This window comes from Temnothorax nylanderi, unplaced genomic scaffold (assembly GCF_030848795.1).
Source record: "Temnothorax nylanderi isolate EJ_2023f unplaced genomic scaffold, tnyl_v1.0 TNYL_tig0712_pilon, whole genome shotgun sequence".
NCBI lineage: Eukaryota > Metazoa > Arthropoda > Insecta > Hymenoptera > Formicidae > Temnothorax > Temnothorax nylanderi.
Window position 1 is genome coordinate 2724 of NW_027249774.1, and position 72089 is coordinate 74812.

General features: G+C 34.2%; 1 protein-coding gene and 1 long non-coding RNA gene across 3 annotated transcripts; both read left to right on the forward strand.

Annotated features, from left to right (window-relative positions):
- The first annotated feature begins 25065 nt into the window (after positions 1 to 25065).
- LOC139784947 (uncharacterized) lies at positions 25066 to 55084 on the forward strand. Of its 2 annotated transcripts, none has more exons than XR_011721729.1 (3): positions 25066 to 25434; positions 34378 to 34616; positions 54679 to 55084. It is a non-coding gene; the product is annotated as an uncharacterized lncRNA (long non-coding RNA). The 2 variants fall into 2 exon arrangements; XR_011721728.1 differs by having other exon boundaries at positions 25071 to 25420; positions 54679 to 55082.
- An 11453-nt stretch (positions 55085 to 66537) lies between these two features.
- LOC139784946 (uncharacterized) lies at positions 66538 to 68997 on the forward strand. The gene has a single exon (XM_071724113.1). The coding sequence runs from the start codon at positions 66538 to 66540 to the stop codon at positions 68995 to 68997; it is 2460 nt and encodes an 819-aa protein (XP_071580214.1).
- The last annotated feature ends 3092 nt before the right edge of the window (positions 68998 to 72089 follow it).

The window sequence follows — 72089 nt, forward strand, 5'->3', positions numbered from 1 at the left end:
ACTCTAAACATAGATGTGCATATTTTATTTTATTTATAACTTTTCTCTTTACATTTTTTGTTATCTATATTTTTTCTCCCTCGGAATATATCTACTTTTAATTACTACTAATCTACTTTCTTTGGACGCACGCTTATTCGAGGATGAACCAACGTTTACTCAGCTTCACAAGTAGACACATACATATTTTATTCTCTTCAGAATTTTATTTTTATCCAGAGATTTACGTTTCATCCTTTTCTTTCATTTTTAGACCGTTATTCATCCACTCCAAAGAATATTATTTTTCTTTATGTTTCTCTCATTCGGAATATAATGATCCTTTTTTTTTACGAGCTCGTCCACTTGTCCATTCTTTCGATAGACGATCATCGAGTGTAGGCCTAACTTTAAGTAGGTAGGCGTGCAACATTTCGTGCCTACGTACCTATAGGTAACTTCTCGCCGTGCAAATCTCGCAATCTCGCACACACATGCAGGCGCAACGCATATATACGCAGCGGCGCGGCCGCGCCGGCGGGATGCAGGAACCCCGTCCTATCTATACGGTCGCTCGCGCGATATTCGCCGTAGACTATAGGCGGATGGCGCATAAGGTGGCCGTATCCCGGCTTGCAGGCGCGACTATAGTGTTTAAACGACCGGCTCGCGAAGTTAGTTGATTCGCGACCGCCAACCGAACCGAGAGTCGGCTCGAATCTCTTTGTCTCGCGCGTTCTGCTTCGTCCTCTTCAACGCGAACACGTCCTTCCCGTCGAAGGTGTCGAAGACCGATTTGCTCGCCGCGAAAAAAAACTTATCTGAAGTGAAAGCGCGAGATAAACGAGACACTTGGCGTTTAATTACGTGTGTGTGGTGAGAATGCAGGTTTTCATCCTGCGTTTTAATTTATTTTCTATCGCGTATACGAGGGGTAAATTTGTGACTGTGCCAATTTTGGAGTCTTGCTAGGGCAGCACAAAGAACGTACTTTGTGCACGAGATTCGGGCGGGCGCGTTTGGATCTTTGTTTCATACTCTAGCGCGCTAAATCATCCAACGTATCACGAGCACTTAGCTGCGTTTAACGTTAAACGACGCTCGTCTGAGTTTGGCTGCATAATTGATATTTTGACTGCCACAGTGATTCATCGCATGTAATTTCCTTAGATACCAGGACATACAGATATTTTCTCTCGCTTGATTCGCATTACTTGTGCGCAGTGTTTGCTATTTAGATAAAATTATCTAAATTATTATTCAGATAAAGAAGTGGAATCACTTTATCTTAACTAGATGAAAAAAATACAAGTATATTTATCTTTATCTTAGATAAAAAATCATGTTATTTTATCTAAAAATTATCTAAGATAGTAGAATTTTTATTCTTCCTGCTATTTCTTTACCGCCGTTTTTAAATTAAATTGGATTCCAGAACGTTATATATGTAAAATTGTATAGACCTATTTTTTGATTGAATTGATTGAAAGAAGTAGATTATATTATTCATACTGGAAGAACTCAAATTATTACACTCAAAAATAGATAACTTCTAGTAGTAGCAAAGAGAAAGATTTCTTTCGCAATATTGAAAATGAAATAAGAGTAATAAGCAAATAATTATTAGTGATAACATTGAAGAACTTTGGAATCTAAATCGAAATAATTCCAATCTCTTATAAATTTTTAAATGTTAAAAATATTTTCTTAAATATAATACATCCCTGCTATTGTCGGTGCCAGTAAAGTGCCCCTTTTTAGTTTAGCACAACAAATAGTATATCCTATCAAAACCGCTTATCAGATAAAATATTTAAAAACTTTTATTTTGGAGAAATAAAACTTAAAATAAAATTGTGAGTACTGTTTTAAAATCCTTTTTATAATATACGTAATTCTTTTTATAAATTTTTATGATTATTCTCATAGCCACAAAATTATCTAAAAAATTATCTAGATAAATCGCGATAACCATCTCATCTTTTATCTAGATTCATTAAAAACAAAATAATCTTCATCTCACCTGAGATAAATTTACGGATTTTTAACTTATCTTTATCTCAGATTATTTTGAAATCATCTATGACAAACACTGCTTGTGCGTGAATAACGAGTGCGAATTTAATGAGTAATTTAACATGAGTCACACGGTCTATTAATAATTACTGATCTAAACTTTTAAGTATAGGTACTTGATAATTTTCTAGAGATAGGCAGTAAAATAAGTAATTTTCAAAAGTTCTATTCTCTGGATATTCTTTATAATCCAAGAGAATGATACATGAGTAACTGTTGAAGCTTTGTAATAATTATTATAAGAATAAAAAAAATGAAACATGAATGAATTCCCAAAGAGATGCTGCAGGCGGGAAATTCGTGTGTAATTTAAAGTCTTTCATTAAGCACGTTAATGAAAGTAAAATCGTTTGGATGAAAGGCAAGTGTCTCTCGGGCAGTCGCGTTTAGCGTTAAATGCGCCGCGATACGCGCCTTTGTTGTCTGCCCCTTGAGCGCGTCTATAAATAATTCCGCCGATCGTCGAAACGGCAAAGCGCGGAGGCGTCGCGCGTCGTCGACATCGTCCTCGTCGTTGATCTCCTCGCAGGTAGCGAATGCTCCTTCCGTATTGACTTTTTATTCGTCACGTGACCTCGCCTCGTTGATCCGAGTTCAGATTGCCCTCCCAAGGGATCCGGCAATCCCTTGAGATGTCAAACTTGTAATCGATTGAGATCGACTGACGAATTCGAATTTGCGCCAACTCGTGCCAATCGCTCTTGCGCGACGATTACGTTTTCAAGCGGCTGAGAATTCCGGTTCTCGGTAAGGATCGCGATAGTAATCGGGTGTACTCGGAAGAATAGATTGTGGATGAGCCGACCTCGCGATCTCGCGTTGTGAATCGACGAGTGAAACGTTCGACGAGGATACGAGTTTACGTCAGCGACCGGAGGAAACAAGTGCTCCGAGTGTCGTTTCCCTCGATTGTTCGACATAAAGGAAAATATAAAATATATAAATTAAAGTGAAAACGGAATAATGAACATTTCTTGAAAGATAACAAAGTAATCAAAAGAATCGATTTTAAATGTCTTTAAAAAAGAATCAAGAAGATTTTTGTCTAACTCAATATACATGAGATAAAAAGTGAAATTTATAATAAATTAAAATTGACGTCAACGTAAAAATTAACATTAAAAACAATAAACTAAAACTTTATAAAATATTTATTTATGAATTGAAACTACACACACACACACACACACACACACACACACACACACACACACACACACACACACACACACACACACACACACACACACACACACACACACACCACACACACACACACACACACACACACACACACACACACACACACACACACACACACACACACACACACACACACACACACACACACACACACACACACACACACACACACACACAATGATAAAAATTAAAATAAATACTATCTATATATTAGATTAAAATGTTTATAATATATATAGGATAGGAATTTTGAAATAGATTAAAATAGAAAGAATTGAATCTAAAAAATAAAAGATCTATTTTGAATTCTTGAAGCGGTTGATTAGAATTATGCTTTTCTTATCCTTTTCGACATACTGATCGTAATCGAGGCACTTCGGAAAGTTACGACTCGCGGATGACCCAGAGTCTGGTGCGATCGAGCATGAAATCAATTCGCGGCGAAGCCGAGGAGCCGATTAACCGATATATCCGAGTCTGAAGGAATATATATACTCGTCGTAGAATTAAATCGAGTGGAAGGTATATCAAGTAGGTGTTTCATCACATTCCTTCACTATCGATATGTACTTTGCAGCACACATCATTCAATTTCGCTACGCGATAGTTAAAACATACATTCACGATAGAGATAATTTACGACGCTATGTGTAAGCTAATAGAATCCTGAGAACAAGATGCATTTCTCTTCATAAACATGTCCACAGATTTTTGCGATTACAAATCACGATACTGCGACATATCTGTTTTAATTGCTATTTTAATTTATTTTAGTACTATAATTTGCTAATAATATTTTCAGAGTAAACACGCAAAAATTATTTTATATAGCTTAAAATGTACAGAAAACAATTTATTTTTAATTTAAAAAATTTAATATTTTAGTCATTTACAAGTGCAAACATTTATGAAGTTTATTTCTTTTTTTAAATTGATATTTAGCGGCGCAATTTTGTTAAGTTGATAGTTCGAAATATCTCGTAAGAAAAGTAGGTTCGCGAAATAGATTTGTTCTCTGAACGTTTCTACGCTCCAACTAATTCTATCAGGACCTATCGTGCCCCTTCTGTTTACTCTACATTCCTTTGTTACGGGATTAATCGGAGTCAATGACGTGCGAGTCGTCGAAGTCAACGAGTCGCTTCATCAAGGACGATGTGCGACCGAGGATGACCCCGTCGCGACCAGCAACTTTATTGAAAGTAACATTAATCTTCGATCTTAATTGTACAAAGCACGATTCATCGTCGATTCGTCGGCTAAAAAATCGCGTCAAATCTCATCGATGTAATTTTATTGTATGCTGTATATTTATTAACGATTGTTAAATAATTGAAGGATGAAACTCGGATGAAATTTCAACCAATACCTTGAATTAAATAATTTTGAGTTAAATAAACATTTTGTTATTTTTAACTACCGTGTATGTCGAAATTTATTATTTTAACACAAAACAGTATTATTTTAACTTCATTAATTTAGTTAAATTAACGACATAAAAAATTTTATTAAGTTTTTTCAATTATGAATATTTTCTTCAAGAATTAAAACTATTTCAGTCGTAATTCTTTTTTATAAGTCAATTAACAACATCTTAATTATTGATATCATTTATTGATTAACGTTTAATATATTTGTTAATAATGTGACCAACTTTCGACTTCTCGATCGGATGACAGTATACACCCATCAACTATTAATTCAGAAATCAGAAGTCAACTATATCATAAAGCGCGAAATTAGAATAAAAATAAAAACCAAGAAAATTCGTGTTATTTTTAAGACAATCCCAATTAAATCATATTACATTACGAGTACTTTGAACAAATCGAATTTTTATCATATCAAAATAATCACATTAATACAAAAAGATTATACATACTTATCTATTCTCTAACACACGTAACTTTTACTCGTTATGCTTACAATAAAAAATAGAGTTTGATTAAACTGTTCAGTATAATATGTATTTATCACGGTCTATCTCTTTTAGGAAGTAAAAGCGGATGATCACTCATGATAGGAGATATCCTGTATATGTATATATGCATATATATATATATATCATTCTTTTTAGAATTCTAACGCGTTCCACAAGACAGAGTAATTCTTGCTTCGGTGACGATGGACACGGCGCGATTAAATATAATGAGCCGCGTAACGCAAACCGGAAAAGATAAATAGACGACAGACGCTCCTCAGCATCAAGTTCTTCTCGTCGCAAGGAGGAAATGTAAATTGCCGTTTTCAAACTCCACACTGGAAGAAAAGAAAATCGACTAAGTAACAAGAAAGAAAGAGTCGCTTATATCCTTGGAACTTTTAGTATTTATCATGCAATATATACGCCGATAAACTACGCCTCTCCTTGATAATCCTTGGAAGTACGAAACAGGATATGCAATTACTATCGAGATGCAAAATGTTATTATGATAATCGTATGCAATAGCAATGGGATGAGCAATGTTGTTGCATACAAATGTTGCGTTACAAGTAAATAAATTGTATGTGAGTGTGTGTGTAATATAATAACCCATACAGCACAAAATGTTTTTTAAATATTTTTAAAATATTTTTTAGGAAGATTAAAATAATTTAAAATAATTTACAAAAATATTTTTAGAATGTTTCTATGTCCGTCAGATCAAGTCAGAAAAATATTTTCAAAAATATTTTTAAAAGATTGCAAATAAATATATTCAATAATATTTGTAAAGTCTTTTAGAAATATTGTTTTAAAAAATAAAATATGTTCATAATAATTTTAAAAATGCTTTAAAAATGACATAAATATGAGTCATTTAAAGGTATGTATATGCCGTTATGCTGTTGTGAATTAAGAATTTTAGAAAAAAAAAATACATTTATTATATATATGTCGTGTGTGCATACAGCCGCGCGGTCACCCATCCGAGTCAGTACCGCACCTAACGTCGCTTGACATCGATGATCGAACGGACTAGTGGTGATCCTTTGATTCTGACGCTTCCTTGTTGCTTATACTTCTATATAACATTTCTTTATAGTGTTCAAAAATCGTGTAATGATAATAACCGGTAAATATTAAAAATAATAACGCAATTACAATTAATGTACAATAATTATTAATATGAAATTCGTATATTTAACATAATATAATATTAATATAATAACGTTAACAACATGCATGATAACGCCTAAAGACGCTACCTGACAAAATAAAGAATTTATTTAATGAATTGAATCAAAGTTGAAAAATAATTAGGAATTAAATTTAAAGAAACATAAATCTAAAAAAAATATATTCTTTATGTATGTGTGTGCATATATGTTCACGGAGTAAGTTATAGTATTATATTTTCAATTATTCTTATAATATTTCTGCAATGTTGTTCTAATATTTCAACGAAATGTTGCAATTGTCTTTACAACATTACATTGCAACTTGTAACGTTCCTGCAATGTCTTGCAAGCTTCTATGCTGTATGGGTCTGTTTTAATTAAGAAAAACTCAAAAAATGAAAATAAAATTGTCGTGTACCAAATTTGGTCTTAAAATGACGTCTAATTCATGTCCTTTTCATGACGTCATACTTTCATATCCACAATAGGACGCCAAATACACGTCATATAAAGGACATATGACGTCGTGGACGAAATATGACCTTAAATTGACGTCAATAAGACCATGTGTGCTACCTGGGATATTTACATGGGAAGTATATATATATATATATATATATATATATATATACACACAATTTCTGTAACTTTTAAAGTAAATATCTCAGAAACGGGTCGGACAATCGATCGCAAATTTAACACAGGTTTTTGGGATATATAAGTGCACAATCTCTGTAAATTTCAGCTTTATCTCTTTATTTTGACATAAGCGACATACATATTTAATTAAGAATATTTCATATTTCAAAAATATTTTTGAAAATATTTGAAAAAAGATTATAAAACCAATAAGAAATAAAAATATTTTTTAAATATTTTGAAACAAGATTATGATACAATAAATATGTAGATTCTAATTAATATTTTAAAAATACATTTCAAATATTTAAGAAAATTTTATCTGGGTGATAAAAAAGAACGTTTTTAAAAATATTTTTAAAAGATTCTCAAAATATTCTTAAAAATGTTACCACAAAAGGTTTTAAACCATTTTAAAATATTCCTAAAACCATTTTAAAATGTTTCTCGCAATATTTTTATAGAAATATTTAGAAATATTTTTTGAAAACATTTTGTGCTGTATGGGAATATATGATGATATTGTAAAATGAGAAGCTGAATAAAAATATAATATATAATACTAGCTGGTTACCCGGGCTTCGCCCGGAAGTCGTTTTTCTTAAAACGACTTCATTTGTCTTTCAATATCCTTATTGTGGACAAACATAAGGAGTGTGTCGGGTGGTTGATTTAAAGACGATAGTTTAACTTTTCCGCATGAATAACACATTCTGTTATTACATCCTACATTCTACATGTATCCTTCTAACTACATTATTACATCCTTCTTTTTCTTAAGAAACGGAAAGACAGAAAGTCAATTATTGAAATAAAAAGGAAATAAAACAAAGAGACAGGTCACGTAAATGAAATAAAAAGGAAATTATATATGAATATCCTTCTTTTTCTTAAGAAATGGAAAGACAGGTCACGTACATTTTTTTTCAATGTATATATTGCGTAATATACGTGTTGCAATAAAATTTATAATAGCAATATTTCTAATTCTATTCTCTTTATTTCTTTCTTATAATGTGCGAATATCCTTCTTTTTCATGAGAAATGAAACAAAATTTGCGAAAATTAGGGCAATTACGTACATTTTCATTTTTTTAAACCAAAATCGAAAACTCTCTCTCTCTCTCTCTTTTCTCTTTCTTATAATGTGTGAATATCCTTCTTTTTCTTAAGAAATGGAAAGACAGGTAACGTACATTTTTTTTTTCAATGTATTATTGCGCAATATATGTGTTGTTTTAAACAAAAATCGAAAACTCTCTCTCTCTCTCTTTTCTCTTTCTTATAATGTGTGAATATCCTTCTTTTTCATAAGAAACGATAATCAATAGTATAATATCATATAATGAAATAAAAAGGAAATTTTGATTTAATATTTAAGATACATACCTTTCTTCTTTGTCTCTTTTCTCTCTCTCTCTCTCTCTCTCTCTCTCTCTCTCTCTCTCTCTCTCTCTCTCTCTCTCTCTCTCTCTCTCTCTCTCTCTCTCTCTCTCTCTCTCTCTCTCTCTCCCCTTCTCTCTCTCTTTCTCTCTCTCTCTCTTTCTTATGATGTGCGAATATCCTTCTTTTTCTTAAGAAACGGAAAGACAGAAAGTCAATTATTGAAATAAAAAGGAAATAAAACAAAGAGACAGGTCACGTAAATGAAATAAAAAGAAAATTAATATTTAAGATACATACCTTTTTTCTTTGTATCTCTCTCTCTCTCTCTTTCTTTCTTTCTTTCTTATAATGTGCGAATATCCTCTTAATGACTTTCTCTCTTTCTTATAATGTGCGAATATTTTCTTAATTGCTCGTGACAGTCACGAATTGAAGTGACTGATTTATCAATTTTGACATATCATATGTGAAAGCAGCAACTTCATAACATAATTCACTTAAAATTGCTCGACCTATGAACGATATCATTTGTTAATTTTTTAAATTTATATTTATTTTTTTAATTTATATTTATTTCACATATGATATGGAATTCTTTGAGATTCGGTCAATTATTCCCAAAAACTTGTAAAATCGGTAACAAAAAATTATACACTTTATAGTTTTCATATATTTTTGGTAAAAATTCGGTCCAATTAATTCCCGAAAAATTGGAAAAAATTCTAATACCGGGGAAAATTCTACCCCTATTTCATATACTTTTGGTAAAAATTCGATCCAATTAATTCCCGAAAAATTGGAAAAATTTCTAATACCGGCTTCCAAAAAGATCGGTAACGAAAAATTATACACTTTATGGCAATCCCCGGGAAATTCTACCCCTACTTCATGTACAATTCTTTGAGATACGGTCAATTATTTCCGGAAAAATTGGAAAAATTAGAAAAACCGGTTTCCAGAAAATTGGTAACAAAAAACTATACACATCATGGCACTTCCCGGAAAATTCTACCCCTATTTCATATACTTTTGGTAAAAATTCGATTCAAAGGTTTGGGCTGGGCATTGATGAATCAGTCAGTCAATCAGGACATTTGTCTTCTATATAAAAAAAACCGGTTTCCAGAAAATCGGTAACGAAAAACTATACACGTCATGGCACTCCCCGGGAAATTCTACCCCTGTTTCATATACTTTTGGTAAAAATTCGATCCACTAACGAATGAGTAGTTCGCGGACAGACGGACGGACGGACGGACAAACAGTCGGGTTTTATATAATAGTATGATATAAATTTACAAAATAAATAAATATGATAAATATGAAATAAACGTAGGACATTATTTTTAAATCGATTTTTATATTTTTCTATATTTAAAAATTTATTCTAATATAAAAGTATCACTATAACTTTGATTTGTTTAAAAAACAATTTTTTATGGCAATGTGTAAATTTTTGAACAAACATTACACGACAGTCTTCCACAGTTCAATTTATAGAATATGTAGTGAAGTTCGAGAATGAATATTTCGAGAACACCTTGTATACGAATGCTAAATTTAGGTGAAAGAATTTTCGCGGCATCCACAGTGTCGCGACTTCGCTTTTGTTCGATTTTCGAGCCGAAACCAACGTCGTTGAGACTCGGAGGCTTTCACGTTATACGCCCGCGAATCTATGAATCGCACGTGTGTGTATATACGCATGTGATGGGATGAGACAGTATAAGAAGGATGCTCATCACCAAGTACACCACGATCCTATTGCGGTCCACCAATCAGCACATTATCAGGTGAGATCTCACAATCAGTTTCCGATCTTATTTATCCTCTAGCATACAAGTATAATACATATGTATATACATATACATATATATGTATATGTAAATAACATATATTTATTATTTGTTATTGATAGGTATTTGATACACCCTGTAATAAGAGTAGGTACGATAAAGTGTAGTTGAGAGATATCGAATGTCGACAAGTTGGTCTAAGTAAATGCATTTTTAATATTCTCCTTCCCAAATCGTATCTACACGTATAAAGTAATTAAAGTGCACTCTGCTAACAGTTATGATTATAGGCCAGAAAATTAAAAGACGATATTAATTTAATTTCAAGCTCATAAGCATAAAATTATAAACAATTTATTTTGCAATAACAAAGACGATTTTCCAATTGTCCAGTTCAAGTTTCAGAACAAGATTGCATCGAAATATGATTATAAACAATCTATAAACTATAAACAAATATGGTAAAAATATATAAATAGAGTTTATTTTTATGTGAACAAAAATCATTTCTTAAAAAAAAAAATTATATAATCTCAAATCGTAAATATAACAATTTGACAACTGACGAATCTAAAAGTTATGTTTTCAACTTTCTATCCTATACCGGTGCTTGCAGTATGCAATAAAATCTATAATTGTACGATATGGGTTATTTCTCATGCTTATATCACTTTATTTCGACGATATAACGAATTTCCTAATCTTCAGATATGTCACTTTTAGCGCTTTTACAGTCATAATTTCATAATTTATTATAATAATCTAAATTTTTCCTTCTTATCCTCTAATATCTGTAACTTCAAAAAACTTGAGATGAGCGATCCTCAATTTTGAACTGAAGATTACTTTCTTCTGAGCCTTTTAACATACTTCATCGAAATCGGCGAGGTCGTCATTGATGTAAACAATTACCATGTACTTTTACAAGTTACAATTGTGTGCATATTTCTTTTAATTTTGATTTCTTAAGTAAAATAATAATTTCTATAATTGTCGACTCATCTTCTCAAGAGGATGCTTATTTATTGTCATTTACCCTCAATTTCTTTCCAGAATTTCCATGAATTTTCCCCTTCGCGAAAACGACACCATTATCGTCGACCGATAATTACGCCTCATAATTAATAAGAACTTTTAATGATACCAAGTTTCTAATTGGGAAGTGGATTTAATTTCGATCATTAATTCCGGATATAATCAAGTTCCCAGCAGCGGGTTTCTTCGACTTCGAGGTGGGGATATACTTGGTATTCGGGAATCGTTCGGTGCATATTTAAACGAGCGCATCGAATGGAAGTTGGCGTGCCCATTTTGAGAGATTATTAAATTTACTGAGGGAAGATCTCGATTTTCGAGGTAGGAAGAAACGTCGTTTCCGTCACCTCCTGAGAACCACGAGATTTTCCGAATCCACGTAGCTAAGAATAAATTATTCGTATTGTTCTTCTCCTCGCGATTTTCACGGATCTGTTAACCTGCGTGAAAATATGAGCGAAGGAAAATTTTTAATTCCGTCGAAGGTTTTTATTCGTGATGACAAAATTAACAGGAAAAACTTGTAGAATTTTGTTTGTCAAGAAATATCAGCATGAGATGTACGAAAAAAAATCAGAGAAATTCTTTTGTAATTTCAATTATGTATGTCAATCTTTTTGCATTTTGAAATATTTAGGTAGGTATAATATCTATGATTCTATTAAATTATCAATTTTTCTGCATTTTAAGATACTTATGGTAAAATAATATCTTTGATAACAGAAAATTTACCGATTTATCTTAATCTATTATTATAAGATATAACAAATTAACAAAGCTGTAGATATATTAGATATACATAATAAACAACCCCAAATAAATTAAGATAAAATCAATAAGACAATAAATTTTACAATATCAATTCTATTTCTATTTTATTTTCAAGATCAAAAAATTTTAAATAAAAATTCGTGTACTTTAAATTATACAAATATTTATGTGATTAATAAAAAAAATATTTATTTTAGTTTTTCACATTAAAACTTTAGTCTTTATCTTTAAGGCTAGCTGCACACGTTACAATGTCATCATTCAAATTCGCGTTGCATTCGATCGAATAATAAGTCATTTTGCAGGCGGGGAAGGACTCTAAATCTTTCCTCTGATCATATATACCATCATTCCTTCGTGGGGGGCGGGTGGCATAGGCCGGACAAGACCGCTAATGAAAGCGAAAAGGAATTTATCGAGGATATAAATTGTCCTCCCTCATGGCTTCCGGTCCACGGGATCGATCGCGAAGACTTCCGAGGCTCGATATCTCGTCGTCGTTCGCTGTTCTGTCAGGGAGGAGAAAGGAAAAAAATAAATCGCACCCTTTATTAGTTTCCTTCGTTTTCGGCCTGTGCGGTACTACCTCCTGCGACTCTGCAAATGCACAGGAGGTAGGACGTCGATACCCCGTTTTAATTAAGCACTACAAGCCATCCCGAAAACGGACTTCTGAGGAAAATGATGGGTGACGGTGTACCTAGTAGTATACATTGAATGTGTCGTAAATATCATTATTTATAAAGAAATAACATTCATAAGAAATTTTATGTAAGGTTTTAAAAATAAATCATTAAATATAATGAAAAAAGATTCAGTAAAATAATAAACAAGAAATTAAATAATAAGTACAAAGAATTAAGTTAAAACGAATTTAACTTCTTTTTATCCATTATATTGTTCGATTTCAAGCGTCGTGACCTCTCTGCGTATATCTGTGCGCCATATATGGTACTTACGATTTAACGCCGATCCGATCCCGAACGGCTATCTAGAGAGGTTCTCTTGGCAAGATATTCTCGATAGATTGCCATTATCTTCCGAGAGGTGGCAATCGAAACTTAACTAATGAATAAAATGAAATAAATAAAAGATGCATTCGGGTACAGAGATATAGATTAGGATTATGAAGGGGGAGGATAAATACCCAGGTAGCAGAGTGACGTCAAATGACGTATTAATTCCGTCTTAATGACGTCTCTAACGTCATTAAGACGTCTTTAGACGTCATCTTGCTACCTGGGTAAAGACCTATTTATAATTTAGTGCTAATATTAGGTTTAGGCTAGATTATATTTTTTGCGGGTGCAAGAAGAGTAGTACAATATGTGTATATCAAAATTATTAAAATCGATTAGATCGCTCATCTGCAATTTTACCGTGGTTTCCACTTGACTTATTTGATTTTAAAAGTATTTTTTATCTCACCTTTATTACACAATAAATAACATAATTATATAATTTGAATGTCAATACATTAATTTATTCACTTAAATTTGCGACGGAAGCCAATAGAGATTGATAATCCATTCTCTTTCTTCCACCCTTTATGGTTAAGATAAAACAAGAATAAATGTAATTGAATATCCGCGCTAATGGACATTCGCGTTACATTTTAAAATTTGCTTCTTGCATATTAGCCGGTAACATAAGCGGAATACATTCACCGGTGCCATAACGACGTCTCGTTAGAGTACCCTCGATTCGAATCCCCACTGCAATCCCATAACCGTAATTAAGAGAGCTCGTAACGTTGTAGTTCCGTTGGCTTTGCTTGGGAAAAAAATTAGTCGAAAATGTGTGCGCATGCAAATTAAGAATTGATTGCTCAGATCATTTGTCACATAATTATTTATTTCATATTTCTTAAATAAATATATAGATAACCGTATTCTTGCGATAATTAATATTGCCATGTATATAAATAAAATATTTATTATTGAATTGAATTAATTATTATATTAAGTGTAAAAACTCTTACATTTTTCCTGAAGAACGTGATCATCAATTGTATATTAATAATAATATTACGAAGTAAAATTCAATACAATCTTAAATGAAATATTAAAATATCTCTTCAGCAGAGGAAATTAGTAGCGAGGAATATCATAATTGAATTAACTGAAATTATAAGTGACTTTATAAGTTACATTATAATATCGATCTTATTACATAGAGACGCAATATTTTATTGAATATGGAATCACTATTGAAGTTTTAAATAAATAAAAAATATATAAATATTTCCTTTTCTTACTCCTATTTTTTATTTCATGAAACAAAAACATTTTTTTGTGAAATGTTACTTTTTTTGTTTGATTATTATTCAAAATGTCACCATTTAATTGTGAAAAAACTATATAGAAATAAGATTATTAGTTATGTGGTATATTTTAAATCCTATCAATGTACATATAAATATGTATAAATTTTCCTTTTTTAGATAAATAACTTTTATTTTTTTTTTTTTTCTAAAATCAGTATATAGACATATTACCTAAATGGAAACAATATCGTATCTTTTTTTCCTGAAGGAGCTTGTTCGAAATTATTTCACAAGAAAGTATTCACTACTACAACTTTTTCGGGGCTTACGCCTCATTAAAATTACCAGCAAATTATAGACAAAAAGTTTTGGCAAAGAGGGGTGAGATCTGGTTTTACGAATTTAAGGCTAACAGTTTCCGTATGAATTGGTTCTTAATGTCATCGTAGTCTTGGATTTTCCGCCGGTTCTGGAAAACTTTTACATAGCAGCTTATATTGCTCGAGGCTGCCCACACGTCGATGGTTACTTTTTAATTAAAAGTTTTGCTTTTGAAGTGCCCTCGTGTCCGACACGGTCCCGCGAGCCCGCCGACTTGCCCGAAATACATTTAAATGCTTGGCGCATTGTGTCGCTGAAAGGTGAAACCGAATAATGATCACCCAATAGGAACTCCCTACGGGTGCAATTTAAAATCAACATTTTCTATTCCTGCGATAAAAATATTTTTACTAATAAATAAGATAACTTTAAATTCCTTCTCAACATTTCCATATTCATGTTCCAATTTTTCATTTATAGAATATTACATCGCGTATTATTTCCAAGAGAGTTAATTTTAACATATATTTTTCTTTAAATATGCTATCTTTCTATAAATTAATAAACTCTGACTTTTTTTAGAAGAGGTACATATCTATATATCTTAATTATTTAAAAAAAAAATTTTTTATAATGAGTTAAGTTTTAATGCTATTATGAAATTAATCTACAGTAAACGTTTCGACCTAGATTAGGCTATTTTCAGTGTAAAAATAAAATAAAATGTCGATAAATCATTTGCATTACTGGGATATCATTATAAAATCTATTTTATACATATATTGCCATGTATATAAAACAGAGTATAGTTGTATTGGTAGAAATTATTTTATGTCGAGATGCATGAAATTTGATTATGACATCTATCCTCAGGGTGTAACATCGTAATAAGTGATTAACTGAGGAAAACTCAGCACAATCCATTTACAGAAAACAATATCCAATGTTTGTTCTGAGATTGTTTCAATAAAAATATTTTAGATAAAAATAAATGGATTTATCTTTCATATCCCGCATAAAGGATTAGTAATAGATAACATAGAAATTATGTAACATGATACGCCATGGTTAAAAAGATTAAAAGTATCTCAGAAGATTGAACAAAGCCTTCAATCAAAGCGGGATTTTGAGATGATAAGACGCAGCCAGGAGGCGAAGATGATAACGAACGAAATAAAAAGGACCGTCGCGACAAAGCGCGCATAATAAACGCCTAATTAATTCATTAAACGCATTTCCACGCGCGATCTCTCTCCGCGGTGGTACGCGTTTCCCGACGTCCCTCGCTCCTCGCAGAAGAATTTTCCCTGGAAAATACGTCCCGGGGGTACCCAGCGGTAGCGAGAGCTTGCTATTAAGCCCATGGGATAAGACCTAGCACTTCACTTCATGCGCTCGCTCTAATTAAATTATTCTGAAACGCGGAACCCGTTGCGCGCGCACGCGCGCGATTCCAAAGCGTTTATAAGTTTCTGTACACAGATACATAATACATATTACACACGCATATGTGGCGTAATGGCGAGATGCATAACACATGTGTAGGATAGGAAAATTTCTTGATAGGAAAATCAAACTTGATAGAAAAATTAAATTTCTTGATATTTGTCAAATCGTTTTTATCATTATCGTAAATATTAACATTTCATTAAAAACTTACAAAAGTAAAAAAAAACGTATGGCAAATACACAAAAAATATTTAAAAGTGCAATGGTCCAGAGGGTTAATAACTTTATAACTTTTCTATATATGGATATTATAATAGAAATATTTTATCGCAAAAATGTTATTAATCATAATTAGTTTGAGGATAAAAATTTTAGCGATATTTTTAAATGTAACAAAAATAAACTTTTTCTAGCACGTCATATAGCTTAGAATAGAAAAGTTATAGTATAGAAAAATATATTAGAATAATCCTTTTAAGCTTATATAAAATTTATTTTCAAATTTCTCAAAAATTGTGACGTAATAGAATGCTTCTGGGGACAAACACATAATTAACATTAAATAAATAAAAAGAATTGCTTTTTTATATTTTATTTTTATTACTGTATTACTATAATGATAATAAAATACGAAGCAATGCTTCTGATAAATTTAATCAAGACGGTTGCATATGACATCATTATAATTATATATACACTTGCAAGATAAAACTTTGATAAAGAAGTAATATATCACCAAATTATTTTATGAGAAAAATAAATAATAATGAATAAATAATAAAAAATAAATAAATAATGAGATTGTGATGAGACTTTAAAAAGAGATTTTATACCGAATTTCCATCGGATCATTATATTTTTTAATGTACTTTAAATTGGCTGAAAAATTATATGTATAAAAAAAAATCACGAAAAAAATGTGAAGGAAAAAGAAGAAAAATTGATTACGGTTATTTTATGAATGACTTTATCTATGAATAAAATCAATGTTTATCACTATTTTTATTTTTTTATTTTTTATCTCCCGAGTTATTTTCCGGGTCAGCAAGCCGATTCGCGAAAGCGGCAATGTCACGTCCACGCGCGCGGATATAGATAAGCGCAGATATTAATTTATTGCACGTTCCGGAACTCGCCTCGCTATATGAATCGAGACGAATCGGCAGTAAAATCGCTCGCCTTTCCCGCACGGCGGTAATAGGCATATCTCGTGATAAATATCGGCTCGTTCGCTCACCATCTTATATATTTGTCGAGAGAGAAAGAGAGAGGCAAGAAGGGGAAGGAGAGAGAGGGAGAAAGAGAGAGAGAGAGAGAGAGAGAGTGTGTGTGTGTGTGTGTGTGTGTGTGTGTGTGTGTGTGTGTGTGTGTGTGTGTGTGTGTGTGTGTGTGTGTGTGTGTGTGTGTGTGTGTGTGTGTGTGTGTGTGTGTGTGTGTGTGTGTGTGTGTGTGTGTGTGTGTGTGTGTGTGTGTGTGTGTGAATATAAACGGTGAATTGTCTGGCCCAGAAAGGAAGAGAAAAGAAGACAGGAGAGGAGCTAGGAAGACTTCGCGTAGCGGTATCGTCGTATATCGCCTCGCATCTGCGCGACGATTTGTCGTCTGCCACGCGTCTTAACGTTTTCTGCCATTTTTTTCCTTCGCCCCGGCGCGATTCGTCATATCCCGAACTTCGTCTCTGTCAAAGAGCGAGGGGAGAAAATCATCCCGAGCCCGCGAGCGGAGGAAAATCGCGTCACGTACGCGGCGACGCTCGCTCGACCTTCTACCGCCTTTGGTCTTGGCTGATTGCTTTTTGAATCGGAAAATCTCGTGTCGCATTGAAAACGGCAAATGACATGCGACTCCTCCTTCGATGCGACTCGGCAGAGACTAGCGAGGGAGCTGATCTCAGCAAAAATATTTCCATATCCATATATTTTCTCAAATTTCATTTATATAAAAGGAAGAAGAACTCACTTTTAAATACTAACTTTTTCATATAATAAAAAAAATTAATATTTAGAAGTGAGATTTTCTTATGTTTTATTAAAACTGTATTTGTATTAATTCTTACTTAAAAATATCTTATTAATTTAATTATTATGATAATTAAATACATTATATTGATTTAATCATGACTTAATTTTAAAGTAATGAGCTCATGAATTGTAATGAGAAAAATTTGTTGCATTATTTCCTGACTGGCCATTCGTCCCAACTCACCGACAAAAACTGTCGTGTCGTGTACAAATTGCACACTTGTGCATACACGCGAATCCCGCGTTGTGCAAATTCGTCGGCCGCGCGTCCGTCGACGAATGCTAAAAGTTTTTGCGGCCGCGAAAGTCCGTTAGCGTATATTCCCTGAAACATCGCGGCAACGCGGAGAAAACAGTTAATTGTTATGCACGCAGTCTTGCCATTGCATTGCAGTTGCACGCGATTACTTCGTTGAAAACTAGAAATTGTTCTCATCACGAGTTTTAATCACGATTTTAATGCTGAAGTGTCTATGATATGCCGGTAGTTATTTGTAGTTTTTCGCAATTAAATTGTCGATTGCGTCGTTATAACGATAATCTCGCGTGTAAAATTATTTTTCTAATTTTTACAATTAATCTGAAAGAAACTTGTTCCCGTTCGTTCTGCATTTCACTTACCAACGTAGAGAAAAAGAGAGAAAGGGAGAAAGAAAGAAAGAGGGGATGGAGAACTAGTTTTCCCTAATAACAAACACAATTTGGTAGTGGTATAATCGTATATTATTATATAATTAATAATCAATACGTATGTAATATAATTAATATTGAAAAATGTAGGGGAGACCGGGGCTAAAACATCTACGGGGTAAATCCGTCTAATCAAATATCTCGGAACCTGTATATTGTGCGAACTCGCTATTAACATTGTAAACGCTGCTTATGGTACCCATGTGACCAACGGAGTTTCGGCAGGTTACCTGCCGTGTTATGATTTTTACGAGGGCAAACGTGTTTTCGTGGTGAAAAGTGAAATTTTCTGCGCGTGGAAATTTTGTAATATCTGCAATAATATTTGCTCTCCAAATCTCGAGGTACGTGATTATAAAGAGTAATGCATGCTGAACACGAATCCAGTGTAGTTTTTTCATTATCGTTGATGTCTAATATTTCATGGGCGATCAAACCTGAAACTGATTTACCCCGGGGGGTAGACGGTTTAACCCCGGCATTTTTGAGATTTCAATTTTTCCACCGTTTGTCGTTTTTGCTCTATACTGGTTAAACAAAGCGACGTAGACAAAAATTTCCTATATAAATTTTGTAGCTAAACGTTCACTCTTTACAGTGGGATACCACTTTTAACTACAATTATTTATTTTGTTTTTAAAAATCGGCACCGAAAAAAAACTGACGGTTTAGCCCCGGTCTCCCCTATATTTCTTTGTATTTGAAGAAAATAAATATTACATAAAAAAGGGAGAAAAAATAATTCTAGCCTCTGCGAACATCTCATATCGATAACATACATTTTTATTTTTTATAAAAATGAAAAAGCAACATCTCTCTCGTTGAGATATTATTTTCATCGCTCGGGTGATATGCATATAGAGGTGATTACTCGACAGCACACTCATTTCCCCATTATTCTCCCCTGCGTCCCTTTCGTTTGCTTCTGCGGTCCCATCTCTTTTTCTCGTGCTATGGAGCGAGGAAAAAGTACGAAAGCTCCAATGGAAAATTCGCACGCGGGGAATTCCACTCGCTCGAAAACGACAAAAACGACGGTTTTTCACGATCTCTTTACGATGCTTTGGGTCGACTACCCCGTCGCGCGTCGGCTGGAATTTTTTGGCATTTGTCAGTCCTCTTCAACTTTTATCTCGTACCTTTGATAAAGAGCGAAATTGCGTAGAACTTAATCATAAATCGTAAATTTACGATTCCTAATTTAATCATATTAAATCAAAAATTAAATAAAATTATGAAAATTATAATTTGTAATTAAAAAATAAGGCTAATAATTTTAAATTTTGTATTACACAGTTGAAAATAAAAAATCACAATTTAAAAAATTGCATGGAAATTAAAATTTAAAATTTAAAATTAAATTTATATAATAATGTGCGACTTTTGTTGTACAAATTAAATTTTTGTTAACCTAAATTTATAGTTTCCAATAAAATAATTATGATATATATAACTTTATATGAAAAAAATCTCTTATCATTTTCTGTTCTTTTTATTCTTAAAAAAAATACGTCTAGGTGCTCATATAACATTTTTCTGCACCGTACATTATATCATGCCTTTCATTTTTCATACTTCAAGAAACGCGGAACGCACGATTGAAGTTTCGGCAGTCTATGATGAGAGCTATGACTTCGTATAACCCGGCTGGACTTTGACGATTTGAGCGGCGCGTAATCCCTTGAATTTATACTCTTATGAAGTCTGTAACGTCCATCCTCTTGCCGCTCCTCCCTCTTCGCCTCATCCACGAAAATGGTATATTTTTACGTCCGGTCGGCTGTGAAAATTTCAGGGAAAACTTTGGAGACGAGAAAGTTTGCACGAATTTTTCTGCACCTGAGTCCTCGATCTCGTACGCCTTAACACTTAGAACGGTCACATTGTAGGTACTTGAGGGAATACGGCGAGACTACAATTTATTCTTAATCTAAATACAATCGCAAGATGCGCAACATCGTCTGACAATGAGAAAAATAGGGACGCTCAGCAATAACTCAAATATAATTAGTCTCATTGTCAAATCATTAAGTCTTCAATTATCTTTTTCCTACTTTATCATTATAAAAATATTTCTTAATATTAATTTCTTAATATTTTTTTATACTTATAAATAATTGTCTATTGTTCGTCAAAATTTAATATTTACTTCATAAACGTTATCGTTTTTATTCAAAGCATTTATCATCGTATTATTTCTTATGCTACCACCAATTTAGATTTTTAATGTTATTATTCCTATCATGTTTTGTTATTATTGTTATTATGATTACCTTTACTGAAATCTATTATATATCACATATATAATTATATTTAATTTTTCCATCTTCTTTAAAAAAATAACTCTTTGTCATGTCGACTATAATTCTACCCAAAGTCTCACTTTTATGCTCGTGCTCCATTCATCTCGGCATTGATCCATCCGGCTGGTGGCACTTCCTCGGCTGAAAGAGTACATAGATATTCTTAAGTCGCGAAGAGAGAAAGTGCGCGCGGCTGGATTAGGAGGGACGTTGCGAGGGATCGACGCAAAGAAGCAAGAAGCACGCCGGGGCGGAAGAGATTTGTGGCGAGGGCATGGATTTTACTGGCGCGAGCAAGCATCGAACTTACTCCCCCCCCCCCTCTTTCGAAATCCCCCCGGCTCGCTCGCCCAGTTTGCCGTGAGAAAAAGTTATCACGCTGGGAAACCGGAAGACAAACGATCACTCGCAAAGAGCCTCGCCGCCGAATTGCAAAAAGCCCGCAAGAGCTTTGTGATCGGAACAATCAAATCAAAGTTCGTGGAAATTATTTTTTCTGATCAGAGGCTGCATCTTTCTGAGAGTTACAATAAATGGAGTTATCTATATTGAGTTGTCATCACTAAATGTTCAGTCCATACCTATTGACTCATAGATTAGACACAGTCCTATATAATTGAAATTATTGTCTTACGTTACACAATAGTGTACGAGGGTTGTAAATGAGATAGTAGCAACACTATTATAAGACGTATTTGGTAACTCTAGGTTGCTATTCACTTATAGAGATGCAAGTTGCATTGTACATTTACATGAGGCGACACAACCCATTCTGTCAAGTGACTTCGTGTGAAGAAGTCGTCAAATACAACTCTGTGTGCGCAACGCTCTACTCTAAAGTATATTCACAAGACTACAATAACAATCCTGGATCGAGATTGAGGTTACAAAAGATAAAACTACAAGTGACTGTGATGGCCTATCCATACAAACTTGTATAATTGCACAATATGCATACAGAAAATTATTCAATCACATTTCTACCTTAACCCTTTATTGCCCTCGTATGAGACAAATGCTTAGAATCTTATTATCTGGTTATTTTCTGTTTTATTATCTATTTATAATTAATTGTTTTTATGATACATTTTTTTATTTTCTAATAAAATCTAATAATATTAATATGATATTAATTTGCCATAATTGACATTTTTGGGATCACTGATAATATTTCAGGAAAACTTAACATTTATCTGAAATTGACTGCAAACACTTTATTGTGAATATCGGAACCATAGACGTATATAATTGGAATGTAGCCTCAATAATGTATAAGAGCTGTTACTGACTTCAGAGTCGCGACAGCGACTTTATAGGTATACTGGGCAGTATCGAAACTACGTGTGGAATCAGGTGGTTTCCAGAAGGTTGAACAGACCGACCGAGCGCGAAAAGCATTTACGATTTCCACTCTCCGGGCACGAAAGAAACTCTCTAGTCGCCCCACCGCCGGAAGAAAAAGCTTTTATTGCCACCCCATTCGCGAGACGTGCAGCGATATATACAGAGTGAACCGCATAACTTACGGTCTACAGCGGAGTAATCGAATCTTTTCATTTTAAGAAAATTTTTAATTTAAATAGCTTACGCGATGATTATCTATATTATTTTATCAATTGTCTCTTTTAAGAAGTAAATATCAGACATAAAACTTACATGGCATTAATGGTATATGATGAAAGTATGTTGTTCACCTTGTATGTACGAAGCATTCTAGAAAATTCGTCTTTCCTGTAGACTTGAATTTTTCCTGAGAAACAATGTATCTTTCTTATTCGCGATGTTGTTTTCTGTCATAACATATTAATTCTCGACAGCAATTACAGTTCCAGTTTTTACCAAAGCGGAATATTTTTTGGAATATTCCAAATAGGATGTGAGAACATCATTAGAGAGAGAAAATATATATTGGTATGCGTGATAATCAGTGCGTGTCGACATTGCCACCGGATAAATATGTTTCGCGGCGTGATTTTCAGGTCGATTTATATATACGATGCAATTTTCAGTGCTTCCAATGTACAATATCGTTGCAAACGTAACTTCCGGATGCAAAACAGCTTTCGCATCCTTGTTGCTCGTTCACGATACTAGTCCGAATTTATATTTGATACGAATTTATCGTCCGATAAAACACAGAAATTATCGGTAAACTCAAATAACTAACAAAATTGGAATTTTATAGAAAAATTATGTACATGAAGTAAATCCAATAAAATGAGTATAAACGGTAAAAAGAGGATTTTGGCCATAAGTTGAAAATATGGAATAAAATTTGTACATATAAAGCTGCGTTTTCGAGAAAAATGACTTTAAAAATCAGAAAATTAATTTTTCTTTTTCCAAAGAAATTTTCAATACAAAGCTTCGTATTCCAAATTTTATTCTGCAGTCTAGATTTATATTCTTATAAAGAATTATTCCTTTGTCGATTGTATTATAGGTTTGATGGGATACTCTCTATATTTAAGAATTTTCTCAAATACTTGCGAAATTTTGGAAGGTTTTCACTTTATATTTGTCAGAAACGCTATGAAAATAATATATGAAAAAATTCGTAACTAAAAGAATATGAATTAAAACTATTGTTGCATTCTGTGCAACATGTAATACCATATTATAATTTATATTTTATGTAGTCAGTTTAGAGTTCTATATCAGTTTTAATGTTAATTTTATCTAACATTTTCCTTTTTGTGCTGCTCGTGCTGCTCTTCTCATTCAAAAAGTTAATATATTCTACATATATAATCATACTTTATATACGATTATTACATATATATATATATATATATATGTATATAACTATATGTAATATGGACAGTTTCTTCTAATTTTCTCAAACTTTACTTTTAACAACAAAAAATGCAAAAATTACACTTTTAATTATATAAATTTTTTTTGTATGTATATACGAACAGAGATTATACAAGAGAAAGAAAACATATATGGACATATATTTATACTCAGTAAAAAATTAACACATTTTACATGTCCCAATTTATCCGCTCTAATCTTTGTGTTAATTTAACAGAATTATGTAAATAAATATGTAAATAAATAACACAAGTAATATGTAAAAAATTAACACAAAATTGTGAACACATGGAAACTATCTAGAAACAGAGTTTATGTTAAATTAACATACTTATTTATATTTAATTAAAATAAAATGTTATTCTTTCTTCTCTTCTTCTTGCAAAAAACAAAAGGCGATATCTCTTTATAATATATAAGATAAGAAAATGTCGATTTAACAGATGAAAACTCTTATAGAAAGGAAAGTAACACAACTTGGGTGTTTATTTTAACACATAAAATATGTCACCAAGTATTCGTGTATTTACATATAAATTGTGTTATTTTAACTCTTAGAAACGTTAAATATTAACTTAATGCAGAAAAGTCAAAATAACACAATGACAATATGTTAACATTAACACCAATGTATGTTACAAATTTGACACAAAAATTTCTACACGGATAAAAATCCACTCAAATACGAAATGTTTTTTTACCGTGTATATATATTTATACATGTTTTTATATGAAACATTTTTGATCTGGGATGTATCATTTTAGCATCGAGTCATAGCCAATCCTCCACGTGTGTATCAGTCCTCGATATCAATATCAATAACAAAGTATTCCTAACTATTCGGTTGTCCATGACATTCGTTAATATGCTCTCCCTCCGGGGACAGTAACGATGAGGAAGGGAGGAAGGGAGAAAGGGAGGAAGGGTGGGAGGGAGAGAGGACGGGAGGGAAGAATGGATGGATGGATGACAGGACGGTCCAGACGTAACAGATGCCGGCGACGGTGTCGGTCCATCTCCAGCGGACCGGTTCGGAATGTTCGGATGGTCGCTACGGTCCCTATGGTGACGGCCGGCGGCCGGCGAGCGGCGTGGCGGCGGGATCGAGCATCTCTAGAATGAAACGGCGCCCGCACGCGCCTGCGCGCTTCCGACATACCCAACCCTCCCCTCTTTGTCTTCCCCCTTTCGCGGTACGCCGCGCGAGGAAACCCTCGTCTCGCGCTTCGGCCTTCGGCCGGCAGTCGGCTGGCGTTCCCGTACGCGTTTTACGTGTCGTCGCGACGCTGCTGGCAGTGCGTCGTCGACGGGCGTCGCAACGCGTCCCGTCGTCGCTGTTGCCGTCGCCTTCGCCTTCGCCGTTTGCGTTTACATATCGCGTTCGATAGTGCGTGACAAAAAGAGAGAAAGAGAGAGACAGGAAGAACGGTACGCTGTGCTCCATTCGGTGCATTCGGTTGAGTCGGTTGGTGATACGTTACGCGATACAGCGTGTTGAATTTGAGTTTTTTTATCCGCTAGTCTCTGGAGATGCGAGGACTGTAATCCACAAATCTTGATACATGTAATATATTACATGTATACATATATACATTAATAATAATAATAATAATAATAATAATAATAATAATAATAATAATAATAATAATAATAATAATAATAATAATAATAATAATAATAATAATAATAATAATAATAATAATAATAGTAGTAGTAGTAGTAGTAGTAGTAGTAGTAGTAGTAGTAGTAGTAGTAGTAGTAGTAGTAATAATAATAATAATAATAATAATAATAATAATAATAATAATAATAATAATAATGATAATAATCTCTATTAACGGGAAAAAATACCCTTTGGCATACAGTGAGAAAAATAGAACATACATTTTACAAAATCTAATACGAAGAGCGTTTTTATATCAAGCCGAGACTCGAGATTGATTTATGAATTAATATTACAAGAATAATCTAGAAAAAGCTTTAGTCTGGAAGTATAGAAGATACAGAGCCGCAAAAGAAATCTACCCTATTGGAATAATTACTCGCAGGGCATTTAATTATAATTGTTTTAGTGAACTGTCGGTTGCAGATTATTATCATGTTATGCTAATCAATTTAAAATGTATGTACATGTATAATTGTCGTGATGAAAGATTGACACGATGATTGTCAATCTTTTGTTGTCAACAACGATCAATGGAAAAGTTCAGTGGAAGATAATTTGATTTACGGCGACATGGAATTTTATTCGCTACGATAATTTTCGTGAATTTTTATGGGAAGTGAGGTAATATATCGGAAAAGAAAGAGGAAGGAGAAAGAATGGTTATTATGCTCCACAAGCTATTCATACAAGAAGAAACTGTAATTGATATAAAGTTAATTTTGGAAAAAATTGAGCTAAAATAGATTGGTTCTATATCTATTCATGGGAGATAACGTGATACGATATCAGAGACGTCGTGATTGGAGTAAAAAGTGTGAAGCCCAGTCTAGACGAACGACATTTGCTCAAAGTTAGCAATATATCTCCCTTTAGCTGCACCATATTACATTTTGAATTCTAAATAAGAAGGGTTTGTTTCCAGGAAAAAGCAAACAAAATAGTACAAAAGAATTGATTAAAATTAACTTTATATTTATTTAAAGAAACCTCTAAAGAGATAGGTACCTACATATCTTTCTCGCTGCGATAAAAGCTGTTAGCCTATAGGCTGAAACACACATCCCATGTGATAAATAAAAAAAAAACAAATTTTGTGACATTAAGACTTATTCGACCAAACATTTCGCTAAAAAACAGTTAACATTCTCTGAAAATCGGACAATAATAAAAAACAGAATGTTAATAAAAGTGCAGTTTAAAATAATAGATTCGATATGTAAAATATCTATATTTCTCTTTTTCATTGCATAGACCATATAGAGAGAGAAAGAGAGAAACTAATAATTATTTACATTGAATTTTGCAATAAAGATTGACAAAATTTGTCCAAAAGATGCAAATATAAATAAAAAATCCTTGAAACGGACATTTATTAATATGCTTTCATCATATTTCAGATGTATAAAATAGACCTGTAAATATATTTTTGCAATTATTTCAGTTGTTTTTCATGTTTGATATAAAAGATTTACAGTGAGGAAATATGATATATGCGGCAGCTCTTTTATAAAATACGCGCATTGTTTATGAAATATTAAAATTATATATTTTTTTTAACGGAACACTGATTTTTTTATACAATTCGATTACTCTGATTATTTTCTGTTTAAACATGAAAATAAAGTCAAAAAAATTAATAGTTTACGAGACGTTATTTTGACATATTTTGAAACATATGAATTATATCTCATAAAATATCTTTTTTTTTTATCAATTTTATCTTACTTTAATATTATTTCATGTAGAAAATTCTGAGATGACGTAATGTCGATTGACATAAAGAAAATATAATCGCGTTTAAGAAAGAGCATAGCACAATTTGCAATGTGCAATTGTAGTTCTGTGTAAATAGTTAGCGCGTCTCTCGATATAAAAAGGGGAAATGCTGCGTCATAAAGCAACTCCGGTCGGCGACATCCGAACCACTTTGAAAAATGCGTCGTTATTGATTGCCGTGATTTTCGCGGCGACGCGACGGGGGGGGGGGGAAATTGCTACTGTCGTTTTCGCGAACATTACGGGCGAAGGGATCGTTCTCTCCACCGCCACCGACCGACGCGATGAGCGACTTCATCTTACTTTCGCTGCGTTGGCTTCCTGATTGCGCATTCGCCTTTATTGCCCGTCTATTTTTTTCCGCGAGGACAGAATAAACAGTATACAATAATAGAAACGCGAGGCATGCGGCTTTACGGCCCCGGAAATACCACGAAGGTCGCGCGTCTCGAAAAGTCCCATTCACTCTCGTTTCGTAACAAAGACCGATCGTTTCTTTTCTTTTTTTTTTTGTGCGTCCATTATTATATTTCAAGGTGCGTAATAAATACTAATCGCTGTAGTTAATCCATTTGTAACAATCTATTTTATCATAGAAAAAAGCTTTTTACAAAATTTTTTGAATTAATATTTTTTGAATTAATATTATTGCACATATAGTTCTTTTTCTGTCATTTTTTAAGAATTAAATAAACTATAGTCAATATAGTTTAACTATAGAAAATATAGTCAAATATTTTCAATCTTTGGAATTTAATAATTTATTATACATATAATAGTAAAGGCTCATAAGATTATAAATCAATCAATTTATTATACATTTGTTCAGTAACTTATTAGTTATTGATTTATATTACTTATTTATTTTGTATGAAAGTAAATTGTATACGATATTGTAAGAAAGTGCGTTTGAGTAATCTGCTATGAGGAAAGGCGTTATTTCCAATCGCGAAGTATGCAACGCGAATATTCTGGCAATTCTGTTTTCGAATAGATTGTTGGAAAGTTATCCGGCGTGGAATTTGCCCGTCTATCCGGATAAAACGGCCGTTCGCATAAAGTATTGCGGAGCAATTAGCATTGGATGGAAAGTTGTTTGATCATTTAATATATCTATGTGCATTTTATCTATTTTGAAATATTTTTACCTAGAAAATTTTATACTAGAAAATTATCTCGAAAAGATGAGAGGAATTTATAGTATAAAAGAGATATATTTAGTGCGAAATCTACTGTTGGAAAAAATAGAGGAAGTTCGGATATTCTGAACCACCCTAAGCCTTTTTCAATATAACTTGAAAACTATTAAAGATAGCAGAATTTTGTTTACGCTGAGTTGTAATGCCAAATGTTTGTTACAACGTGTTCCTAACTAATTTCGTTTATTTATTTATAGTGAGTTTAATGTTATAGCGAAATTTTCGAAGGTAGATTTTTGTCGGATAATTTGAACCATGTCGGGCAAGGTGAACCACTTTATTAATCTTACAAAAAAATAATTTTTATCGTGTTTTAAGGTGTCAATAATAAGTGTTTAAGGCGTTAATAATAAAATAGTCTATAATAATTATTATATTATACATTTATTTCATTGTAATTTATTACAATCTTTACCAACTTCTCTATTTATTTATATATATATATAAAATTTATTGAAACTTAATGACGCAATTATGCAACATCGTCATAATCAACATCGTGCATATAGAAATTTTTATAAATTTTGAAATCTTTGAACGCATATTATCTCAATTTTCCGAAGTTTTTAACGTTAGCATTTTGCATTTCTCGGACATTTAGTGAAAAAAATTCGATTAAGTATATATTTAAGGTATAAACAACTAACAAGTTAGATCAGATTCATTTACCGCACAGATGACTCAACAATCTTTTATGAACCTTTATTTTCACAAAAATGATATTGCACTCAACCATAACTTCGTTACTGACCCGCGCACAGAAAATCATCGTACGAAGTTTAGTCTTCTTATTGCTGATACGAGCCGCACACACGTCTGAGCGTGATAAAAACGGCAAATCTGCTAACGGAAAGTGATATGCTTTTATGACCACTCACCACAATTGTAGGTATTGTTACTTTTACTTTTAGTCGAACAAATTATATTTAAGACTTTATTTTGCATTTTTATTTTTATTAGGAAAGCTATTTCCAAATTTTCCATAAATTTATAATAATTTAAAAAATATTATGTTACAAAGCTTTTAAAAATATGTATTTAGGAAAAGTAGAAAATGGATAGTATGTGTGGAAAAGGTGACTAATGTAATCTCAACTTCGATTTCTCTTTTCTCTTATTCGTCAAAAGTAACATTCCGACAAATCTTAAAATTATGTTCTTTAGCAAGTTAATTCGAGTCGATAGCGCTTATATTCCTGGAAGGAGATGCGCTCTTATCGCGAATAAAACAGCTTTATCTCTGGGCCCACCGTGAATGGCAGCTTGCTTAACGATCGGAATGCAGTAAACTGACCGATACGATGAGTAATCGCTCTATTGCCGGGATAATGTTCAGACTTGTATGCAGTTTAACGGCTTTGCTCCGGAGAAACAACGCGAAAGGATGCTATGTCGATAGATATTTAGTTCGAAATTCAATCTTAAAACAATCTTCTATTTTTAAAAACAATATAACAATCGACTTTATTTTTTTTCTTTTTTTTTTAAGTTACTAGATAACGAAATGATTTGGATCTTTCGCGATAAGCAAAAATATGATTTTCAGGTGGTTTGAGGATAAGTTCTTTGATTTATATCTCGTCTCGAAACGTAGAACATGAGATTCTTGAATCGTCTGATGCTTCAGATGAGATAATAATTCATTTGGATCGTATCGTCGCGTTGTAGATAAAGGGTGCGAGAGATTAATAACAGTGTACAACGTATGATTAAGCGTTCGAAACGCTAAGAGGAACGCCGCCGCGTCTGTTTCTGTTTCGCATGCAATGAAACAGCACATCTACATGTACGTCCTTCCTTCTTCAAACTATGATTTTTCACGTTTCATGTCGGTCTCTGCGTTCAAGTATAGAGCAACAAGCAAGAAAAATAATGTCGCACTTATTTAGCTACGAGTTATCAAGCATCCAGTTTAAGAGAAACGAGAAGGGGACGGAGTATATGATTTATCGTTGTACCTATATAATCAATCAAGCGTGAATAACAAATACAGCGATGTGTCTCAGTCTGTTCAAAATACTGTTAAGAAGTATTGGTATGTACAAACGCGATGTACAACGGGAAATTATGTATGACGTTCAAGTTTTTCTAGGAGTTACATGTTTTTTCCAACAATACGTAAAGAGAGAGAATGGAATAAATAATATTTGAATGTGGAAATTATATTTTTTAATAGAAATTAACCCTTAAATGCCACCCGGGGTCCAGCAGACCCCAGACCCTTTAGAATGATATATTTTCAAATGTTCCCGCAAAAAATGGAGCTCATATTTATTTATTTATTATTTATTATTTTTATGATTTTGGAGCCAATATTTTAACTGTTGGCGATCTTAATTTTTTATACTATGTTGAAATTGAAATTTTAACAATATAAGCATTTTATTCTCTTTTCTAAGCCTTGAACAACATTGAAAATAATTTTCATAATTAAATATCAAAAAATCAATAAGTAAGGAGACATTTTTCATGCTGGGGTCTTTTAGACCCCATGTGTCATTTACGAGATTCTTGAGAGGTGTGGCATTTAAGGGTTAAGCATCTCGTGAGAGATGGATTTTAAATCAAACTTTTTTTTAATACAATCAATTTCGCTATATATTTTGATAGAAATAAAAATAATTCATATAAAGTAATATATTATATATGTATATAAATATTAAAAATACCTGTTTCTCTAGAGCTATTTCTTCAACAACAACAAAATTATTATTGACATTTATATCATTATTTGACATTATATTTATATTAAATTATGTATAAATATAATTTACAAAAAAACTTTATATCAATTTTATATCAATATAAACTAGCGCGACTGAAAATAGCCAGGGAAGTCGCTTAATAGTCGGCTATTCCTATCATGCTTCACGAACAATTAGATCGAAATAGAAAGCATGTGGAGAGAAAAGTCGTTCGTATCTCTCACTGTTACCAGTAATTATATAGAATATCCGATAGGATATTTCTTTCGGAAATTCCGTGATCGATTCGAAGATAATTTTTCCGCGATAAAAACAAAACGAACTCTATTTAAAAAGCAGAATTTTACTTGACACACAAGCAGATAGAATATTTTTGTCTTTGTAGATCTCGAGTTTAATTTCACGCTCTATATACGGCGGGACTCTAAATTAATTCGCCCATCGATCGTCATTAAGTCTCGTCGCGACTGCTGATGTCGGCATATCGTGTCGGACTTGCGAAAACGAGTCGTAACTCTCTCGATTGAGCAGCGAGAGCAAAACCATCAATCACCATTAGAATGTATTTTTTTCCACCGGTGAAAACGCGGAATTAATAACGAGAGATGAATTACAATTTTCGCATATGTCGCTTCGTCGAAGTAATTAACTTGATAGAGAGGTATTAACATTATACTCTTAATTATGTAAGACAATTATATGAGACGTCTCACTTGATATAATATTATATAATTATTTCCACGAATTCTATCACAAATAATATTTTTATAATTAAAAGTATATAAGTCGAATTATATTTTATTTATTATATTTATTAAAATTTTGTATATTTCTCATATTGTTTAAAATTCTATATTTTTATAATTCTAAAATTTATAAGCACATTATTGTGTTAATAAATTTTTTTTTAATGATTTTTTTACATTTTACATATCTTTCTAAATCTGAGAAAAGAGCTCGAGAATTGATTTATAGAATTGTTTGCGCAGCTTGAGAGAGAAAATCTCAGTATTCTCGATTCGACATCTTATTGTTAATACGATCGAACAATTGTGTCCGCAACCTTACGATCAAAGTGCCGAAATAGGATTGCGATAAGATCGATCCAATTTTTGGAATTGTACAAAAGAAACCATCGAAAACTTTGCGGCGCGGATCCTTATCGCGCAATGTAAGCAGAAAGTTTCGGGTTATCGCTATAAATACGCGAGAATCAAACGTTGAGAGAAGAACAAAACGTTCAAACGCAATGGACAAGATTAAAATCTCCTCGGAGTCTGCGACAATATTTGGGCACAGTTTCTGTTAACACCTTCCACTTAAAGTCTACACGCTTTAATCAAACCAAACACGAACGGAGATGTTGTCATAATTAAAATACTTAATTAGATACTTTAGACATTCTCTCTCTCTCTCTCTCTCTCTCTCTCTCTCTCTCTCTCTCTCTCTCTCTCTCTCTCTCTCTCTCTCTCTCTCTCTCTCTCTCTCTCTCTCTCTCTCTCTCTCTCTCCTCCTTTCCCCCCTTTCTCCCTCTCTATAGTATTTTTTACCAATTTATGAATTTACAAGAGAAAATTGTCCAATCGAAAAATGTATTATCTATTTTCTAAAAAATAAAGATTAAATTGAAAACAATGTAGAACTTTATGTGACATAGATAAAAGAAATTTAGAAATAAATTCTAAAAATAAAAACACATGACACTAGAAATGAGTAATTGACATAATGAATAATCATGTATTTATAGAGGTACAATATTCATTAACATATATATTATTCAGCGAAAATGTGATCGACGTAATCAATATTTGTTGATAATTTTAATAAAAATGAAATCTGTAGAAAAGTTTATAACATAATTTGTATATAAAAATATACAACATTGGAAATAGAAGTTCTTCAGAAGAAAAAAGAGAGAGAGAGAGAGAGAGAGAGAGAGAGAGAGAGTATCAGCTTTAAAACTATAAACACAACTATTGCGTTTTACTCTCAATTCCTGTCCACATATATTACTTTGTAAAAAAAAGGAATTTAACGTAAATTATGACATGTTATGATGTTTAATACAAATTTTAATTATACTGTACAATAATACCGAATTAACATAAATGCAGGGCAATATGCAATGCGCGCGCGCGCGCGCGCGCACGCACACACACACACACACACACACACACACACACACACACACCACAGCTTTGAAAGTGCGCAAACCACTTTCAAACAGATCTCGTAGAAATAAGCACGTTACATAAATGAGAAGCGTATTCTTCAAGGTCGCGATCGGCGACACTCCAATCAGGTCTCGTTTACACGGTGTTTTTCGGTGTATTCTCTGCCGAGGACAACGATAGAGGCGAAATATAACGCGTTCACCAGCCGCGTTACGCTAGTGTCAAAAATATGAAGGCCGGCTCTACGACGAAGGCTGCTCGCAGACGTAAAAAAAAAAAAAAACGTGGTGATCGCGGAAGGGGAGCGAGGAATGTGTGTTATTATCGATATTGCCTCGGTGGACGAAAAAAAGAGAAGGTCTCCGGAGCGCGTCCGTGGATATTGGCCGGCCGGCCGAGAAATGAAAGAGAACACGACGGAAGTTGCCGGCCGGCCGGTGCAAACACGATATCTCGTTCCCAGCTCTCTTCTCGGCGTTTAACTTCGAACCCACCTTTTTCTTCATCGTCGTATAGCTCGATTGCTGCCATTATTTTTTCGCGAAAATTCTGGGACGTTTTTGAGCCGTGATAAATATTTTCTACCGTTATTAACTGCATTTGATTTGAGACTGTTGTATACATAATTGTAATCTAAAACGATTTTTTTTTATTATATACTACTGTTGCTATGTATTCATTTTTCGAAGCTTTTATATTAATATTGGAATTATTATTAAATAGTTAATAATTTAGTTTAGAAATTAAATATTGTTTTTAAGGAAGATTATATTTAACATTAAAATTATTTTACTTATAATAAAATTGTCCCAAAACGGGCCACCGATTATATTATTAATAAGTTGACAAGTGATGATGATGATGATGATGATAATAAATAATAATAAGTTTGCAACCGATATTTCACACCTCAATCGTCCATGAATCTCCAGAGATCCATTTTTGTCGATAAATTTTGAAGCGATTGAATAATCGAACGGAGTCTTTTTTACTATCTAAAGAATCGCAAAAAGCTGAATACCGACTCGCATCGTTGCGTCTGTAAAATGCTGATCGTCGTCGTTCAATCGTGAGAAATCCGATCGTGGATTCTTGCCATAATGTTGCCGCCGATCATCGGCAACATTAACAGCAGCGACATACTGACATTGTATACGAATCCCGGCAATGGCAACGGCAGAAACGTGGTGGCAACGCGAACAGTCAACAGAGGCCGCTATGCGGAAATTGGCGTTAAAAGGTAAATTTTTTTTGTAAAATAGATAATAAATCTAAGACTTATATAAAGAATAAGTCTAAGACACTATAACTATCAACACCGAGAATGCCTATTCTATTCATGTTTTTATTATTTCTTCTCTTTGTCAGACAAACGGTATTTATAAATAAAGATAGATAGAAAATGATGTTGAAAGTAGCTCGAATTTATAACACGTATTTAATTATTATATTAAAATTATTATGTATCTTATAGGAATTTACAGCGTGTTTACATGCTCTCGAGAGTTAGAATGTATTATTTTTCGATGTAAAAATGATGACGAGGTACACAAATGGTAATTGAAGCATGCCTTCTAGCTAGAATGTAAACATAAAAATAGATCGGTAAATTGTGTAATCGAATTTAAATGAAGGTCTATTGCACGAGCAATCCAGGATCAATAGAGTAAGTTAGAGGAAACTGGGGATCTCGCGCGCTGTGGTTGGTGCGAGGAAATCGATTTTAATCAGTAGTTAATATGAAATATGATAGCAAAGTGGCCGAGCGCGAGAGGAAGCCCTTCGGTTGATTCTTATGTAAGCCGCTTTAGCCGTAATCCGCTTACGGTCCCACGAATAGACCCCGGACGAGTCTCGTTATTTCTTTTTCTCTCTTGTTTTCGCGAGGAGAGAGAGAGAGTTCGCCCTGTTGTTCCTTTAAAAATCTTCAAGAAGAAATAAGATTTTTTTTTCAAATTAGAAATTAAATTGATTGAGATTGAATTCAGAATAGTCTCTTTTACTCCAAATAGTAAATTATATTGTATGATATTATACATAATAGACTTTTGTTTTAAAAATACAAAAAGCGCAAGATATTTTTGCAAATTATAATTTGTTTGCTGAATAAATTTAAAAAAATGAATTAAAGATTCTTGCTAAGCATTACATGCTGTAACTAAAAATAAAATAATTTAACACAACAAATACAAATTGATGATAATTCTACCTTCGGTTTTCTCATAAACGTCAAAATAAAATGCAGTATTTTTTTAAATTATTTAAATAATTACGCAATTAGACATTCGGCAATAAAATAAGGGATTCTAATACTGATTCATATAATCTTTGTTTATATAATCCATATTTATTGGAATAATGATATGCATACAATTATTTTCCATAGAAAACTTTATGTACGCAACAAAATAAATACTTTTTCGATTCGATACATAATTAACGTGGCGCGCAAATCGTCCAGAAATGTGATTCCAACGATTTTCCACGATCGTGTCTTCCATTTAATCAAAGAGACCTCCGTGGAGATCCCTAGTTTCCCAAAGGGCACTCCTTTCTTTCTAGAAGCCATCAGATCGTTTCCTTTTTTTATTTTACGGGCTTCTTCCGCGATATAAAAAAAAACAAAGCCGCTTGCTCGTCATCATCACCGCAAGATTAAATGATCGCTGAACTGTGCGAGTCTCTTGTAACGTTAGACGGAACGTATATAGAATAGTGTTTCGCATGATTTCCTCGGTATCTTGACGAGTTGCTTCATTCACAAAGTTAGTATTGTTCGAACAAATAGGATTTTTTTCTTGATGTTTGACCACAATCGTGGTTCGTCAATATTTATCGAAATAATTGACGTCATATAAGTTATCACAAATAATGAGTGAATTATTATATTTCACAGAATACTAGACTAAAGTTACTTAATCATGTAATATAATCAGGGTTAAATTATTATGTACCTACTTCAAAATTGTGTGAATTGTTGATTTTCTAATAATAATTTACGGAATCCTAGCGAGTGAAATTCCCTTTATTCCGAAGAATCGTGTAGAGAGTGGGTGGAAAACATTTTCACAAATCCATGAGGACGTGTGTCGAAGGATAATAATATCAATGCAAGTCTCGCTTTGACGAGATCCTTTCTCCGCAGAATTCCTCGCGAGCCGACGGTAGAAAAACCCATTTCTACTCCGTGGAAATCGAGTCTGACTTCCAAATCCTCCGGGGGGAAAAAAGAGAAGTCTCCCGGTATTTTCCGAGTTGCGGATATATCGACTCGAGAGTCCTTTGAAAGTACATCTAGATCTAGTCTCCATGGGGATATGCACGTCCGCCCGATGTTCTTCCGGTTTCCCTTAAGCCGAACAGCCACTCGTCATTGTACTCGCTTTGAGAACGCATATCGTTATTCATCGTCGAAGAGGAAAGACGAAAATATTACTCGCGAGTTGATATTACACAGGACAAAAGCATGCGACACTTTGGCACCGTGCCAAAAACGATGACGAGGAACAGTTTGCAGAGACACACGTCGTTGGAAACGTTTTCTTTTCGTTAAACATATAGTTTTATTTAAAAAATGACTTGTTTTTAAGAAAGAAAATTAGTTATTCCTCGTAGTTTTTAAATGTACCTAATTCCATAATTGCCTTTGAAATACTTTGTCACGTTTGCAATTTTGAGAAATTTGAAATTAAAATTATAAAAAGGTATTTTAACGCATATTTATGCTCTACATGCTCTACAGTTACGGCATGTGAAAGTCTTGGAACAGTTTTTGTTCCATTCAAAATTAAGTATATCGTTAGAACTTTTAATCCTCCTTAATAAGATTTCGTGATTAAAGTATGAGATTTATTATATTGTGGGGAAATTAATAAAATGAAAAATAAATCAAGTCATTATATTTTGGAATTTTGTATCACAATCTATATTTTTTAATTGTTTATTTAATAAACATAAGTAAGAATTTTTTAAATTGCTGAACACAAATTCGATGTTAAAATTGATAAGTAATACAGTATGGCAAATGATAAATACAATGCTCAGTAGATTGTTTCGATAAATCCGTGTTTCTTTATTTAAGTTTCTGCAGTGTAATAGATTCAACATTTGATCACATAACTGTTATTAATCTTTACAACAAATTTTTTTAAATTGAAAATTTTAACAATATTATTAATTCTAAATAGGAGTTTCTAATCTTTATATATAAAACAAAGTCGGGTTAGTTACACCATTTATAACTCAAGAACGGCTGGACCGAATTTGTATTAGAACCATATAAAATAGGGGTAGAATTTTCCGGAAAAAACTATAGAGTGTATAGTTTTTCGTTATCTATTTTCAGGAAACCGATTTTTTTAATTTTTTTAATTCTTACGGGTGGTGTATGTTTGTACGTTTTTAACTTAAAAACTATTGGACCGAATTTGTATTAGAACCATATAAAATAGGGGTAGAATTCTCCGGGGAGTGCTATAGAGTGTGTAGTTTTTTGTTATCTATTTTCTGGAAACCGATTTTTTTAATTTTTTTAATTTTTCGGGAAATAATTGACCAAATCTCAAAGAATTATAAATCAAACAGGGGTAGAATTTTCCGGGGAGTGCTATAAAGTGTATAATTTTTTGTTACCGATCTTTTTGAAAGCCGGTACTAAAATTTTTTCAATTTTTCGGGAATTAATTGATCGAATTTTAAAAAATTGTATATGAAGTTATTAATGTTGTGAGAGAGAGAGAGAGAGAGAGAGGGGGGGAGAGAGAGGGAGGGAGAGGGGGGAGGGGGAGAGAGAGAGAGAAATTTTTTGTATTCATTTTATTACGTTACTTAAAATCATAAATTAAGTTTAGCTAAAAGGTATCACTACATTCATTGACTGTTAGGCGGTACGAAGTTCGCCGGGGCAGCTAGTACATTATATATGGTAGCTGTGGCATTATAATTACATTAAAATAGATCTTTTTTATGATTTATTCTGAAATTTTGTAAAATTGTAGTACGACAGGATATTTCTGAAACCAAAATTGTAGTAGATGTAAAAACTATAATAATTATTCTCTTTTTCCGGGTCTTTTATTGAACTGTCGAATAAATAGTGTAGGTGTAGGTAATGTTTTTAGTTAATATTTTTAACTTTTGTAATTTAACATTATTTTTTCTATTCCACGCCTTTTTATACAATTTACAAAATTAACAATACATTTTTAACAGGCTTTTGTTTTGAAGCATAGACTTAATATCAGTTAAGCTTATCATATTATTATTAAAGGTATTCATTGAAGATTGCAAACGTAAAACAGAAAATTGTATGGACAGTCGAAACCGTCCGTAATGCTTAGCGAGCGGAGAGTGTCGCGTATTACAACTCGGGTAACTTAAACTCGCTGTAATACGGTGAACGGGTCTCCCAGGCTGTGAAACTTAAGGAGACGCTCTTCGGCTTCGGTTTCGCTCTATGCAAGAAACCGGATAGGCCGATGCACGGAAGTCGCTCTAAAACACCTGACTTCTGTTCTCCTTGACCCGTTCTCGCTTCCTGTCTACCCTCTTTATTCAAACTTTTCTTTTTACTCGCGAGAATAAACGACATTTCACCTCGTAAGTCGAGTATTGTCCTCAAGAGTATCGTCAAAGATCTGTAGAATTTCTGAAGTCTTATTTAACGATTGATTGTAAGAATAATCATTATTCAATTCCTTTTTATGTTTAATTGTTATATTATTATATTTAATACTTATCATAAAAAATAAAATACAATTTTTGCGCTATAAGCTATTTTTTCTAGATAATAAAATATATTTTTTATATCTCCGAAAAAAATAGTATAATATATAAAAATATTTAAATCTACCTAATGATATACGAAAAGTTAGGTCATGAAGAAGATTAAAACTTAATGTTAAAATTGGAATATTCGAATCATTTTATTCTGATATATTTTAATTTCAAATCTGTTTTAATGTGTATATCCAAAAATGTTTCTCCTTTAATAATAAAATATATTATTTTTTGTTGACCTACGAAAATTATATCAGACATTTTCCCGTCGGACATGTTGCAACTCAATACTTTTATTTTTACATTTTTTTAAATTCTACACTGTTGGAAAATGTGTGTTAAATATAACATAAATCACATGTCCCAAACGGTCCACTCAAATTTTTGTGTTAATTTAACATAATATGCATATGTTAAATAGTAACACTGATACTATGTTAAAATATTTCAACAGAAAGGAAATATAATTCTGATCATAATTTGAGGTTAATTATGTGTACAATTAACATAACTTTTTATGTTGAAGTTAAGATTGTAAGATAAAATTAACACTCTTTTTCTGTAAATTTTTATTCCCACTTCTGTTATAGAGTAAAATCAACATTCTTTTTCTGTAAATTTTAACACATTTAATAAATAAGTTCAAATTGTTACTTTAATATATTTTTTAAATTATTTTAATAATTTTACATTTTTAATTTGTTAAGTTCAATTAACATAGTAGGCATATGTTAAATCTACACATGTATAATGTGTTAATTATTTATTTTACACAAAAATTTTAACAAGGACCTTTTTTAACAAAACTACAAAAATTTTCCAGCAGTGTAGAGAAAGATTTTAGCAAAAGAAAAGACTAATATCAAAGACAGGATATAAAAATAGAAAACTAGTGGATGCACAAATTGGATTTCGCGCTCGAGAAAATGATTTTCACGAATCAAAAGTTAACTGTGCTGGACAAATATAAATTTTCTATTTGTCTTAAGTCTTGCTGGGAAGAGAGAGTGGCATTGATGTCATTATCCTTTCCCCGTTAACGGGAAGCGGAATTTAATGGCACGCGTCGGAATACACCTTGACGCGTGATCGATCGACAATGAGCTCACTTTGTCGCACGTCGTTCGTCTCTTCCCTTTTCTTTCTCTCTTGTTCTCTATTTATCAACGATGCCGACCGTTAGATCAGACCCTTCCGAATGAACCAAGAAAAACAGCGCCCATTTACGAGGGGCGTTCAAGCTAAACCGGGACTTTTGAGACATAGAATAACAGAAAAGTATCAGCATAGAAAGATTTGTCTAGATTGTAAGGAGATTGGTCAGCGTGTTTTACTTTGACATTAGTGCTGAAATGCTGGCTTTCTAAGAAGTTTTTTAAGGGCCCAAAAGGATGGAAGTCACTCGAAGCGAGATCCGAACTGTAAGGAGGATGAGGCAATATCTTCCAGCCGAGTTCCAGCAATGTGCAGGTAATGCGTACGTGGGCAGTATGGGGTCGTGCATTGTCCTTTAGAGAAAAAGAACGCTCTTGGTGATCAAACCAGATCTACCGATGATAGGAGACACATGCCACTTACCATCATGAATAACTCGTTGCGATCGCATTTGTTTTATACCCTAAACAATCTAAAAGTCCCGGTTTGGCTTGAACGCTCGTACTATACGAAAAACTTAGCTATCAAGCGATATCAATATGTTTTTATCGATGCAGACGTGATATGGACGACATTCTATTTACTACTATTTGCTATAACTGTTACTATATGAGGTAATCGTGTCTGTCCCTTTATCTTGTTGTATTTATGATAAATGTGTGATAAAAAGAGTTATTGGAGAGAGTAAAAGATAGTATATGTATATTAAACAAGAAAAGAGATAGTATTATTAGTTACAGTCGACAATAAAGAGTAGGGGAGACCGGGGCTTGTTGGCACCGTTTTCACAATTTCGGCATTTGAGCCTTTAAACAACTAATTTTCATGATTAAACAATACTAATATGATAGAGAGAACCTTTCTCTACATTTTCATGCCAGGAACGCTCCTGTATACTGTATAGTTTCTTTGTAATAAGTGAAATACGAACATGCTGCATTGTAGCCAACTTGCCCCGATAGTAGAGTAAGTTGGCTATGCGACAAAAGTCCATGTTAAATTAATGAAAACGTAATAGAAACACAAAACGGGTAACAGATATGTACTTCTTGATAAAGATTGTATCTTTTAAAGTTATTTTATATAATAATCGAATAGCAAAATGCTGTTGCAGAAAAACAATTGTAAACTATTTTAAATATAGCTTTCTTCAATATAAAAATATTAATATAAATATATATCTAGCTTCTATCAGCATTGTAGATAGCAAATCACATGCTCACACAGGTCTCACGCGCGCGGCAACAACAAGTCAAGTTAAGCATGCCTTGATATGAGCCAACATACCCCATCCCTACATACGTTTGATTTCAGTCATTTTCTTACAATAAATTACTGTTGTTGTTCAAAATGACATGTCGTATAGTAATAGAAACTTTTCTTTTAACTAATAATACGTTGCTTTGATTTACTTCTCAAGCTGAAGAGCATTAATACGATATTTTGAAACGCTCAGAGCATCGGCAAAAAATACCCGTTTTCGGTACCTCGATTTTTGAAACTTTTTTTATGCCAAATGGTTACTTATGATGACCCAATAATCCCTGCAAAATTTCAAGATGAACATATGCCCCGTTTAAGAAATATAGGGGGTCAAAGTTGACCATGTCCAATCAAAAAATATAGCAGCTTCACATTTATACTCCAATAATAATGTCCAAAAAATTCAGCCGAAATGGTTCTTTTAAGATTTTTGGCTGCTGATTACGAATCTGAAGTCAGATTTTAAAAATTTAAAATGGCGGATCCAATATGGCGGACAAATTTTTCTTAAATTCATCAGATTCACTTGAAACTCGTTACTCGGGGGTTTTTGGGGTCGCTGATTACGAAAAGAGAGTCGGAAAAAGTCATAAACATACCGTAAGGCGATCGGAAGTCTGTAATCGGCGATCATAAGCGATTGGCCAAATGCCATCTCTTACGATCACCGATTACAGACTTCCGATTGCCTTACGATACGCTTACTATTTTTTCCGACATCTGACTAACGACTAACGACTCATTGTAGACTGGCCATAATACTTAAGATATTACAAACTTTCGACGCGGAAGAAATTTTACTTTCGACCTGCAAAAACACGTTTGCTTTGATAAGAATCACAATATGGCACGTAACCTCACTAAACTCCGTTGGTCACGTGGGCACCATAAGCCGCGCTTACAGTATTAATGGCGAGTTCACACAACATACAGATTTCGAGATAATTGCAAAAACGACTCCGCCCCGGGGCCGACTTCGCCCCGGTCTCCCCTACATCAGAAAGATGAAAAATAAAACTTACCTCATAGTTTCAATGTTGTTCAATTGAATCGGCTGTCATTACATATGGCGCCACTCAGTCATGATACCTTATAAATTAACTTAGTGTTACCAACATAACTTACAGAAAAACAAGTAATACCTGCATTGCGCACTTTTACCCCACTCTACTCTATATTTTTTATGTGAGTGAGAAATTATATAATCCTTGATCAATAACTTGTGTCTCGATTAAAATGTTCCATTTTGTATAACACTTTTAACATGTATTTAATGCTTTTTTAATGCATTTTCTTTTATTCTATATATTTTTATTAAATCAAGATTTTTATCCAATAAAACAACTTTCTTAATTTATGTCCGTATATATAATTTCTGTATATTGTCCACTTATCTTTGCCCCTCGCAGATTTTAAATTGTTGCTAAGAAGAGATGTTTATCTTTCTCCCTGCAGTTTATCGGATCCCGCGCACGAAGAATAGTATTATGACGTACCCGATCGCTTCGAAACTTGATTCGAACTCCATAGGACATGATCTCTCAAGACGAGGAGTAGCGACGAAAGTAATTGTCCCGGAGAGAAAGGAAGCTCTCGCGTACGTCGCTGAACATAACCGAGTTATCAGGCGCCATACGACATGGTTAATCAAGAGAGAGATTAAATCGACCAGCGTGCGCGGGGTAGTATCTCATCCTTCTTCTCCCGTTGGACAATACCGGATATTGGCGGAGGCCGTCCCTCTATTCGACGTGTTAATTAAGTTTGCGCTTATCGAAATTACCGACTATGCGGAGTCTGCAAGGTGCTCCTGCAGTTCTCGTGACATTTGAACATATCACGAGATAACGGTGTTCGCAGAATTGCGAACGTAGAGTTAATTTCACGATAAGCAAGTAGAAAGGGGGGAGAGTTCTGTCTATACTTTTCAGATAATCGTAACATACTTTTTGAGAAATATTTTATATATAATATATAATGCATATAAAAGATGTAGAGTAGAGTGGGGTAAAAGTGCGCGGCGGATAAAAGTGCGCAGTGCAGGTATTACTTGTTTTCCTGTAAGTTAGCTTGGTAACACTAATTGTAAGTTAATTTATAAGGTATTATGACTGAGTGGCGCCATATATAATAACAGCCGATTCAATTGAACAGCATTGAAACTATGAGGTAAATTTTATTTTTCGTCTTTCTGATGTAATATTTTAATTTTTTCCAAACTGTATTTCATAAGTAGAAATAAACTTAAGTAAATCATCGACAAGACATTTTGATTAACTGATTTCTGGCGTGTGTCATGCTATAGTAGACATTTCAAATTGTTATCTCGTGGGGCAAAAGTGCGCATATCATGGTGGGGCAAAAGTTTGCACTTGATATCCGAAGTTAACTCTAAGGCCCAGTTTCACAAACGTCAGTTAACTTTTAATCTTAGATTAACTCACTCTTTGTCTCTTTCTAAGGGGCATGAGACACTTTCTAAATTACCGGTAAGCGTTAGTATATACGGATAACAATTTGAAATGTCTAATAGCATGCATGACACACGCCAGAAACGAGTTAATCAAAATGTCTTATCAATGATTTACTTAAGTTTATTTCTACTTATGAAATAGGGGAGACCGGGGCCTAACCGTCAGTTTTTTTTCGGTGCCGATTTTTAACAAGAAAATAAATAATTTTAGTTAAAAGTGGTATACCACTGTAAAGAGTGAACCTTTAGCTACAAAATTTATATAGGAAATTTTTATCTACGTCGCTTTGTTTAACCGATATAGAGCAAAAACGACAACGGTGGAAAAATTGAAATCTCAAAAATGCCGGGGTTTAACGTCACACTGCATTTTCAATACATATACGTACATCTAATCCTGAAAAATGATAGGATACATCTTAATAATTGTTTTTTAAGAGAAAAATATAAAAATTTATATAAAATTTTTATGCGAAACATTATTAAAAAATAGTTACGAGGGTTCCTCTTTCCGCAGAAGTCACTCGCCCGACTTGTTTCACTCCTCGACGTCCGATGACTCTATTCGGTGTCTAAACGGTTGTAATTCCCGCCTCATCCATATTCCATATGCAGTGAGCCTGGAAATGCCCGGAAATGCCTTGGAAATGCACCCGGACTGCTTACTGACGGATTAACCCCAAACACAAGTTTCAGGTTTGATCGCCCACGAAATATTAGACATCAACGATAATGAAAAAACTACACTGAATTCGTGTTCAGCATGCATTACTCTTTATAATCGCGTACCTCGAGATTTGGAGAGCAAATATTATTGCAGATATTACAAAATTTCCACGCGCAGAAAATGTAACTTTCACCTTCCGAAAACACGTTTGCCCTCGTAAAAATCATAACACGGCAGGTAACCTGCCGAAACTCCGTTGGTCACATGGGTACCATAAGCAGCGTTTACAATGTTAATAGCGAGTTCACACAATATACAGGTTCCGAGATATTTGATTTGACGGTTCAACCCCGGCGACGGTTAGGCCCCGGTCTCCCCTACAGTTTGGAAGAAATCAAAATATTATAACAGAAAGCTGAAAAAAAAATAAAACTTACCTCATATAGCGTTTTCGATTTGTTGACTCAACCCGACTCGAGTCAGATTAAAAGTTCGGAAAAATAATAACGAAATATGATAATATGCCGCCATAATGCTAAGAATATGTGATGGAATTTAATAAATGCTTTCTATCATGATAGTTAAGAGTCATCGAGTTTAAACTGAACTTTCGATCTGACCCGAGTCGGGTCGAGTCAACAAATCGAAAATACTAATAGTTTCAACGCTGTTCAGTCGAATCGGCCGTCATACGGCGCCACTCAGTCATGACAGTTTACGAATTAACTCAGTATTGTCAACCTAATTTACACGAAAACAAATATACCTGCATTGCGCACTTTTGCCCTACTGCATGCGAACTTTTGCCCTACCGGTGGGGCAAAAGTGCGTTTTTGCAATCAGTTCAAGAAAAGTTTATTACATGGAATGTATTCAAAATATAGACATGGGCCCTAGTAAATTTTGAAAAAGAATGTTTGAAGATTTTACAGTTTAAATTTCAAGACTCTAGCTATATCTCAACGGTAGATATTGGGATCTGACATTCGTCGCCATGACATCTGGTGGTCGAAAGTGAAAGCACTGAGGGGTATACAGATCTCGTGGCATTGTATAGGCTTGACGTGCGAAACTGTGAGCCGATGGACACCATATTGGTTAAGCCCCGCCTCCATCCCTGGCGAAAATAATATGTTTATTGAAAGTTTATAAGAAGTTTGCTTAAGTGTTGAGTAGATGTTTTATTTGTGCTTTAAAACATTTATTAAATTGTTTATGAGATGTAAATTTGAACATGGAATTGTTTATGAGATGTTCACGGCTATGTTTAATACGCGTTCGGAAAGTGTTGTGTGGTGTTTTTCGAGTGTTACAAATGTTCACGAGGTGTTTTAAGCAGCGCTGTGAACTGCTGCTTAAAACACCTTCAAACTTCTTATAAACTCTCAATAAACATATCTATTATTTTCGCTAGAGATACATTTTATGTTTATTTAATTATTGTCAGTCTTCAAAAATAAAGATACAATAAGGTTATATGAACGTTATATCAATCCAAAAGTGTGCCACACTTTACTATGAAAGTGGACTCCACGATACAACTAATACACGTTGTGCAGTTCCGTGATTTATCTATCGTTCTTATAACATCGTTCGTCGTATTTTAAATAAGAGAAACTGATCCCATTGAATGCCATCTATGATTTAGAAACGTAAATGGTTTTAAAGCGTTTCTTATAAAGTGTTTAAGTGGCATTTAATAACATAGTCTTAAACGTTTCCATTATAGTTTTCTAAATATTTATAAAATGTTTGTTATAGCAGACGGTTTGCAACGTGCTTCGAAACAGTGTAAACATCAATAAAACTCTTCATAAATAGTGTGTAACCATTGATAAAACTCTTCATAAACAAATATAAACACAATCTCTCACTAATAATTTTTGCCAGGGATAAAATGTTTAAGTGGTGTTTAATAACATAGTGTCAAACGTTTCCATTATAATTTTCTAAGTATTTATAAAATGTTTTGTCAGCAGAGAGTTAACCAAGTGTTTGCAACATGCTTCCAAACAGTGTAAACATTAATAAAACTCTTCATAAATAGTGTAACCATTGATAAAACTCTTTATAAACAAATATAAACACATTCTCTCACTAAAAATTTTCGCCAGGGATGTCAGATCCCAATATGGGATCAAAAACTAAGTGCGTAACTTTTGCCCCATTCTACTCTATATCTTATTTATATTATTATATACATTATATATTATAATATATAATTTATATTTTTTATTAAGAATCTATGCTATATTATAGAGAGTAAAATAAACAAATACATAATTATTTTCTAAATATATTTCATTGTTTCTACTAAAGAAATACAATGTGTGTGCGATAAAATAGTTTTTGTATTTGTGAAATAATGGCGTTTCATAAAATTATTGTAATTGAATAACTAGAATATATAAATTGGACTCTTGTCGCACTTCGTCGCTGCGAACATATTTTGAACACACATGCATGACTCAGCTGCGAACTAGAAATACTTTTCTCATAATGCGTGATTCTCATTTCGGAGTAAGAGCTGTCCGCTACATATTGCGAGAAGCACTTGAGAGTTCCTCGAACTTTCGTTATATGTAGTGGCGCGTGAGAAGCTGCAGGTCCAGTTCAGTTTCTTTATTTAATGGAGATTAATAAAGAATAATATATAATATGTATTAAGTAACTTTGATAATGAAGCGAAATATTGTAGTAGTTTTATTAATAATTATATAACAAACTAATCTTTCACGCACATACGCAAATTTAATAACACACTTTATTCTAATTGAAACTGGCGCACTATAATTATATTGCTTTGTCGCGCACAATCGCGTGTATAATAACTATCGAAGATATTTGCGGTCTAAATTTTTCTTGAAACTTTTACTTTTAGCTGTCGATTCTATCTTTCTTAATCCTCACAACCGCACCAATCGTAATATTTTCTCCACAGTGATAGAAAGCTTTCTATCAGATGACATATAGAGAATAAATGAGAAAGAGAGAAAATAAGAGAAAACAGGCAAAGGAAAAAGAACAAGACATTGCCGGTGGGAGGCCGTATTTTTCCGGTCGATGATCATCATAATCGACAGCTTTTCTAATTCCCTTTCGCTCGCACAGTCTCGTGACTGGAAGCTGTTACGAGAGTATACCACTAGCCTGCTTTCTGGCACTTTTCCGACACGACATTCGATTATCGTCACGGTGAGAATTCCTTTGAATCACGACAACTTTATAAAGTAATGACGTTTCTCTACATCAATAAAGATGCACAGTCTGCAGCGTTAAATTAATTTTTATACTAAATAACCAATACTGTGACATATTCTAAGATACGTTGTTATTCATATTTATTAAGAAGATTTTCTATCGCATAGCTTGCGCATATAATCTTAGCGAATAATCAAAATTGCCTTAATAATCCGCAAAAGGAAATCACGGATCGTGTATGTATGTGTACATACATATATGTATGTACACATATGTATGTGTTATATGTATATATACACCAGACAGGCGTGCGAGAGGAATCGGACGAATTCGCCGTCGGCGCCATAAATTTTCCTCTAAGATTGGCAGCGTTCCAATTGTAACGAGACGACCCTCCCCCCTCCTCCAATGTCTGGAATCGCTTTCGAGCGCAAGCCCGCACTTTGAATACGAAACCAGATTGCAATTCCTATATTTGAATAGATAAACCGCGTTTCTTATTGCATCCCCGTACTACCGCCAACTTGCCTCACGATCACTCGAAATGCCTTGATACATTGTAAAATTTGCTCAATATAAAGAAAAACCGGAAGCATCTTGGATATTGTGCAAATATCTTGTATTTACTTTTATTTTAGGCTAACTTGGGTAAAATACATTACCTACTCTGTGTGAAATGAAATTTGGAGACTACCCGAAGAATACAAATTTTTTATTAAAGACCAATAATATTAAATAAAATAAGTTGAATAAATGATTCGCTAGTCATAAATTTATTTATAAATTAATGAAATGCGGCTTTTTTATTTAAATAAAATTTATTCATTATTTAATGTATTAATTTAATTATTACTAATAAGTTAATTATTAAGAGTTATTTATTTACTTTAGATAGAAAATTAAGATTTCGCAAATGCAGAATATAAATAAATCTGTAATAAGAAAAATTGAATAAGTTTGACAGATCTTGCATATTTATGCAAAATGACACGTTTAAAAATTAAAATAATCTGCAAATGTACTTTGATTAATGAGAAAAAATAAGTTTTAAGTTTTTAAATAAAAATGCCTATTTTTTAAGATTGACAAACAGTCAAATTTTACTTAAATATTTTTTTCTGAAAAAATTGCAAATATTTTAGAAGTTTGCTTTAAGTTTTTAAGTTTTTTATTTGTATTATGTGGAATTAGTTCTTTGATACTATATTAGATGCTATATTGTGGTCAAGGCCATATTTGGCAAAATAAAATTGTAGAATTTTCACATAATGCACCTGCTATAGTTTTAGTTTAACCAGGTTGATATTTTTTTGAATGTACTTCGCTCGTGCGTGCTTATATCCATTGCGACAGAAACCTCGATGTTCCGCCCCGACTACTACCTTACGCTTTTTGTTTATGAAAGCGTTATGCTTCCATCTCAGAGGAGCGTATTCAAATCAACGCGGCTCTGTTAGGATACAGAGATTCGTATTTACGAAAACATCGAAAATGTCCCGAGACATCGCTGCCTTTTGCCACTCTTTGATCATCCTGAAGGAAGACACGGGGACGCAACCCCAAACATCCCCAAATTTTTATCCTTTATAAGCTCTCTCTTTCATCACGCACATCGCTATGACAGCGCGTTTGAAGTTGCGCGTGCTTAATTACTTAAATATCGCGAATTCCTCACAATGAGATGAGAATATTGGAATTCTCATGCGCAATTTCTTGATATATTGTGGCATGGAGATATTGTTTTATTATTTACAGTATAAAAAACTACAAAATTATTAAAGAGCGAAAAAAGTCGTAAGAAATTGCTATCATAGTTAAATAATTAATTGGAATTCCCCTTTTCATAATTGACAATAATAAATAATTAAAAGAAAATTTACTTATAATATAACAAAAAATCATATAAAAGCGATATTTAATTAAAGTATTTTTAGTAAAGCATTTTATAATATTAATTCTTTTAATTTTACTATTTCAAGTATTATTGCTTATCGAAGCAAATACAATGTGACGCATAGTTGAAAATTTTCACAACTTTTTATAACTTAAATATTCAGTTTTTCTACTATTTTGTGCTGTGTATCTATGAGTCAATAAGTAGATGAGGATGTTGTTTCAGTTAAATACACGGGAGTGCATTATGAAGCAACGTGTTAAAATCTTCTCTAATTACACCATTCTGCCGCTAAATTTCCGCCGTCTTCATCCTCGAACGAAGAAAACACGGAAGAAAGCGTGTAAAAGTCTTTCTTCTTTGTGCTCTTGTCTTTGCCAGAGGGTGCGACCCTTTTTATGCACCCGAATGCACCCCGCGGCTCGTTAATAGGTAAAAATGTCGCCGGCGCTCGCCAGCGAACCACGTGTTGAGAACCATCCCATCGCCATGGCAACCCCCATAGTCCGATCTCACAGACGGCCAACATCACTGTCGGTCCAGGAATGTATCCTCAATATCACCACCCTTGCTTTCCACGTTATGTTCAGTTTGAACGTTTCAGTTTGCAACGTAAAACCTACTTGATTTTTAAGGGTCCAAAATGTTTTACTGAATTGCATATACACGTACAAACTATTTTATAACAGATTTTCTCTATAGTCACTTTAAGAAATTTGTGTGTCGTTGATTTTTTATAGCAAAGTTTTATAGGATGCCATACTTCTTTACTTCGCAATCTTTAGTATTAAATACCGATTTTTAACCTTACATTTTAATGTTAAAATTTTTAGAAGACTACGTACATTTCAATATTCTCGTTAAAAAATATATTTACTCTAAATTGCACAAAGAATTTGTAAGCGAAGTTCGTCGGGCAGGTCGCGGAACACCCCGTATATGGATATTGCACTTCGTGGCACTCACGTATGTATTCAGGTTCATCGTATAGTCTGTAATGTCGGCTCGAGGATCCTGTGAACAAGACGTATGCAGACTATTACAGACTTCACGGAGGAATATATTACTTTTTGTGCCGTCTATCTCAATATATATTATACAGAGAGATCGATACGTCTCACCATGACATTACGCTTTTTTTCACATATCATTGCGTTAGTCTATTTACTCTATTTTATGCAAATATACGCAATTGAAACTATAAAACTGTATAGCGTGTAGAAACTTTTAAGGAAGAAAAAGGCTTATAGGATATTATAGCAAATATATTTCTTATGGAAAAAATATATTAACTTGTTGTTGCTTATAAACTGTAATAATAATTATGTTATTTATAATAAAATATTTTAAATATAATAAAATATATAATATGTAAATATTTAAATAAAAATAATAACATAATATGAGATAATACATTAACATAAATAATACAAATATAATTTCACGCGCAGCAAATATAGAAATATATCTCTCTGTTTCCCTCACTCTTTTATGGATTTACAATTGAAAATTTTAATTGTAGACACTGCTTATTATCAATCTATTTTAATAACATTTTTAATCGTCAAAGAAATTATTTTTATTATAAATTGTTATTATGTGTTTATTATTTAAACCATTTATATATATTTATAATATATATAAATGGTTATATATATATTTTTATTAATTGTTGTATATATTTGTATTAATTTTTCTACTTGTTAAGAAATTATTTTGATATATTATTGTAGGTATATTTTAATTGTAATTGCGAATTTTTTAATATTTTTTCTTCTTCTCAACTTCCCAAAGCCTAGACACTCATCCTTCAAATTTTATTCTTCCTTTGACTCAGAAACTGTCATGAAGCATCAAGTACTTTATAAAGAATTTATTGATGGCAATCGGAAGTCTATTAAACACAAATTTATCGTGGATTTCATCAGAAACACGCCCTTAGCGATTCAGTCATCGTGGAAAATACACCTAGCTGCCAAACATAAAGTAAAGAGAGACGGGGGGGGGGAGCACAATACATCGTGCCGTTTATACCGACAATGTGGGCTTTGCATCGTCCACGCCCCAAATTTGACATTCAACCATCTCACAAAGTTCGAGACGAGAATAATACTGTCGCGCGAACTTCGCCGGAAATAAGCGCTATGCTGTGACATGCACCAACGTCAGTTATTCATCGTTTCCGGGTAACTTTGCCGTCCTAGCGCACAACTTGAAATCTGCACGAAATGTTTCTGAATATTGCAGGACGTAACGGAGTAAAATCTTTGAAGTTGCTCAAATATTAATTTTTACATATTCATATAATTTTATAATTATTATATTATGCAATTTGCTATATGTTTATTATCATATATTGCTACATGTAGATTAACGTAGAAATAAAAATTGGATATTGAAAAAATTTTGAGCAAAACTATTTGCTATTAAGGGTGTTCTAAAGAGTCAGTTAAAATGTAACGAAGTTGATGAAAATTTAATATCATATTGTGTATTCTCTTTCAAAGTTCGGGGCTAAATTTCAAATCGATTCACAATTTAGATAAAAAGTTATCAATTCTTGAATATCCGTTTTACAAAGGGTTTTACAGAGAAAAGTGTAAACATTAAAAAATGTAACCAATATAATAATATTTTACACACAAGCAGATCATCAACAAACAAAAATATAGCAACAAAATTTGAAACAATTTACAACAATTTTTTTTTGAAATTTTTTTTGAAAAAAATAGTAGTAACAGTTATTTACAGTCACTAAATCTACGTCTTTTACATTCTATTAGATGTTCCGTAACTATTTATATACATTTTTTTGTCTTTGGATCCCTGGAGAATTAATATCAGAGTTTTTAATATTTCCTGCATACTTTTGGTTGGGACTGTACCTATAGAACATCCTTAAAGTAATTTTAATAATAAAATTTAAAAAATTAGTTATAAGATTTTATATAATAAAACTAATAAAAACAAAATTTTTTATATATATAATTATATATTATATTTTTTTATTATTGCAATGTTAAATATATAATTAGAAACCTCTTGCAAATATGTAGTTAACTTTTAAATAAGCTTTGACAGTAATTATAATAATGTATTAATTCTTAATTATTATACGATTTAAAAATTTCTAATAATAATTCTAATAACAATTCGCGAGAGAGAATTGAATTACTCTCGTAAAACACGACACAGAATTCGGCGAAAGGCAATTACCGAGTTATACTTCTTTGTCCTTTCATGAAATAATTCTATGGAAATTACATAAAGGCCTATTTACATCACAACACAATATATCCGCACTGTATAGCCTTACTTTTTCCCCTCTCCCTTCTGGGGAATTTACCTGCAAGTTTCCGAGCGATTACCGGTACGAGGGTACTTCTGTATGGTATAACAAGAACTCGCGCGCCCGATAAGCGAGTCCTTCGTAGAAGGGTAGGGGGAGACATCTTTGTCCGCTGGTTCTTTCATGACGCTTTCCAGATTGTAAGAAAAGCGCACGCGCTCGGCTTCCGAGCCTTCAAGTTAAATTAAATGAAAAATCTAGAATTTCTTTTTCTATCTTCAAACCGCTTGGTCAACGAACGAGGGTTGATCGTATTTATTAGAGCTTGTGATGATGAATCCATCAAATAAGGTTAATATCTCGTAAAACCAAAGTTTGCTCTATGCAGAATGCATGCGATTCTCGGGGATGCGGCCTGTTAAATTATATTAGAAATTATTTAATTCAAATAATTTATAACGACCAATATCCCAGTTTTAGGACAAACCTTTTTTATGTTGTTATTATCTTATTAAACATTTTTCTTATTTTGTTAATTGTATTTCTTTTTATTTATTAAGATTTTATTATCAACAATAAAAAATTATCAAAATAATTTTAGTAAATAATTTGTTTCTATTTTTATTATTTTATGTTTTTAGATCTTTTATTCAGTTTTATTAAAATCTTATTATCAATGATAAAAAAAATGTTAAACTGATTTTAATAAATAATTTGCTTCAAATCGGTATCAACGTATAACGGCAAGTCTAGAAATTGAAGAGATTTCGAGATGTCATCGTTTCATACTATCGTCGTTACACCTCGTTACCTTTCATGCCGCAACTAATAAATATTACGTTCACACAGCGGCAAACAACAGATAATTCTATGTACCGTACAACGCGGCATTTTCTTTCCGCGTGACGCGTAAAATTTGTTCAAATAAACTGAAATAATCTATCATTTATTATGAGATAAAAATTTGACTATTAAAATTATTTATGAGCGCTCTACCTTGCTAGACATATATAAACAAATACATATTCCGCCTTTATTTTTATGTGTTAAAATTATTTTTATTAAATAGTTTAAACAAATCAAATGGATTAATTAATGTGTGAAATTCAAACTTGACAGACAAATATATGCGTAAAATAGCATTTTTCATATATACAATTCTTATTTAGTTATCGTGAAAAATAAATTATTCTTTTTTATTATCAACAAAATTTTTACATAATATAATCTTTTCTTTTTAAAAATTGTTCGATTTTATATCTTATTTTATATATTTAGCACAGATACAATATTTTCTTTTCTTATATAAGCAGATAGAATATATCTGTCCAACAACATTGAGCGAATTTTATTGTACGACCTGTAGTCGCGGCTTACGTCACCGATTGATCGCGTGTACCGGCTGATACGCTATATCGAGGCGCAGGTAGGCGCTCGCGTGGGAAAACCAGTGTTGCTCTGCGCCCGTTTCCGTGACACGACCATCTCCGCGTCGTAAACCCGTCGTAAAGCAATTTAATTGATGCGAGGGACACGCGCTGGCGACAGATTGTAATTCTTTTTCCCCCCTTTCGTGTTGCAGAAGCGATGTCTTCCTGGAACCGTACCTGCAGCAGCACGGCACCGTTCAAGTGGTCAGCTCACCGAGCACCCCGCCGCCGAATCCGCTGCAGCACCGCCAACTTACGCAGCTACATCATGTACAGGTGAGTCGTTGAAAGCGGAAAAGGTGTAAAGAAGATACTGTAATGTCTCTCCCCTTGAGTTGTAATATTCGAATTAAAGACCTTTCCGTCTTTAATGCACATCTAATTCTATTTTAAAAAATGGCCTTAAAAAGTCGATCTCAATTCTCGAGATATTTAGCTGAAATGTTTAAAATGGGACACTCTGTATGCATGTTTGTGCAAAATTCCAAAATTACAAAAATATTAATATTTAGATAAATATTTATAAAATATTCACGCGCACTCTATTTTTCCCCGCGAAAATCGAGCGTTGTTGTTAGGAAATATTTGTTCAAGATATGAAATTTGGATTTATGTATTGACAATTGATGTAAACTCTACAATTTAATTCAGAACGCATTTATATTAATAATTATTCACAAATTATGTTGGAAACATTGTTCAATTTGCATGCATACGGTAACTGCAATGTTGCATGTGCTAACTTGATTAACAATATATATATATATATATATATATATATATATATATATATCACGTTTAATTAAACGTACTATAACGTGGAATAAATTTGCGGTTAAAGGGCCATATTAAACTTTGTGACGGTACTCGTTCCACAAAAGAGACATTTGTGTTTCTATAATAATAGATATAGTGTCCACACGAAAAAAAATGTACAAGAAAATATTGTAATAACTTGAAAAAGATTTTGCTTTGTTGCAAACTCAAAGATAAACGTATATTTACAATGTAATAAATTTAAAAAAATATAATTTTAATGCTCAATATACAGTACCGGTCAAAAGTATTGCATCACTATATAGAAAGGGAAATCGTTACTTTAAGGAAGACGTACATAAATGTTATAAAATTGTATTCTAGTACTGTTATTTTATTCTTTGATAGGAATACTTTGAGAAAAAAAACAGTGATCTTAATGATTTAATTGACTTTGAATAATTATAATTATTCAAAGCATAAAATAACAGTACTAAAATAAAATTTTATAACATTTGTGTACGTCTTTCTTTATTAAAGTAACGACTTCCCTTTCCATAAACGATGTAATACTTTTTACCGGAACTGTATATTAAATCTACATTGTATATGTGTATTAATATTATTTATTTTGTTACTATTTTCGTGTCATATTCCTTTTTTATGTAAACATCAACATTTCTTTTCATGTAAATATCAATATTTAAATTATATTTTATATGTAGGTATAATATAAATACTTATGATATAAAAAAATACAAATAATACAGAATAAATAAATTAATACAGTTTTTTTTCTAGATTCGTTTTTGTGTGATCTTTTACCATTTTCAAAGATTGACTAGATAATCTAAATCTATAGGGGAGACCGGGGCTAAAAAGTCTACGGGGTAAATACGTCTAATCAAATATCTCGGAACCTGTATATTGTGCGAACTCGCTATTAACATTGTAAACGCTGCTTATGGTACCCATGTGACCAACGGAGTTTTGGCAGGTTACCTGCCGTGTTATGATTTTTACGAGGGCAAACGTGTTTTCGGAAGGTGAAAGTGAAATTTTCTGCGCGTGGAAATTTTGTAATATCTGCAATAATATTTGCTCTCCAAATCTCGAGGTACGTGATTATAAAGAGTAATGCATGCTGAACACGAATCCAGTGTAGTTTTTTCATTATCGTTGATGTCTAATATTTCATGGGCGATCAAACCTGAAACTTGTTTTTGGGGCTAATCAGTCTACAAGCACCCGGGGCTAATCAGGCTAATCTCGTCACTGTGGCGCGCCGGGCGCACGACTTCAGCTCACGGCGATTTCAGGTTAGGTTTCCCTCGAGCGTGATTCTGTCTTCCCTTGCACGTGCGTCAGTTTGTGTAAGAGGGAAATGGTACGCACGTATCGTCGCAAAACGGGTGTTTTGGCCGACCGAAAAGATGGCGGACCGTTGTTTTCGAGATCGCTCGCGCTCACGGCACGTCGGCGAGGTACGGCGAGGCACGGCACGGCTCTGAGATCCCGCGATTTCCGCGCGAGAGTTGACATGCCACGCGCGCGGTAGATCGTCCCGACTCCCGGCCGCGGTAAATTGTCGTTGTTGGTCGTTAAGTCAGTGACAGTCGCGCGTGCGACCGCATCGTCCAGCGTTCGCCGCATCGTCTCGGCGTCATTGTCGCCGCCGTTGCAGTGGTGGTGGTGTCGGTGGTGGTCATCGTCGTCGTCGTCGTCGTCGTGGTGGTCGTCGTCGTCGTCGTCGTCGTCGTGGTGGTGGTCGTGGCCGTCGTCGTCGTGGTGGTCGTGGCCGTCGTCGTCGTCGTCGTCGGCGCGTCGAGGAATCGGCGCGAGGACGCCGTCGAGTCGGTAAAATGGTCGCGCTCCACCGCGAGCTTTTCTAACCCCCCTGTCGCTATTTATCGCTCCCCTGCGAGAAACGCGGCTTGGTTAGGTTGCTCGAGGGTCCGCGCTGATTCTATGGCACCGGAACGCCGTCACGCGTGTTCCCCGTGGTTGCCCGCGTTGACAATGTGACGTGCCGTTGGGGAGTTTACGATTTGGTTAACCTCTGTATTCACGTGCCTAAATTGTTTTATGGAATAGGTAAAACAATTATTTTTTAATAATGTTTCGCATAAAAATTTTAAATAAATTTTTATATTTTTCTCTTAAAAAACAATTATTAAAATGTATCCTATCATTTTTCAGGATTAGATGTACGTATATGTATTGAAAATGCAGTGTGACCGATTAGCCCCCGGGGGGGGGACCGATTAGCCCCGGCATTTTTGAGATTCCAATTTTTCCACCGTTGTCGTTTTTGCTCTATACCGGTTAAACAAAGCGACGTAGATAAAAATTTCCTTAATAAATTTTGTAGCTAAAGGTTTACTCTTTACAGTGGTATACCACATTTAACTAAAATTATTTATTTTGTTGTTAAAAATCGGCACCGAAAAAAACCAGACTGTTTAGCCCCGGTTTCCCCTAAGTGAAAATTGAAATAATTTTGTTTAAGAGGTCTTAGCAAGAAATATCCTCATGTTTTGTTAATTTGAATTCTTTCGTCTTCCGTGTCACTTTTAATTTTTCAGAAAATAAAAGCTATCATAAAAATATCATATAGAGTAACTGGGGGAATATGGCCAGTGTAGAGAATATGCCACTTGTTATGTTTTAACAAAGCTACGGCTAAAAGCGCACTTATAAATACCATGAAATTGTACATAATTCTATATCTGCAGACGTTTTGCATAAGTTTTGTTTATTTCCTCTGGCAGTATATAGTTTTTATGAAATAAGTACATTTGACAACGTGCTTCTTAGAACTTTCTTAATGCTTTATGTAAGTTATTCTTTAAGCGTTACACTATTTTTAACTCGATTAACTTGTCGTTCTGTTAGTATTGATTAGGATGAAAGTATTTAATATATTATAACACTGATTTGTTTTACTGACAGCCATATTGTACAGACTCATTACAATATAAAACTACGTCTTGTAGGAATATGCAACTACATGAGTAGGGATAAAATGCCAGTACTGTTTGCAGCTTCCTAACGTACAGTAGAGATTAGGAAGTTATAAACAGTATAAACATATTTTTTCACGTATAAATATTGAAAAAGAATAAACCTAAATATTTATTTCATGCGCTATGAATAAGCTACTTTAATATTTTGCAAAATTGTATTCCAGATAATTTAGATTATTTGTAGTACACAACACTATTAAAATACAAAGAAAGTAAAAAAAACATTTTTTACATGTTTTAAACAAAAATGTCTCGAATGTATACGAGGAAAACTAAAAAGAAAAAAAATGTAGCTGAAAAAAGTGTAACTGACACAAAGTTATAATAAAGTTTAAAGGTTTTAAAGTTTATAGGGTTAGGTTTTGAAGTTTTTAAGATTTATTTTACATTTTAATTTCAAATGTTGCGATCCAATATTACAATAATTTTAATATTATATAATTACAAAATTTTATTTTTTATTTTAAAAACTATTTGTACTAACTTAATTGGTTTTTCCTTTTTCTAGAGAGAAGAGTTAATAGACTACGTGTCACAGGGTACCCTACCTTTCACATTACATATGTCATAGTGTACCCTACGCTATGGCTCAATCGACCCCACGCGTGGGGTCCACTGTGACAAACGCAGCATTTCGAAATATCATTATTTTTGCAAAATATTTCTGAAAATTTACTTCTTAAATCATTTACAAACAAAGCTTATTATATTAAACATCGAATAGTCTCATTTATATTATAATGAAGTTATTAAAAATCATTTTTAATGTGATTTGAAAAAACGTGGTTCAAGGGTGCCCACTCTCCCCTACTGCGCCTGTACCACACGTTAGTATCTCACGAGTATTCGATAAGTACTAAAAGAGTACTGGAGGGAGTACTGGTGGGAGTACTGGAGGGAGTACTGGAGGGAGTACACTAGAGGAAGTACTGAAGGGAGTACTGAATGAGTATTGGATGAGTACTGGGAAGGAGTACTGACGAAGTCAGTATGGTCGAATTTAGTAGTACTTTGAGTACTTATGTCTCCAGTACTTTCACCAATACTTTTTCCAGTATTAAAACCAGTACTACTTTTTCATAAGGGTTATTTTAAAGACTGTACTGTTTTTATGAATAAAGTAACTTTTAAAGCTAAACTACATAATTATATGTGGTATATTACTCACGGTTGGGTAATGCCACTTTGCAACACTTTTGTATTTATTTCTTTTTAATAGTAATAAAAACAATTAAAATATTTTATTAAAATCATACAAATAACAGATAAAGGGAGGAAAAAGAAGACCAGTATGCAAAAATACTTCAAAGAGGAAGAAAAATTAAATGTGCAAGTAGAAACCTGCACATTGCTTCCTCATAGTTTTTAAGTGGGCAAGTAGAAACTTGCACATTGCTTCCTCATAATTTTGACGTAGAACTACGTCTTTCCCGGAGGGGGTGGGGTAACTTCGGGTGCACGACTGCAACGTTTTCTTGCAACGTTTTCCGCGAACTACTTATTTGTTAATAGACCGAATTTTAAAGAATTATATATGAAACAGGGGTAGAATTTTCCGGGAATGGCGGTGGTGGGGTTAATTTTTAAACCGGTTGCGTATTTTTAGTTTTCGATGCCAATTTTAGTAAAATTGCTAATAATGAAAGGGTTATCGATTTTTATCTAAAAAAGATAGAAATCGGTAACCCCTTTTGGAGACTTTATAGACTTTAGAGAGAAAATGAGACTATAATATATAAGCTATCGAATGACAACTTATGGGTTAATTTTTCGATACGGGTTAATACGGGTTAATTTTTCAATACCAATTTTTTTTAAACCGGTAGTGTAGTTTTTTGTTATATTTTCGAAAATAATAATCGTAGAGTAATAAATAAGTTGTCATTAGTGTTAAGTATAAATTTCTTGCAGAAATCGGTAACCCCTTCCCCGATTCTCGTCAAAGTAAATCGGTTACCTCTTCAACGATCTTCGCCAAATTCAATACCAACCTTTTTTTAATGATGATATATAAGAATACATGTATAACTTATACTTTATTTAAGCATAAATCGGTATCCTTTTTACCTTATTTTTATGAAACCAGTACTAAAATTTTTTTAGAAAACAAAGCTAAATTTTAAAAAATAAACGAGCACAGTAACAACTGTGCCGCAAACAACGTAGAACTACGTCAACTGTCACTATTTCATGTTAAAGTATTCAGCGAAGGAAAGTAGACGTAAGGCTACGTCAACTGTCTTTCGCTAAATAATAGTGACAGTTGACGTAGCCCTACGTCTAATTTCCTTCGTTGAATACTTTAACATGAAATAGTGACAGTTGACGTAGTTCTACGTTGTTTGCGGCTGTTTGCGGCACAGTTGTTACTGTGCTCGTTTATTTTTAAGTATGCAAATTATAAATTTGAACATTACTTCCTCACAATTTTTAAGTATGCAAATTATAAATTTGCACATTGCTTAATCAACATTTTATTTCGCTCATAAAGCTTTCTCTATGAGGAAACCTGTTTTTTTATGCATAATTATTAGTAGATATTTATTAATTTGGCTTCCTCATAGAGGAAGCTTTATGAGCGAAATAAAATGTTGATTAAGCAATGTGCAAATTTATAATTTGCATACTTAAAAATTGTGGGGAAATAATGTTCAAATTTATAATTTGCATACTTAAAAATTATGAAGAGCAATGTGCAAGTTTCTACTTGCTCACTTAAAAACTATAAGGAAGCAATGTGCAGGTTTCTACTTGCACACTTAAAAACTATGAGGAAGCAATGTGCAAGTTTCTACTTGCACACTTTTTTATTGTGAAGCTTTATTGCAACTAATATCTGTTATACTCTTACAAAAATCAATTAAATAATTAATGTTTTTACTAAAATAATCCCTACTAATTGCGGATATATCTTATTTTTATTTTGTTCAATACCAACCTTCTTTTAATGATATTCTGTATAAAATTACATGTATAACTTATACATGTAACTTTTTAAGCAGAAATCGGTAACTCCTTCACCGATCCTCGCAAAATTCAAAACAACCTTCTTTTAATGATAATCTATATAAAATTACATGTACATCTTATACACTTTTTAAGCAGAAATCGGTAATCTCTTCACCGATTATCGCGCGCCAAATTATACACTTTTTAAGCAGAAATCGGTAATCCCTTCACCAATCCTCGCCAAATTCAAGAAAAAACTGAAAAATATAACAGAATTAGAAATAACCCGATATCTCCAAATTTGCGGAAGTTAAAGCAACCACAGACATTCACTTTTTAAGCAGAAATCGGTAATTCCTTCACCGATCCTCGCCAAATTCAATAACAATCTTTCTTTAATGATACTCTATCCATCAAATAACTTAGGGCAGACCGAGGCAAATCGGATCAATATAAGTTTTAAGACAGTTTTCGTTAGTGTTTTGTTTCAAACGAGCTGTTTTATCGTGCTAATTAGTAATCCGATTCGCCTCGGTCTACCCTATACATTTTTTAGGCAGAAATCGGCAACCCTTTCACCAATCTTCGCCAAATTCAAAACACCTTCCTTTAATGATACTTTATATATAAGATTACATGTATAACTTGTACACTTTTTACGCAAAAATCGGTAACCCCTTCACCGATCATTGCCAAATTCAACCTACCATTAATGATACTCTATCCATAAAAAAATTTAAAATTTAGTTAATCAGTTCTTAAGTTATAGAAATTTCAGTAAACTTGGCTGTTTTTTTTAACAGAAATCGGTAACCCCTTTATTATTAACAATTTTTATTAATTCTATTATATTTTTCAGTCTTTTCTACCTCTATTTCATATATAATTTTTTAAAATTTGGTTAATCAGTTCTTGAGTTATAGAAAGGAGGGGGTCCAAAAATGGCCGTTTTGTGCCCCGCTGGGAAACCTGTGAAACATTTTTTTCCACCTTATTTAAGGTTGAAATAAGAAGGAAATAATAGTCATTTACCCAGGAAACCACGGGAAATATTTTAAAATCTATAATAATGTGTTTAAAACGTCTGTTAAAGTAACTGTGTTTGAGCGGTTTAATAAAAGGTGAAACGTTTTAAAACAAGCACTACATTTCCATTTAATGAATTTTGCATCATGAAATTGTATATAATATTTTTATTACATTTAAATACATATTTTTTATTACATACATATATATATATTTTTATACTTTCTGTATATACACATATATGCAGTCACATCTTTTTATTTTTGTTCTGTTTCTTTACTAACTACGTCAACCATTTATGAAAAATATTCAGATATATTTGAAAGATTACGAGATTTAATGTTCAGAATCTGATTCAGATGAACCATCATAATCATCTTCAAAATAATTATTTAAATATATCTGAATATTTTTCATAAATGGTTGACGTAGTTAGTAAAGAAACAGAACAAAAATAAAAAGATGTGACTGCATATATGTGTATATACAGAAAGTATAAAAATATATATATATGTATGTAATAAAAAATATGTATTTAAATGTAATAAAAATATTATATACAATTTCATGATGCAAAATTCATTAAATGGAAATGTAGTGCTTGTTTTAAAACGTTTCACCTTTTATTAAACCGCTCAAACACAGTTACTTTAACAGACGTTTTAAACACATTATTATAGATTTTAAAATATTTCCCGTGGTTTCCTGGGTAAATGACTATTATTTCCTTCTTATTTCAACCTTAAATAAGGTGGAAAAAAATGTTTCACAGGTTTCTCAGCGGGGCACAAAACGGCCATTTTTGGGCCCCCTCCTTTCAGTAAACTTGGTTGTTTTTTTTTACAGAAATCGGTAACCCCTTTATTATTAACAATTTTTATGCAAGTTTCAAATTTGCACATTTTTTTATTATATTAGCAATTTTTTAATAATTCTATTATATTCTTCAGTCTTTTCTACCCCTATTTCATATATAATTCATTAAGATTTGGTTGATTAGTTCTGGAGTTATAGAAATTTCGGTAAATTTGGCACATACACACACACATACACACATGCATACATACGGACATTTTTTTTAATGCGATATTTCGACGTTTTAGAACACTCTGAACATATTGACATCAAAAACTCAAAAAACAATCTTTTCTTTGGTTTCTCTTCTACCTCTATTTTATATATAATTCTTTTAAATTTGGTTGATTAGAGCCAACTTTATACTCAATCAAAGGTTCATATACGAATTTACGAAAACAAAGCTTCCTCTATGAGGAAGCAAAATCAAATTTTTGTTAAGTGTGGGATATTCTCCCTGGTTACCCTACTTGCAAATATTTGCATCTAATGCTTTATCCTTTGCCCAGCTGCTTTCCCTTGCCTTCTATTGCAATAATTATCGTGTTTTCGCATCGCCGCACTGACTTTATAGTTTGTCATAGAATATGTACTTAGTTATATATGTACTATATACAATGTTGGGAAATAATATATAATAAATAATATATAATTGTTGGTGATTTAATGAGAAAAAAAGATTTATTTTATTGTACATGTATTCGATGCTGATTGGTTTTTACCAAAAATTTGTCTAATGATTGACGAAATGTTGTAAAGAGATATAATTGTATTTTTGCCAAGGAAAAGTTTAATATGTTACAAAATACCTTCTTTAAATAAAATCTTAAATTTTTCTGTCAAATCAGGGAAAATAGAATTTTTTATTTTATATTAATTTTATTTTATTATTCTATATTTTCCGATTTCACACGGCACGGGCGTCTTTTGATTCCTCAGCTATGCATAAAGAAAATCTAAGCATCACTTTGGATTCTTTAGTCGTGTTTTTAATTGAAACAATACGTACACGAATATAATTATTACAGTATGCTATATTAAATATTATATTTTTGATGCAATAGCAAATTGTAATATAGAAAATATAGTTGAAAACCCGTATTTCTGTGATAAGCTTTAGCAATGAGTTTTACTAACATAAAGTTATGATATTCAATTTTCAATTAATTTTAATTTATAATTGTGTCTTGTGAGACTGATAATTACAATATGAATGAAATAATGAATAGTTTTAATTGGTTTGTTATGTACTTGGCGTATTTTTTTCTTTTGTAAAGTCTTTTTGTTAGTAGTTTTAATTTTCTAAATTTATTTTTTTATGTACTTAATTTTATGCCTTTCAATAGAATTACCTTGATCGATACATTTGCCTAATATTTGATTTCGTATAGAGATCCCTTCATCAGTTTGCGTTTTCGTGTCCAGCTGTATCTTCACTTTTTGTTTGATGCACTAGCTCGCGCAGAAGCCAGGTCTTATAATTTAGTGAAGGAAGCCAGAAACAATACAAAAATGGACGGTTCAGAGATTGTGCATTCGTTTATGTATATCAACGGAATATATATATATATATATATATATATATCGTATAAATAGATATCACAAAATGAAAGTAAACTTGTATAAATACAATGTGAAGAACAAAATTGATTATTCATAGAGATCCCTTCTTTGACATTTGTAACGTCTCTATTTTACAGTAATAACCATCTACAGGAAATGAATATCGGATCGCAGATCAACATTCATATGAAAGGGAGACGTATCTTAATTAATCTTATTTATAAGATATTTAAGTTTTCATTATCCAGTCGTATTGTTTACTATCAAAAAAAGGACCTTGTTTTTCAAACATAAATCAGTATATAAGATATGAAATATTATACATGAAAAATATATCTGAGTACATAAGAAATAATGCTTAGAATCAGTGTGTCAAGTTAACTGTTCAGAAATGGACAGACACAAGCAAATAGTATTCCCCTATTCCAAGGATTAATTTCACTAGCAATGAAAGAGAAATGAAATTAGACTAGTAATCAGTAATCTCGATGCATCATCAAGCACATTAGATGAATAATCCCTGATTATAAATAGTGACACACTAATTCTCGTTGAAGAAATACAAACATTGCTCGCAATAATGTCTCTGAGATTATTTCGTATATTAAATGAAAAGAAATCACACGTAGGATTACTTATTACAACGTAAAGCCAAGATAGATTTTATATTCGAATCTCTTTGAATATTAGTGAAAGGAATATGTAACATAAGAAACGCTTAACTTAATTGTACTTTGATTCACAAGAAATCAGACCGTTATTACGAATAGTATACAATCTAGATGTGTACTGAATTTTATATAAAATAGACGAACTTTAATGACGGTTGCAACCTTCCACAAATTACGTATTCTATGAATCTACTGAGCTCAGTGTTCTCAATAATGAATAATTAAACACGAAGAGTCATCTCGTGTTAGGATGAAGAATCCTCTTTTTAATTAGTGCTCTCGTATTATCTTTAACCAATGATCGGAGAGTTGAATAGACCATGCGGTCATCACAACGTTAGACGTAAATCTAACACAGTCCCCGTTATGATCACTGATTAAAAGAAATAAATGTAATTGTTACCTTAGCACTGTCGATAATCGTAAATACGTCCTCTAATAATTAGTCGGATTGACCAAGCTCAAAAAGAGCACTCTCTCATTTGTAGAAAATGATATCTCCTACCATAATCTAGAAGACATTTCAGAACTTTTCGTTTGCGTCGCAATTTTCCGTCTCTCTCTCTCCCTCTCCCTCTCCCTCTCCTCTCTCGCGGATTACCCTTCGCAATCCGAATCTGCGTCAAATAGTGCGCGCGGTAATAGAGCTCGTGCTTCGGTGAATACGGTTTCGCCCGTCAAATGCGTCCGTTGTTCCGGAAACCACGGTCTTGCAAAGTGTAATAAATTTCTAAGTCTGTCGGTCGAGCAGCGTCGACTCGCCGCGCGACAGCATAAATGTTGCTTTAATTGTTTGAGAACCGAGCATTTTTCAAACAATTGTCCGAGTAAAGGACGGTGCAATCAATGCCACCAAGCTCACCATTCGCTGCTTCACCGCGAGGGTACGGAAACTGGTACTAAAAGTACGCTTTCCGCGATTAATTCGCCGTCCTCAGCTCCGTCAGCTGTGTCAGTCGCCGCTGCCTCCGAGTCACCGGCCGCGCCCTCAGCGTTCGTTCAAAACGTGCATGCTACTCGAGATTTTGTGAAACAACCGCCTCATGTACTTCTCGCCACTGCGTATGTTAGTTTAAGTACAATCGAGGGCCGCACATTTAAAGTACGTGCACTACTAGATCAAGGCTCGACATACAGTTTCATATCAGAATCTCTTTGTCAGACGATGCGAACCAGGCGTCATCGTGCCGCGTTGAAGATACATTGTTTTGGAGAAAAATTTAATGGAGTCGCGCGGTCACAAGTTAATCTTGCTCTCGCGCCCTGCGACAAACAGGGACCGATATTTCCCTTCTCGGGTTACGTATATCAAAGAATCACTTCTTATACAGCCTCTCAACAGAAGCCGGCCGCAATGTGGCCACATCTACGCGATTTACCTTTAGCAGATCCTGATCCCTCATGTAATCACCCGATTCATGTATTAATCGGCGCGGATTTATACGGGTCTCTGCTACTCGACGGTCTACGTCAGGGCCCGGTCGGCACTCCGACGGGCCAGCTTACAATTTTCGGATGGATCCTCTCCGGTCCCGCCGGCCCTGCGCGCCCGGCCGGAGAGTCCGCTTCTGTCCTGAGTTGCGTATCCTGCGAGGATACGAATTCCTTAATTCAAAGTTTTTGGGAGGACGAACGTATCCCCTCCCGAACTCCTCTCACCGAAGAGGACGAACGTTGCGAGAAGCATTTTGCGACGACTCATTCTCGCGATTCACAAGGACGCTACATTGTGCGTTTGCCGTTCAAAAACGGCCCCCCTCGCGTCGGCGACACATTCCGAAAGGCTTCCTTCCTGTACTCCAATATGGAGCGCCGACTCGCGCGGAAACCAGAAATCGCCGCGCAGTATCACGATTTTTTAAGAGAATACGAATCGATGGGGCACATGGAGTCGGTGCGCGCGGACGAGCGCCCCCCTTACCCCCCGATATACATCCCGCATCATTTTGTTTTACGCGAATCGAGTACAACGACCAAGTTACGCGTCGTGTTTAATGCCTCTAGCGAATCGACCGACAAAACCTCGCTCAATGATTTTCTAATGGCGGGACCTAAACTTCAACAAGACATCGCCGCGATAATCCTGCGCTGGCGACTCTTTCGGTACGTGTACATGGCTGACATTGCTAAAATGTTCCGACAAATACTCGTGCATCGGGATGACGCGGACTATCAACGAATTCTTTGGCGCCCCCCCGACAGTCTGTTGATTCGGCTTTACCGCTTACTCACCGTGACCTACGGGCAAAAACCTTCGCCTTTTCTCGCACAGCGCTCCCTTATCCAATTAGCTCGCGACGAAGGTAAAGACTTCCCCGACGCGGTCAATATAATCGAAGAGTCGACCTACGTCGATGATGTTCTTTTCGGAGCAGACGACCTTCTGTCTCTGCTCGAGAAGCGCAAGCAACTCGTGGGCATAATGAATCGCGGATGTTTCCCCCTGCGAAAATGGGCCGCGAATTCAGCCGAACTTTTGACGGATATTCCAGAGGACCAACGGGAATCCTCGGACTATCCGATCAACCACGATGACACGCTCAAGGTCCTCGGCCTGTCTTGGTCTCCGCGCGATGACTCGTTTCGTTTCGTAATTTCGCCATACGCCGTGACAGTTCATACTAAGCGCTCCGTTTTATCGTTTATTGCAAAGCTGTATGACCCCCTCGGCTGGGCGTCACCGATAGTCATCGCGGCCAAGATGTTGATGCAGGAGCTCTGGCTCCGTAAAATTGATTGGGATGCTCCCATCCCCGATGATCTTCTGCATCAGGGGATCAATTACGTTTCAGACTTGCCTAATATTAGCAAAATACGCATTCCTCGATGGACAGGGATGCGTCAAGATAAAATCGATGTTGAACTGCACGGCTTCGCGGACGCCTCCACTCGCGCTTACGCCGCGGTAGTTTTCCTCCGAATCGTGCATTCTCCCTCTAACATTCAAGTCATCCTCCTCGCGGCCAAAACGAAAGTCGCGCCATTGAAAACCGTTAGCGTTCCACGCTTGGAACTTAACGCCGTCGTTCTATTAATTCGCTTGATAGAATGGGTAAGAAACACCACGGGCTTGATGCGAGCTCTCTTATTTGGATGGACTGATTCCCAAATCGTATTAGCTTGGCTTCTACAACATCCATCCCGCTGGAATTCCTATGTCGCGAACCGCGTCTCCGAGGTGCAGACGCGCCTTCCGACCGTACGTTGGCAACACGTTCGCTCCCAGGAAAATACTGCCGACTGCGCGTCGCGCGGCTTTACTGCCGCCGATCTCGTCAATCATGAATTATGGTGGTCGGGGCCCCGGTGGCTTAGCTCGACCACGGCCTCGTGGCCGATCCCCCCGACTCCGACTGAAAAGGACATTTTACAAACGGTATCTTCCGAAGCGCGTAAAGCTACCGTTCATCTCGTCGATTCAGCTCCTGAGTGGGATCTGCCCACCTCCTGCTCGAGCTGGATCCGACTTCTTCGTATTACCGCGTACATTCGGCGTTTCGTTCGGAACTTAAAAAATAAAGTCGCCTCTTCGGTGATCGTCAAGTCTCCCTTGACCGCAGAGGAGATTCACGAAGCCTCCGTCTTTTGGCTTCGATCGGCACAAGCGACTTGTTTTTTCGGATGACTTGAAGGCTTTGAACGCTCACGCCGCTGTATCGCGATCAAGTTCCTTACGCTCTCTCCACCCCTTTATCGGGAAAGATAAATTAATCCGGCTTGGCGGGCGGCTCGAAAACTCAGCGCTGAGTTACAATGAGCGACACCCCGTCATACTTGCTAGACATCATATTGCCGAACTTTTGATCGATCAAGCACACCGACGCTCTCTCCATGGAGGGACTAAACTCACGCTTAGATGTCTCCGTCAAAATTATTGGTTAATTTCCGCGCGAAGCATGATCAAATCTCACATTCATAAATGTGTTACATGCGTTCGACATTCCGCGAAAACTCCTACGCAATTAATGGGTGATCTCCCGAGTCCCCGAGTAAATCCTGCTCCTCCGTTCTCTCACACGGGCATAGATTACGCCGGACCTATGAACATTACCCCCGTTGTCGGTCGCGGCCAAAAGGGGAGCAAACACTACGTCGCGGAGTAGGAAGATAGTGAGACACCTAGGCCGGGTGCTCCGAGGGGGGAGCGGGGCGGGGGGGAACTCTAGCGCCGCGGTCCGGCCGAGGGGTCTGCGGGGGGGGGGGGGGGGGGTGACCCTGCGTTCCCAGCATAGGGTTCGCGGGGGGGGGGGGGGGGGAGGGCCTCGAGATCGCGGAGGTCCTAGGGAAGGGGGGGAGGGGGGGGGGGGGGATCAGGCGAGCGCGTCGGGGCATGTTCGATAAACAAATGCCGCCTCGCGTCGATGTTCGGCCGATAGTATTTATAAACAGATGTCATTTCACACCTCAGATGCGAGCGAGCGGCTATAATTTATGACCTGCGACTAGTGTGACGCCGCGGTCCTTTTCACTTTTCTTCGTAGGAAGAGTCGCTTATCGGGGTTTCGCGGCGCCATTCGGTTATGGCGTCGCGCGTTACAAAGGCGAGCGCTGATGACAGGCAGCTAGATTTTATAAACACTAGACGACATAAGCGCAGCAACGCGACTCAATTTCTATGGGTATCGACGAACGTCGATGACAGAATTTATAAACGAATATCATCTCGCACTGCAGATGGTCAAGCATCGATGGTCGACATAGGTACTTGACCAAAAATTTTAGGCGATTTAACCGTCGCGGTCTCTCCTCTTTATTTTTCTTTCTAGGAAGAGTCGCTTATCGGGGTTTCGCGGCGCCATTCGGTTATGGCGTCGCGCGTTACAAAGGCGAGCGCCGATGACAGGCAGCTAGATTTTATAAACACTAGACGGCATAAGCGCAGCAACGCGACTCAATTTCTCTGGGTATCGACGAACGTCGATGACAGAATTTATAAACGAATATCATCTCGCACTGCAGATGGTCGAGCATCGATGGTCGACGTAGATACTCGACCATAAATTTTAGGCGACTTAACCGTCTCGCGCAGCAACGCGACTCAATTTCTATGGGTGATATTGTTTCTCTGCAGTGTATGCACACCATGCACTAAAACAGAAGAAACGATACGCGATGCTCTAGTTGAAACGAGAGGAAAAGGCAATAGAAAAAGTATATAAGGAAGAATGAAGCGAGTCAAAATCACAGTCTGTGATTTGAAAGTCTACGCGTCGGTACATCGATTGGAAAAAGTATAGCGGTTATTTTGCATTTTTGTGCCGAGTAATTCAATACAGAGGAATATTTTTCACGATAAAGAAGATGACAATAATTTCGATATGGATGTAGACGAGGATCGCGCGTTAACGGACGACAGTGACTATTTCAGTGATGAAGACGACAATCATGAAGAAGTCATCGATAGAATGGTGCTGCCTTGGGAAATCGTTGCACAAATTTACGTAGGAAACGTTGCGTAATATATTTTTATTATTCAACGGGTGGTGCACTTGCACTATGTGCTCCGTGCATGGATGTTCTATCGGACCTTGGCGATTACATGTACGCTCGTCGAAAACACATCGTTGAGTTTCGCGGAATGATGGATACCCGGTGTTGTTCAAGATGTCATGAAACATTGTACATGATATTTCCACGTAATATGTGCCCAATTTGCACACGAGATGGACAATAATTTCGATATGGATGTAGACGAGGATCGCGCGTTAACGGACGACAGTGATTATTTGAGTGATGAAGACGACGATCATAAAGAAGTCGTCAATAAATTAGTGCCACGTCCCGAATATTTAGCGCTGGATGGACATACGAAGTGTTGCGCGATTTATTTTTATTTTATACAAGGTTCGGATAAACTGTGTTATTCGTGCATGCTCACTGTACCAGACACTGGTGAGCACATACATGAATATCGAGAGCATGTAACCGAGCCGTACAACGCAATGAACGGCCGATTTTGCGGAGATTGTCGCACTCCATTGTTCCAAATATATCCATGCAAAATGTGCCCAATTTGCAAGAATTGATCAAAAAAACATTATCGCGAGTGGGGCATAATAAATGTGCGCAACATGGAACGGACAAATGATCTTAACGAGTATATAACCTTTTTAGGCTATGATCACTATTTAATAAACGATATCGCCGATGCTTTGAAGAATGATGAAGATGTGCGAGACGAAAGATTGAGGGATGCGCAACGAATATCGCCGGTGCAGTTTCTTCGCGATCGCGAACTCGGTATACGCGGAACCAGTGAACGCATGGTCAGACAAGGAATCGTTATCGAAACCGAGCATCCTCATTACTGGGACTCTAACGTGAGACGAAAAGTGTTTCGACGGCTGCGGGACGATTGCGATGCCGAGAAAACTCGCTTGGCCAGTTTTAGTCGATATTACGTTAAACCGCACTATTGGAAGTATCACTATTGGGCGATTGAAATTTTTCGAAAGATCGAGGATGGTGGTTGTGAAGCAATGTACATTAAGATTCGCACAAGTATTGGGAAATACGTTGAATTAGCGGTGATGAACAATTCGAAACGTATGTATATGTACCTTGACCATATCGATGATTCCAATCATACATTGATGCTTGAAAGAACTTGTGAACGTGACCGTGATGATATTAATAATTGGCGCCTTAATCACTTTAATGCCCCCTACTTCTGTCCATATCATTTTATGCATACGCACTATGTCGTTCAATATTGCA

What these genes read in the sequence shown, in the direction of transcription:
- LOC139784946 (XM_071724113.1), top strand. Translation starts at nt 66,538, where the DNA reads ATGCGAACCAGGCGTCATCGTGCCGCGTTGAAGATACATTGTTTTGGA.